Source organism: Medicago truncatula, chromosome 2, assembly GCF_003473485.1.
Source record: "Medicago truncatula cultivar Jemalong A17 chromosome 2, MtrunA17r5.0-ANR, whole genome shotgun sequence".
NCBI lineage: Eukaryota > Viridiplantae > Streptophyta > Magnoliopsida > Fabales > Fabaceae > Medicago > Medicago truncatula.
The window spans coordinates 29,628,962-29,701,050 of record NC_053043.1 but is presented as its reverse complement, the minus strand read 5'-3'; the positions used below and the strand labels follow the sequence as shown (position 1 = coordinate 29,701,050).

The following is a 72,089-nucleotide window of genomic DNA, read 5'->3' as shown; positions in this document are numbered from 1 at the left end:
AATTTTGCAAGAGGCTTTGGGTTCGAAGTTAAGATTAAGTTCAGCTTATCATCCGCAGACAGATGGTCAGTCGGAGAGGACGATTCAGTCGCTAGAGGATTTGTTGAGAGTTTGTGTACTTGAGCAAGGAGGAACTTAGGATAGTCATCTTCCGTAGATCGAGTTCACATACAATAATAGTTATCATTCTAGTATTGGAATGGCACCTTTTGAGGCTTTGTATGGTCGGAGATGTAGAACTCTGTTGTGTTAGTTCGAGTCAGGTGAAAGAGTTGTCTTAGGACCAGAGATTTTTCAGCAGACTACTGAGAAAGTTAAGATGATTCAAGAGAAAATGAAAGCGTCGCAGAGTCGACAAAAGAGTTATCATGATAAGCGCAGGAAAGATCTTGAGTTTCAGGAAGGAGACCACGTGTTTTTGAGAGTCACTCCTGTGACTGGTGTTGGACGTGCTTTGAAGTCAAAGAAGTTGACTCCGAGATTTATTAGTACGTATCAGATATCGGAAAGAGTTGGAACGGTGGCGTATCGAGTGGGATTACCACCGCATCTTTCGAATTTGCACGATGTTTTCCATGTGTCACAACTCCGAAAGTATGTTCCAGATCCATCTCATGTGATCCAAAGTGATGATGTGCAAGTCAGAGACAACCTTACGGTAGAGACTTTACCGGTGAGGATTGATGATCGGAAAGTGAAGACGTTGAGAGGCAAGGAGATACCCCTTGTTAGAGTCGTTTGGGCTGGAGCGACTGGTGAAAGCTTGACGTGCGAGCTTGAGAGTAAGATGCTGGAGTCTTATCCAGAGTTGTTTGCTTGAGGTAAATTTTCGAGGACAAAAATCTTTTAAGTTGGGGAGAGTTGTAACGCCCACTTTCGTTTAATTAATTATTTAATCGAGTTTAGGGGATTATATTATATTTATATAATATATGTGTGAGTTTTGTTGATTTAAGTTGATTTAGATTATTTGAATGATTTTGATGTGTTTTGATGATTTGATAAGATTATGAGACTTATTTTATGGTTAAATAAAATAAGATTTGAAAAGAAAATAAAAATATTTAGTTGATGGCTGTTTTGGGGGAGAAAGTGAGATAAGATAAGATTTTAGGTAGAGGTATATAAGAGAAAGACCTAGTTTTAGAAAAACAATTGCACGTACGACTGTTTTGGAGAAAAAGGGAGAAAAAGCCAAGAGAAGAAAGAATCACCTAGGAGAGCTGCGATTTCTTCATACAAGGTAAGGGTGAGACTAATAATTCAGTAATATTGATTGCTATAATCCTGATGATTAATTGACAAAGTTAGGATTGATTTAGAAAAGTTTTGTAATTAGGTCAAATCCCTAAAATTGATGATCAAACGGTAAAAATTGATTAGAATGATGTAGAAACCGTCCTATAACCTTAGAATATGTATAGGATGAATTATGGAAACGAAATTAGGCTTGAAACCATAAGATTAGATGGATTTTTGAGAAGAACCGTATTCTGCCCGAGCCTAAGTTCATCGCTCGCCATAGCGAGTGATGATCCTCGCCTCGCGAGGGATGAAGTTCATCGCTCGCCACGCGAGCCTTAACCCTTCGCCTCGCGAGTTACTTGTCGTAGCTCGCCACAGCGAGCAACCCTACTCGCCATAGCGAGCATGATTAGAGAGCATGTCGAATTCTGAGTTTTTGACTTTTGAGTTGAACCTTAGATGCCTTTGAGTACCTTTAGGTGTCTACTAAAGATTAGAGGATGATTTAGAACGAGATTGAACCTGGAACGACCTTAGTTGGGAATCTAGCTTGTACTCGCCGTGGCGAGCAGATGCTCTCCCCTCGCGAGCACTTCCAGAACTGAGTGCATTTGAAGATTGTGAGACCTGAGTTGTTTGGATTGGTTAGGAAAGGAACTTTAGGTACTACTGAGACCTATTTAAGATAATAACTGAGAACTGTGAAGCTTTTATGAAAATGCTAAGTGATTATGTTGTGATATATTGATTGATTCCACTACTTGAATTATTATTGAATGATCAAGAAATTGTTGAAAATGAATTGTTATTAAGATATTAATATGATCTGATTATGCTGCAATTGTTAATTAACTATGCTGCATGAGTCTGAATAAGTTGATGATGAACTCCAAATTATTGGATGTACAAGTGATTTGTTGATTAAGGTGTTTTGTTGATATAGTCCATGCATTAGCATACATTGAGCTTTGTGCTCACCACGATCGGAGCTTTGTCCTCCACACAATTAAAGTATATTAATACTATGATGAAGATTGGTACCACATGCATAAAGAGTGTCTAAGTTGCATTGTCGCATTTGTCGAGTCTAAGATGTTATGTTATTGATGATGATTGAATGTTGTGATTACTTGGTAATTGTTTATCAAAGATGCAATGATGTTTAAGACTGATTATAATGTTAATTATGATTTCGAATTATATTGATTAATATTATTGTGTTATGAAATCTCATCCCTTCTGCTTGAAAATGTTGCTCTTCGTATGAGTAACTTGCAGGTGATCGTGCTTAGTGTGCAGTTTGCCGTCGTGAGTGGCCTTGCCTCACTGAGTCGTCTAGGTCGCTCTGATACGTAACGGGATGGGGTTTTGATATGCATGCTTCATTCTTTTACGTGAACATTTATGATTATTTTTATGATGGTGAATAACTGTTGAGATATGTTGATGGGGCCTACATGCCAAAACGATTTATGGATTTCGAAATAATTTTCCACTGCAACGTTTAAGTTATTTTGTTAAATTGTTATTTAACTGATTTGGATTATGTTAAATGTGATATCCCGTTTATTTATGTTGTTTACTCTGATAAATGTTTAGAAATTTTTTATATTGGGAAACGGGGTGTTACATTATCGGCAGTTGAACAAAGTGACGATTAAGAATCGGTATCCACTTCCAAGGATTGATGATTTGATGGATCAGTTGGTTGGTGCAGAGGTGTTTAGTAAGATAGATTTGAGATCAGGATATCATCAGATTAGAGTGAAGGCGGAAGATATATCCAAAACCGCGTTCCGAACGAGGTATGGACAATATGAGTATTCTGTGATACCATTTGGAGTATCTAATGCGCCAGGTGTCTTTATGGAGTACATGAATAGAATATTTCATCCTTATCTGGACCGTTTTGTGGTGGTGTTCATAGATGATATTTTGGTGTATTCGAAGTTTGAGGAAGAGCATGCTGAGCATTTGAGGATTGTGTTGCAAGTCTTGAAGGAGAATCAGTTATGTGCTAAGTTGTCTAAGTGTAAGTTTTGGTTGAAGGAAGTGAGTTCCCTTGGTCGTGTGACTTCTAAGGGTGGTATTTCTGTGGATTCATCTAAGGTTGGTGTAGTGTTGCAGTGGGAATCTTCTAAGTCTGTTTTTGAGATTATAAGCTTTTTGGGTTTGGCCGGTTACTATCGGAGGTTCATTGAGGGATTCTCTAAGTTGGCGTTGCCATTGACGCAGTTGACTCGGAAGGGGCAAGCTTATGTTTGGGATGCCAAGTGTGAGAAGAGTTTCCAAGAGTTTAAGAAGCGGTTGACTTCAACTCCAGTGTTGATTTTACCAAATTCGAAGAAATCGTTTGTTATTTATTGTGATGCTTCGAAGGCGGGTCTTGGTGGTGTGCTTATGCAGAATCGTCAGGTTGTGGCTTATGCTTCGAGGTAGTTGAAAAAAGTGCATGAGAAGAATTATCCGACTCATGATTTGGAATTGGCGGCCGTTGTGTATACATTGAAGATTTGGAGGCATTATCTGTATGGTTCTAAGTTTGAGGTGTTCAGTGACCACAAGAGTTTGAAGTACTTGTTTGATCAGAAAGAGTTGAATATGAGGCAGAGAAGATGGTTGGAATATCTTAAGGATTTTGATTTTCAGTTGAGTTATCATCCCGGGAAGGCTAATGTTGTTGCTGATGCTTTGAGTAGAAAGACTTTGCATATGTCTGCTTTGATGGTTAAAGAGTTAGAATTGATTGAGCAGTTTCGAGACTTGAGTTTGGTTAGTGAGTTGACACCGGATGGTGTGAGGTTGGGTATGTTGAAGTTGACAAGCAATATTGTGGACGAGATCAAGAAGGGTCAGAAGGAAGATTTGGAACTTGTGGATCGAATAGTGTTGGTTAATCAAGGTAAAGGTGGAGACTTTAGATTAGATGAGAATGATGTTTTGATGTTTCGTGATCGAGTTTGTGTGCCGGATGTTCTTGAGCTTAAGAGGCAGATTTTGGACGAAGGTCATAGAAGTAGTTTGAGTATTCATCCAGGAGCAACTAAGATGTATCAAGATTTGAAGAGGTTGTTTTGGTGGCCTGGAATGAAGAAGGAGATTGCTGAGTTTGTTTATGCTTGTTTGGTTTGTCAGAAATCGAAGATTAAACATCAGAGACCGTCGGGTTTGATGCAACCGTTGTTTGTGCCTGTGTGGAAGTGGGATAGTATTTCTATGGACATTGTTGGAGCGTTACCTAAGACTAATAAGAGTTTTGATTCCATTTGGGTGATTGTTGATCGGTTGATGAAGTCAGCACATTTTGTTCCTATTAAGACTAGTTTGTCTGTGGCGAAGTTAGCTGAGATCTACATTGAGCAGATTGTGAGGTTGCATGGTATTCCTTCTAGTATTGTGTCGGATCGGGATCCGAGGTTTACTTCTAAGTTTTGGGAGAGTTTGCAAGCTGCTTTGGGAACTAAGTTGAGATTGAGTTCTGCTTACCATCCTCAGATCGATGGGCAGACGGAGATGACTATTCAGAGTTTGGAGGATTTGTTGAGAGCTTGTGTGTTGGAGCAAGGTGTCAGTTGGGACGAATGTTTATCGTTGATTGAGTTTGCTTACAACAACAGTTTTCATTCTAGTATCGGTATGGCTCCGTTTGAGGCTTTGTATGGTAGGAGGTGTAGGACACCGTTGTGTTGGTTTGAATCCGGAGAAAGTGCTTTGTTAGGACCGGAAGTTGTGCAAGAAACTACGGAAAAGGTTAAGATGATTCAGGAGAAGATGAAAGCGTCTCAGAGTAGATAGAAAAGTTATCATGATAAGAGGAGAAAGGATATTGAGTTTCAAGTTGGTGATCGTGTGTTTTTGAGGGTGAATCCTGTGATCGGTGTTGGTCGTGCTTTGAAGTGTAGGAAGTTGACTCCTCGTTTTGTTGGACCGTTTGATGTTATTGAGAAGGTTGGGGTTGTAGCGTATCGGATTGCGTTACCACCGTCTTTGTCGAATCTTCATAATGTATTTCATGTGTCTCAGTTGAGGAAGTATGTGCAGGATGCGTCTCATGTGATCCAAGTGGATGAATTGGAAGTAAGATATAATTTGACAGTTGAGACTTGGCCGGTTAGGATTGAGGATCATGAGATGAAGCGTTTGCGTTGCAAAGAGATTGTTTTGGTCAAAGTGATTTGGGTTGGACCAACTAGTGAGAGTGCCACTTGGGAACCGGAGAGTAGGATGAAGGTTTCGTATCCGAAGTTGTTTCCTTCAGGTAATTTTCGAGCGCGAAAATTCTTTTTAGGGGGGGAGAGTTGTAACAGCCCGATTTTTAGCTAGATTTATTTTAATTACTTTTATTATGTGTTTTATGTGTTTGTGTGTGATTATTCATCATTGGGTGCATTTTCATGGGTTTCCGTGTTAGAAGGGTATTTTAGTCATTTTGGACTTAGGGGTATTTTGGTCATTTTGTGAGAACGGGTAAAATTATAATTTTTGTGGGAATTACTTTTAGTGATTAGTGAGAATAGTTATTTTACTAAGTTACTAGAGTAAAATTGAGATTTTACCGTTTAGTGACCAATAGTGACATTTTACCGTTATTAGTTAATTACCTTTTGGAGTGAAGAAACATTTTGGTTTGAATAGAAATGGGTTAAGTCCACTAGAAGCTAGGTTAAGCCCATTAAGGGGTATACCAAATGAGTTGTCTTAGGAAAATATCACTTCATTCATTTCATAAGATATTTTCTAGAGAGAGGTAGAGAGAGAAAGTGGTGAAGAGAAGAACAAGGGTTCGAGAGAAGAGGAACTTGAAGAATTCAAGGGTTTGAAGAATCATAGGAGCAAAAGTGAAGCTAGAGCTAATAGTTGGAGATAATTAAGGTATGGGGGTTAGTCTTTATCATAATCATCATCATTTTGGGAATTTTCAAATGTTGTATGAATTTTTGCATAATGGATAATTGTTGCTAAATTCGCGCTCCAACTGTGATAATATGTTTGTATGCATGAATTGATGATAATTGTACGATTGTTGGTGAAATTACATGTTCAAATAGGAACAAATGATAAGTTGTAAAAATTGTGCTCAATTGGTGAATTTTGCTAAGTTGTTTTTAGATTGAGTTATGATTCTTGTTCAATTGATGTTATGGCTGTTAATTGATGTTGTGGTTGATGAATCATTGCTTGGGTATGCATATTCATGAATTGATGATGAGAATTTGAATTGTTGTTGGTGTTTTGGTGAAAATGGTGAATTGGTCCAATTGTCAAGTGTTTTCAAGTTTGATTGAGTCTTTGTGAGTTGCTTTAGTCATATTGACCTATAAACATGTTCTGGAAACACATTTGGGCACAATTGGGGATTTGGGATGAAAAGGGGTCCAAACCTGTAACATTTTCTGCAAACCTGTGAAGGTTCGCTTAGAGGTTCGCTTAAGCGAACTGTGAGCGAGCTAGTAAGCGAAGATTTCTGGTTGCTACTGGAACGCGTTCGCTTAAGCGAACATGTGGTCGCTTAGCGAACTGGTGAGCGACCAGTCAGCGACCAGAAAGCGAACAAAGTAGTTTGCTACTGTAACTTGTTCGCTTAAGCGAACCAGGTGGTCGCTTAAGCGAACATGTTCAGTTTCAGCCACTTTGATCTTTTGTTCAGGATCTTTGGGGGTCAACCCGAGTTTTCTTAAATGATTCTTTAAGCATGTTTAACTACTGTTAATCCCCTAAAACCTACTGGAACTATGATTGCTCGCCTATACTTGAAATTCTTGAATTGAATCTTAACTTGGGAAATTTTGGGAATTAAATTTTGTTGAAAAATAACTTTTGTAAACTAATGAAGCTTGCAAGTTGAACCTACAGTTCATATAGGCCTAGGTAATACTTGCAAGAGTGATCAAACATCTTAATCAAGTAGAAAGTGATATTTCGGGTGGGAAAGTGAAATGTTGAGAAAATGGGATTTTCATATGAACTTAAGTTGTGCTTGGGTTAACGTTAATGATCCGAAGGCGACTTAATTATATTGTCGATTAAGATTGTTTGAAGGTTTTCAACTTTTCTTTTGTCTTGGGATTTGTCAATGTTGGCTGGTCGCCACTGGACATGGTTTTTAGTCGAAAACGTTTCTTGAACCAATTGTCCTAAGAATTATGGTGACTATGTTTAAATAACTAAGTGAAGTTGTATGAATGAATGATTGTGTTGGATAAGATATTTATCATGAGATGTGTATGTTATCTTACCTAGGATGTAAGATATGTTTGAATTGGTGAAATTATATGTGATAGTTGATGTTGAATGACATTGTTGATTATTGATAATCATGTTGATGTGTGATGGTGAATACTATGATTTAATTGTGTATGGGCATGTTTTCTTGATAATGCAAATGTTGTGGAGATAATCAATATAATTGGGTGTTGTTCTATATATTGAGGTGAAAATTGTGGATTGTTGTCGCATTATCGAGTCTTGTTACATGTCAATGCATCATAGTCGTGTTGAGATTGTAGTTGTAAAAGGGTTGAACTCTTTTACTTCGGAGATTATGTAAGACGGATGTGAAATCTTACATACGATGTTTTTGTTGCATCGAAGGTGACGACCTTGAGGTGATTTGGTACCACATGCATGTATGTGTCGATAGGTGCATATCATGACATGAGTCTTGTTTTGCAAATGTGAGTGGTGATTGGTGATTGTGTATGAATAACTATGAATTAATGATTGTTCATGACAAATGTGATTGGTGATTGTGTATGAATAACTATGATTAATGATTGTTCATGATATATGTGGTTGGTGAATGTTCATGAAATGTGATTAATGATTGTTTATGATAAATGTGGTTGGTGATTGTGTATGAATAACTGTGAATTGATATTTGTTCATGACACATGTGATTGGTGATTGTTCATGAAATGTGATTAATGATTGTTCATGAAATATGATTGAGGATTGTTCATGATATATGTGATTGGTGATTGTGTATGAATAACTGTGAATTGATATTTGTTCATGACACATTTGATTGGTGATTATTGATGGGAGATATTGGGGTTTTTGATGTAAGTATATGTATGAGAATATTATTCTTGATCAAGTGCATGATGTTTAAATTGAAATATCCATGTTAACTGTTATGATGATGTAATACTTACCCCCAGTGGATCTGTGATGGACCGCCTACCTGTCTGTATGGATGGGTAGACGTTGTGCAGGATTAGTTGCTTGGTGAGTTCTTGTGCTTGGTGATATCGGGAGCTTTCTCCGGTATCGGTGATATAGAGTTAGATTGGCTCTGATCTAGGCTTCGTTGTGTCGGTCAAGATTAGCTTTTGTTGGACTTTTGTTATGTTTGGAGATTACCTGTATGTTGGGATTTTGAGATGCATCTATGTTGATGTAATGATTGATTCATGACATGTATATTTGGATTACTCCGGTTTATATTCCGCTGCGACTGTTGAAGTTTATATACATGTTTATTGGTTTTTAAATTTTTGTATGATGGAATAACCTCTATTTCTTGAATAAATGTATTATTCGCATGTTTAATTGCTTTAATAGAAATAGGAGTGTTACAGTAGTCACTCTAGGTCTTCATTTGGCAGGTAAGCTTCTTAGAATCTTGTTCACATAATCAGAAGCTACATAACTTTCCTTCAGAATCTGAAGTCAAGAGACCGGAGTCTGAACCCTTGAGTACATAGTTCAATGTCTTCATTCTCCTTCATCCTGAACAACTCATACTGAAGAACAAACATAGTAGCTTTAGCTTATCTGATTTTCTTGTTACCTTCATAGTTTGAACTCAAGGAAGCAAACATTGCTTTAGCAGTTGATTTATCACTCATCTTCAAATACTCCTTGTGAGGCAAAGCAACATTAAGAATGCCTCTGCTGTAACGCCCGTTTCGAATTATTTAATTATTTAATTAAGTCTAGAGTTATTTTAGATGAGTTTATATTATATTTATATAATATATACGTGATTTATGCGATTTTTATGATTGAGGTGGTTTATATGATTTTTATGAGGAGTTGTGACTTATTTTATTGTTTAATAAAATAAGATTTGAAAATAAAATAAATATTGAGTTTAGGGGCTGTTTTGATATTTTAGAGAGTTTTGGGGGAGAAAGAGATATAAGATAAGATAATTGGAGGAGATATAAAAGGGAAACCTAGTTTTAGAAAGAAAAAAAAAACATTGTACGTACGATCAGTTTTTGGAAAAAGGGAGAAAAAGCCATGAGAAGGGAGAAGACCTAGAGCGGCTACGATTTTCATCATACAAGCTAAGGGTGAGACTAACTTTGCAATCTTATTAAGTCTATGAATCAATGGTTGTATTTAGCATGAATTAGGATGAGTTTAAGAGGAATCGAAAATTAGGTCAAATTGAGTGAATTGATGATTAAACGGTGAAAAGTTGTTAGATTGATGTAGAAACTGTTCCTAGACCTTAGATAATGTGTAGGATGAATTCTGGAATCAATGTTAGGCTTAAAACCATGAGAAAGGATGAATTTTCGTAAAAACTGCACTTCTGCCCGAGCCTACATTCATCGCTCGCCCTCGAGAACGATGATCCTCGCCTCGCGAGTGATGAAGTTCATCGCTCACCACACGAACCATTTCCCCTCGCCTCGCGAGTTGCACATCGCAGCTCGCCATAGCGAACAGATGAACTCGCCTAGCGAGCTAGACCAGAGAGCATGCAAGATTTCGTATTTTTGACTTTTGAGTTGAACCTTAGATGCCTTTGAGTGCCTGAACATGTCTAATAATGATTAGGAAAGAATGTAGGATGAGATTGAACCTGGAATTGAACTTATGGGATTCTGACCTGAACTCGCCATAGTGAGCAGAGGCTCTCGCCTCGCGAGTGACCCAGAAACAGAGTGACTTATTGGATTTTGCGACCTTTGTTGCACGAGTTGTCGAGAGTTGAACCCTTGGGTAGGATTAAGATTTAATAATAAGGTTAATTATAATCTGTGAAGCTGAATAAGATATGTTGTTGTTGATTAAGATGTGTTATAATGTTTATACATTACTTGAAGAATGTTTGTATACATAAGATGTTGATGAATTGAATTTGATATAATTATGTCATGTTGTTGTATATTGCCTATGTTGATGTTTGTTATTTAACTAAGCTGCATGAGTCGGTCTAAGATGTTGAAGATGATGATGTTCCAAATTATTGGACTAATATAAGAGGTTGTCGAATTAAGTTGTTTAAGAGGTCGAGTCCATGCATTAGCATTCATAGTTGGGGGCTTGATGCCCTGGAGCTTTGTACTCACCACGTTGGAGCATTAGCTCAGAATTAGCGATGGGGGCTTGATGCTCTGTATTGGTACCACATGCATATAAGAGGTCTAAGTTGCATAGTTGCATTTGTCGAGTCGATGATGATAAAATGATTAAGTTGAGATTATTATGAAGAGATTTGTGATATATTACTATCAATGTTGATTAATAAGATGTTTATGTTGTTAAATATAATTGTTGAATTATATGCTTAATATTATTGTTTTGTGAAATCTCACCCCTTCTGCTTGGAAATGTTGCTCTTCGTATGAGTAACTTGCAGGTAATCCAGAGTAGGTTGTTGGTTGTGCTGTCGTGAGTGGCCTTGCCTCACTGAGTCTTAGGTTGCTCTGATACGTAACGGGAGGGGATCTTTAGTGGCTATTTCTCTTTCCTTTGCGTACATGATATGTTTTGATGTTACTTAACTGAACTTATGATGTGTTTTGATGAGGCCTGCGTGCCAAGACAATTTATGAAGTTGAATTTAATTCCGCTGCTTTATGATGAAGTTTATGCTGCAGGATAAATTATTATTTATCTATTTTTGAGATTTTAAGAAGTGTGATATCCCGTTAAATGTTGTTTACTCTGATTATATGTTTGAAATTTTTAAGTTGGGAAAACGGGGTGTTACATCTGCTCTTGTGATGTTTATTGTACATCTTTTTCTAAGAAGCAATGTGTTTCTTCCTAACAACAACAGCTCTTTCTTCATCTAACACCAAGTCATCAACACAATCTTCAAGGACATCCCATAGTTCTTCATCTAAACTCATAATATGACTATACATTTTGGTTTTCCACCGAGAGAAAGTCTCGGGATCTCCATTAAACATAGGACGCTTGTTTGAACAAGATGACTTATCTTCAGTACCATAATCATATGGTATGGCAACACCACTAGAACCATAACCTTTACCTATTGACATGTTTTTCTGAGATCTTTTTTTGGAGATCTTCAGTAACATGTTTTTTTTGTTACTAAAATGTGGGGTTGAATTGTGTTTTCTTTTTCTATAACAATGTTCAGAGTCTAATGCAGCAGATAATGTAAAGATATATATATATATATATATATAGAGAGAGAGAGAGAGAGAGAGAGACACACACACACAAAGCAATTATACAGGTTCCTTACACAATCCAGAAGTAGTCATGTCCCCCTTGCACTTCCAAGGAGAGTTCACTAAAATCAATATTTGATTACAAATGCTCAAGCACACAAGCAAGAGACTTCCAAATACTCAAGCACATAAGCAAGAGATTTCATATGCTCAAGCACAAAAGCAAGAGACTTATAAACAAACACAATTACACAGAATAATGTTTGAGATTGAACACTTAATATACAATCAGCGGTGTTCACAATACAAAACAAATTAGACTCTTAAGACTCTAGAATTTTGAAGATATGAAAGTTTATAAGAAATTCTAAGTTTGTGACGCACAAAAATATCAACACAGTTTTGGCACTATCTAAGCGTTGTAGAGTCTCTCTTTAATCTTCAAGTCTTCACTCCTTTATATAGATGTGTGAAAGATACGTTGAGGATTGCCAACACATCAAAAGAGTCGCTGTTGAAGCTTGATCATCACCAAGGATCTGTTGCTTGATTTGGTTAATGTCCTAGGAGAGAATAACTTGAAATCCATTCCTTGTTTGCACAAATCACCAGCACATACACAGCTGTAGCAGTACTATGTGCAACCAAGGTAGTGGAATAGTGGAGTAGTGGTTGTACAATTGTACTATGTTCTTTTCCTGTTCCCTTTAGTGGATAAGCATCGAATGCCTTCTAATTCCTCTGAAATAGCCATTGCTCTAGGCTTCTATTCCTTCTTCTATGATGCACAAACAGAATGATAACATTTAACTAACTTCAGCTTCCATTTCTTCAACTTCTGATGATCTTCAGATTCTGATCACGTCAGCTTCTGGAAGTCTTCAGCTTCTGATGACGTCATCTTCTAATGATCTTTAGAACCTTTTCTATTCATAACCTCTTTTCTTCAAATGCTTCCTTGCAAAATGTGTTTAACATTTTCTCTTATGATTCAGCCTTGTGTCTGTTGGAACAAAATGTGTTTAACAGTACCCTATGAGTTTTGATGATAACAAGGTATTAAAAATATCAATTGGATATGCTAATATTTCTTCAAGTGTGCAAGACCATAGACAAAAAATTTGAGTGTCTTTGAATAAAGCATAGGTTCTGAAGAACAAATGAGAGCAAGTGAATCTACAAAATGGAAGCTTGAGTTGCAAGAAAGCATCTGAAGAAAAGAGGTTCTGAAGACAAGAGGTTCTGAACATGATCAGAAGCTGTTCACTAGAAGCTGATATGATCAGAAGCTCAAGATCATCAGAAGATGGAAGACCGGAAGCTTCAAAGTTTTTTAAAAGCTGTTATTGTTTTGCCTATCATTGCAGAAAGAATAAAAGCCTGGAGCAACGACTATTTTAGAGGAATTGGAAGGCATTGGATACTTATACTTGCGAGAGCGGTGGAAAAGGACAATATTACAGTTGTACAACCACTATCTCTACTACTCTATTTTGTGTCTGCAATAGTACAAGAATAACAACTGTGAATACGCTGGTATTCCTCTATACTCTGAATGGATTTGAAATTGTTCCTTCTTAGGACAATAACCAAATAAAGCAACAGATCATTGGTGATTTGATCAAGCTTCAAACGACTCTTTTGATGTGCTGGCAATTAAAAACGTCTTTTTCACACCTCTATATAAAGGAGTGAAGACTTGAAGATTTCCAAAAGACTCACAATAATTTTACAAGTGTCAATACCCAACTGAAATTGTTCCACATCAAAGTTCACTTAGAATTTCATATCAACTTTCATATCTTAGAAATTCTAGAGTCTTAAGAGTCTGTATCTGATTTGTATTTGTGAACGTCGCTAATTGTATATCAAATGTTCAACCTCAAACAATTTTCTTTGTAATTCTGTTTGAATAGAAGTCTCTTGCAGTTGTGCTTGAGCATAGGAAGTCTCTTGATTTTTTTCTTGAGCATAGGAAATCTCTTGCAGTTTTTCTTGAGTTGTTTGAAGTCTCTTGCTATTTTGAGCAGTGAGCATTTGTAATCAGATATTGATTTTAATAAACTCTCCTTGGAAGTGCAAAGGGGACAGGACTACTTCCAGTTTGTGGAAGGAACCTATATAATTGCTTTGTGTCTTTCTTCTCTCTCTTTCTCTTTACTTATCCGCTGCATTTAGACTCTGAACATCACTTCAGAAGTTGAACTCTATCAGGATCTGAACAGTAACTTCAGTTTTAAGAGAAGAAAAAGAAACCACAATTCAACCCCCCTTCTTGTGTTTTTCTCACCTTCAGTGTTTTTAAAAATAACTAACTTTAACTAACTCCAGCTTCTTCACTTTAGACTCAGATGAACTTCAGACTCTGCTGGTCTTCAGACACTTGATGACGTCATACTCTGGCAGTCAGCTTCTGATGAATCATCAGACTCTTATGGTCTTCAGACTCATACTTGCAACATAAGCTTCCTTTGCAAATTTCATTGCTCTTTTTTTGTTCTTTCAGACCAATACTGATTTAAGACTTATAAATTTTTGTTTATGGTTCTGCTCACTTTAACAATTATTAGAATATCCAATTAACTTTTTAATATCTTGTTATCATCAAAACTTAAGGTGGTAATGTTAAACACATTTTGTTCCAACACATTCATGTCGTATTTATTTATCTTAAGTAGACTGTACAAGTGATGAGGTCGTTGGGCCGTTCTAACTTAATAAGTTTCCAAGCTGCACTTGTTGATTGCATGGTGATCCTTATGTGTGGGGTCTATATTATCTCGATCGATTTAGGTCTATCCCTCTAATGTTGAGTTCCACCTACTGGTCATACGATGATCCTTACGTGTGGGGTCTTACGCCCTCAAAGGTAATTGAAACATAGACTTTATATTGGCATTCCTAAATTTCCAAAGGCAATTAAGGCCAATGTTCCTAAAGAGGTTTCCTATCTATGCTCTCTCTCTCTCTCTCTCTCTCTCTCTCTCTCTCTCTCTCAGTAGTTCTACAAACGGGCATCCCTATCAGCGTCCACCTTACCTAGGCTCAAGGTATAGACCCCGCACGTAAGGATCGCCGTGTGATCAGTAGGTTCAGCTTGACAACCGACTAAGTTAGAACGTCTCAATGATCTCATCACTTTTATAGTCTAATTAAGATAATTAAACGCGACATGAATGTTATTTAATTCCAACAAAATAAATAGGGGGATTCAAAGAGTCCTAACCGCTGCTTAGTTTTCTACAACCAAACAGGTATCTTACTCTGTTGCAAACAGGTAAAAATTGAAATCTCTAACCCTTAACTCTTTTATTTTATATCTTCAACTTAAAATAAGTAACGTCGGATTGTTTGGACGAAACGACAATCCTTGTTGATACAATACTCTACTTATCACTTTATTACTTGGTAAACGATTTGGTACACTTGCCTAATCTGACCATAAGTCACCAAAAGAGGATGTGGCTCATGAAAGAGGTGTTTAACTGCGTGTTTATGGGGTTCCGTTACATTCTTGGAACTTGAACTTCTTTTCTATGTTAGCTTCAAGGTAAGGAAGGATTCTTAATTTGGCTTCATGCACAACCGGTAAAACTAGACTGAATTTTGATTGGCTTTAAGATACGCAAGAATTAATTAAAATTGTTGAGGAAGTTGAGGTGGGTTTATCATAAGATGCTTGCTTAGAGGAGGATAAGTCTGAATGCATGTTTTTTCGGAACCTGAGATAGTCCCTCCGTTTTAAAATATAAACAAATTTTATTTTTTAGGTTCATTTAATTAATGATGTATGTTGTAACACCCCATTCCCAAATATAATTTATTTAATAAAATAAACGCACATCAGAGTAATAATTCTAATGGGCATGTCACACTTCGTTTTCAAATTTTCTTAAATAGAAATATAAAACTATTTAAAATAACCTTCATCAATAATATCATTAATCTGCAGCGGAATAATTGAATTTAAGCAACAACATCAACTGTTTTAAACTTCCAAAAACATCTTGGCATAAAAAGCCTCAACCAGAATAATCCAACAAATAAAGGGCTACAACAGCATTATCCAAAATTTGATACATAGGAATGAAAGAAAACAATAAAATCCCATCCCACGTATCAGAGCCCTAGACACTTTGAGCCACCACCTATTACTCGGGATCACCTGCAAGTTACCCATAGGAAGGGCAACATTTCCAAACAGAAGGGGTGAGATTCTCAATCAATAAAAATAACATATAATAACATTAATTGAAAATCTAACACCTTAGAATATCAATGATTATTCAATAAGCATAAGTATTTCATAAATCAACAACAATCATCCATAGTTGAATTCAATCAACAATGTAGTTCATCTTATGACACGACATCCCCCCTAATACTCCTCAATAAATGCAAATATGCATGTGGTATCATAGTCCAGGGCCGTGACCCACACCGCTGTCGAATGGTTAAAGCATTCTCAACAGGACCTAAGTCCTCACCGCTCCACACCGCTTTGAACAACTAGTGTTCCACCGCTTTGAACGACAAGGCGTTCCAGATCCGAAGCTCTCCCACTTGATGTTTATGCAACTACCCAACCTGTCTATATCTACATACAACTCAACTACTACATATATTTCATATGACTTAATACTCCACAACTCGACAATTCAGAACATACACAATTATTTATAATTATGCACATACATCAATCACATTCCTCATGTTATACATATATACGTATTCACTTATTTACATACACAATCAACACCAACATTTACTAATACCAATCAATCCAATCACCGGCTTGTTCTAATAGGCTTCTGCTACCTACACCAAGGTTATACTAGTTAAAGAGGAAGTTATAGAATGCTCAAGAAGTCCCCTCATGCACTAAGTAATAGTTCAGAAAAGGCTGACTAAGACTCACTTCGCTTAAGCAACGGCTAGCTCGCTTAAGCGACCAACTTACAGTAGGTCTGGGTTCAGTTCGCTTACGGGTCGCTCACGGTTCGCTTGAGCGAACTTTGGACAGAATCAAAATGGTTTTTCGCTCACGGGGTCGCTTACCATTCGCTTAAGTGAATTCTTGGCAGAACCAAACTTAATTTTCGCTTACCAGTTCGCTCACGGTTCGCTTAAGCGAACTTTGGACAGTATCAAAATGGTTTTTCGCTCACGGGGTCGCTTACCATTCGCTTAAGCGAATTCTTGGCAGAACCAAACTTAATTTTCGCTTACCAGTTCGCTCACGGTTTGCTTAAGCGAACGGGTAGAATCGCATTCTGGGCAGTTACCTTGAATGCTCGCTTAAGCGACGGATAGCTTCGCTTAAGCGACCAATCATCTGGGCAGTGCAAAACCTACGGTTTCAGACCTCTTCTCACTCCAAAAACCCAATTTTAATCCCCCAATTACCCAAAATGTTTTCCAGCAGATGTTCATAGGTCCTATATACAACTAAGCATCTAAGGAAACACCAAAACAGCCATTAACAGCAACAATCACAGATCATTCCACCATCATACACAAATTCATCAATTCATCCAATCACTCATAAATTCCAAATCAGTTTACGATCACAGCAACAACAAGATTAAGTTTATATTCTGAACATTATATTACAAATAGAATTAACATGATCATTACCCATTTCTCTTCATAATCATCATCAAACCCTAACCCTCAATTTATTTTCCAAAACTATGAAATTAGGTCAATTTCAGGAATTATAGATTATGATTATCGAGAGATAGTCTCACCCTTACCTTAGTTTTGCAGAAATTAGACAGCAAGGATCGGTTCTAGGCTCACTCTCTTGTTCTTGCTCTTCTTCTCCCTTTTCTCCCAAAAGCTAGTTTCTTACGTTAAAACGTTCTGACTGTTTTTCTTTCTCTCTTAACCTCTTTCTTAACTCCCTTCAATTCTATTAATTCCCCTTAATTTTAATAAATTCTAATTAACTCCCTATTTTCTAAAATTATATTAATTTCCACTTATCTTAAATTATTATTATAATAAACTATATAATAAAATGCACACATCAATTAAATCACCAAAAATCATATAAAATCACATACGAGACTCTAAACAAATCAAAATAAAATAAAATAATGACTAGGGCGTTGCAACTCTCCCCAACTTAGAGGATTTCGTCCTTGAAATCTTACCTCAAACAAACAACTCAGGGTACGACTCTTGCATCTTACTCTCTACCTCCCAAGTTAGACTTTCGCGAGTTTCTCCACCCCAAACAACTCTTACAAGAGGTATCTCTTTACCTCTCAAAGACTTCACCTTTCGATCATCAATCCTCAAAGGTAAGGTCTCCACCGTCAGGTTATCTCTAACTTGCACATCATCTCTTGGAATAACATGCGAAGGATCCGGTACATACTTCCGCAACTGCGATACATGGAACACGTCATGCAAATTCAAAAGATGAGGGGGTAAACCCACCCTATAAGCCACTGTTCCAACTCTCTCAGATATCTGATATGGGCCAATAAACTTTGGAGTCAACTTCTTAGATTTTAACGCAAGGCCTACACCTGTCATAGGAGTGACTCTCAAGAACACATGATCTCCCTCTTGAAACTCAAGGTCCTTCCTACGCTTGTCATGATAGCTCTTCTGTCGACTCTGCGACGCTTTCATTTGTTCTTTTATTAACCTAACCTTTTCTGTAGTTTGTTGAACTATGTCTGGTCTCAACATCACACTTTCTCCCGACTCAAACCAACACAAAGGAGTTCTGCATCTTCGACCATACAAGTAGTGCCTCCAAATCTTTAAAACAAAAACCACCGCAGCCAACTCTAAATCGTGAGTAGGATAATTCTTTTCATGTACTCTCAGCTGTCTAGAGGCATACGCTACCACCTTACCATCTTGCATCAAAACACCTCCTAGGCCCAGCTTAGACGCATCACAGTAAACAACAAACGGTTCATCCGGCTTAGGCAAAATTAAAACAGGAGCAGTTGTCAACTTTCTCTTCAACTCATTAAAGCTACTCTCACATTGAGCATCCCATACAAAAGACTTACCCTTACAGGTTAACTGAGTCAACGGCAAAGCTAACTTTGAGAACCCCTCAATAAACCTGCGGTAATAACCAGCCAAACCCAAGAAACTTCTGATCTCTGTCACCGACTTTGGAGTCTCCCATTGTGATACTGCATCAACCTTTGAAGGATCCACTGCAATACCACTACCAGAAATAATATGGCCAAGAAAACTCACTTCACTTAACCAGAACTCGCACTTCGACAATTTGGCATACAACTTCTTCTCTTTCAATACTTGCATTACAATTCTCAGATGTTCTGCATGCTCTTCCTCATTTCTTGAATAGATCAAAATGTCATCAATGAATACAACCACAAATTTATCCAGGTAAGCATGAAAAATTCTATTCATATACTCCATGAACACACCAGGCGCATTAGTAACACCGAAAGGCATCACCTTATATTCGTAATGACCATATCGTGTCCTAAAGGCAGTCTTCTGCATGTCTTCATCTTTCACCTTGATCTGATGGTAACCTGACCTCAAGTCAATTTTACTAAAAATCTTGGCACCAACCAACTGATCCATCACGTTGTCAATTCTCGGAAGAGGATATCTGTTCTTTATCGTAACTTTATTCAACTGACGGTAGTCAATGCACAACCTCATACTACCATCCTTCTTCTTTACCAACAACACAGGCGCTCCCCACGGTGAAACACTTGGTCTTACAAACTTCTTGTCGAGTAAATCCTCCAACTGTTTCTTCAACTCAGCAAGTTCAGATGCCGACATACGATAAGGTGCCATCGACACCGGCTTCGTTCCTGGTACTAGATCAATGGAGAACTCAACCTCCCTCTCTGGTGGTACATCTGGAATCTCATCCGGAAAAACTTCAGGAAACTCATTCACCACTGGTAACCTGTCGATCACAGCTTGACTTTCTAACGACAAACATGCCATTAGAGAATACATCAAAATCTCGTCTCGTTCTAGCTGCTTCATCTCTTTCGTAGTTAAAATCTCAACTCCACTCTCTTCTTCAGTAGAAGAAAAATGCACGGTCTTGTTGAAGCAGTTGATATGAACTCGGTTATACTCTAACCAATTCATCCCAAATATAACATCCATTCCCGTCAGTGGTAAGCAAACTAAGTCTACTTCAAAATCCCTACCAAACATAGATATAGGACATCTCAAACAAACAAGAGAAGTAGTCACTGAACCCTTAGCTGGAGTTTCAACGACCATTTCTCCTTTCATATCAGATACAATCAAACCCAGTTTATATGCACACTCTAAAGCAATGAAACAATGTGTAGCACCAGTGTCTATAATAGCAATTAAAGGGATACTATTAAAGAAACAAGTACCTCTGATAAGTCTATCTTCATTTGTGGTTTGCGTACCCACCAAGGCAAACACTTTCCCGCCGGTCCTAACCTTCTTCGGTTGAGTGCACTGAGAACTGATATGACCCTCCCCATTGCAGTTATAGCATACAATATCACCACGTTTGCAATCAGCTAACACGTGACCCTTTTGTCCACACCTGAAGCACTTCTTCTCATCTTTGGTACAAACATTACTTTTGTGGCCTTTCTCGCCACACTTAAAGCAAACTATCTCAGCAGGAGTGTCTCTTCCCTTGGGTCTTCTCTCATCATTCAGTCGTTGCTTTCCCTTACCAGCAGGAGCACTGTACGGCTTAGGACGACTCTGTTGTCCCTTGCCCCTCCATTCACTCATCACCTTGTAATGAGCCTTTGAATCTTCCTCATAGATTCTGCAGCTACTTATCAACTCAGAAAGAGTTCTAATCTTCTGATAACCAATGGCCCTCTTGATATCAGCCCTCAACCCATTCTCGAACTTAATACATTTGGAGAATTCAGCTGTCTCCGCAGTATAGTGAGGATAAAACTTGGCCAGCTCCGTGAACCTTGCAGCATATTCCGTGACAGACATGTCACCCTGTTTCAACTCTAGGAATTCAATTTCTTTCTTGCCACGGACATCTTCCGGAAAATACCTATTCAGGAATTCCCTTCTGAACACAGCCCAGGTCACCATCGCACCGTCCTGCTCAAGCACAGGTAACAGACTTACCCACCAATCGTCAGCCTCCTCTGCTAGCATGTGCGTCCCAAACCGCACCTTTTGAAATTTCAGAGCACTGCATGACCCTGAAGATCCTCTCCACCTCCTTCAGCCAAGTCTGAGCACCATCTGGATCATACCTCCCCTTAAATGCCGGTGGATGATTCCTCAAGAAGGTCTCCAGCATTCTCACCTCTCCATTACCAGCAGCCGGTTGCTGTCCTACAGCCTGAGCAAAAGCCTCAGGTGCAGCAGCGATAGCAGCATCATTACGACCAGCCATTTCGTAATGCTACATAAGAAATAACAATTCAGAACACAACAAAACAACATTAGAGTTTGATTCTCTATCCTAGGTGGCTCAACACGACTCTACTACATGGTCGGACGGACCAACCTGCTCTGATACCAATTGTAACACCCCATTCCCAAATATAATTTATTTAATAAAATAAACGCACATCAGAGTAATAATTCTAATGGGCATGTCACACTTCATTTTCAAATTTTCTTAAATAGAAATATAAAACTATTTAAAATAACCTTCATCAATAATATCATTAATCTGCAGCGGAATAATTGAATTTAAGCAACAACATCAACTGTTTTAAACTTCCAAAAACATCTTGGCATAAAAAGCCTCAACCAGAATAATCCAACAATTAAAGGGCTACAACAGCATTATCCAAAATTTGATACATAGGAATGAAAGTAAACAATAAAATCCCATCCCACGTATCAGAGCCCTAGACACTTTGAGCCACCACCTATTACTCGGGATCACCTGCAAGTTACCCATAGGAAGGGCAACATTTCCAAGCAGAAGGGGTGAGATTCTCAATCAATAAAAATAACATATAATAACATTAATTGAAAATCTAACACCTTAGAATATCAATGATTATTCAATAAGCATAAGTATTTCATAAATCAACAACAATCATCCATAGTTGAATTCAATCAACAATGCAGTTCATCTTATGACACGACATCCCCCCTAATACTCCTCAATAAATGCAAATATGCATGTGGTACCATAGTCCAGGGCCGTGACCCACACCGCTGTCGAATGGTTAAAGCATTCTCCATAGGACCTAAGTCCTCACCGCTCCACACCGCTTTGAACAACTAGTGTTCCACCGCTTTGAACGACAAGGCGTTCCAGAGCCGAAGCTCTCCCACTTGATGTTTATGCAACTACCCAACCTGTGTATATCTACATACAGCTCAACTACTACATATATTTCATATGACTTAATACTCCACAACTCGACAATTCAGAACATACACAATTATTTATAATTATGCACATACATCAATCTCATTCCTCATGTTATACATATATACGTATTCACTTATTTACATACACAATCAACACCAACATTTACTAATACCAATCAATCCAATCACTAGCTTGTTCTAATAGGCTTCTGCTACCTACACCAAGGTTATACTAGTTAAAGAGGAAGTTATAGAATGCTCAAGAAGTCCCCTCATGCACTAAGTAATAGTTCAGAAAAGGCTGGCTAAGACTCACTTCGCTTAAGCGACGGCTAGCTCGCTTAAGCGACCAACTTACAGTAGGTCTGGGTTCAGTTCGCTTACGGGTCGCTCACGGTTCGCTTGAGCGAACTTTGGACAGAATCAAAATGGTTTTTCGCTCACGGGGTCGCTTACCATTCGCTTAAGCGAATTCTTGGCAGAACCAAACTTAATTTTCGCTTACCAGTTCGCTCACGGTTCGCTTAAGCGAACTTTGGACAGAATCAAAATGGTTTTTCGCTCACGAGGTCGCTTACCATTCGCTTAAGCGAATTCTTGGCAGAACCAAACTTAATTTTCGCTTACCAGTTCGCTCACGGTTCGCTTAAGCGAACGGGTAGAATCGCATTCTGGGCAGTTACCTTGAATGCTCGCTTAAGCGACGGATAGCTTCGCTTAAGCGACCAATCATCTGGGCAGTGCAAAACCTACGGTTTCAGACCTCTTCTCACTCCAAAAACCCAATTTTAATCCCCCAATCACCCAAAATATTTTCCAGCAGATGTTCACAGGTCCTATATACAACTAAGCATCTAAGGAAACACCAAAACAGCCATTAACAGCAACAATCACAGATCATTCCACCATCATACACAAATTCATCAATTCATCCAATCACTCATAAATTCCAAATCAGTTTACGATCACAGCAACAACAAGATTAAGTTTATATTCTGAACATTATATTACAAATAGAATTAACATGATCATTACCCATTTCTCTTCATAATCATCATCAAACCCTAACCCTCAATTTATTTTCCAAAACTATGCAATTAGGTCAATTTCAGGAATTATAGATTATGATTATCGAGAGATAGTCTCACCCTTACCTTAATTTTGCAGAAATTAGATAGCAAGGATCGGTTCTAGGCTCACTCTCTTGTTCTTGCTCTTCTTCTCCCTTTTCTCCCAAAAGTTAGTTTCTTACGTTAAAACGTTCTGACTGTTTTTCTTTCTCTCTTAACCTCTTTCTTAACTCCCTTCAATTCTATGAATTCCTCTTAATTTTAATAAATTCTAATTAACTCCCTATTTTCTAAAATTATATTAATTTCCACTTATCTTAAATTATTATTATAATAAACTATATAATAAAATGCACACATCAATTAAATCACCAAAAATCATATAAAATCACATACGAGACTCTAAACAAATCAAAATAAAATAAAATAATGACTAGGGCGTTACATATGTGGTCCATATTATAAACCACATACATCATTAATTGAATGAACCTAAAAAGTAAAATTTGCTTATATTTTGAAATGGAGAGAGTACATTAGTTAAGGTGATACATGATGATTAGGTTCGTAATGAAAACATTGAAGCGGTTGTAAATGACTTCTAATAAAATTCTATTAGAACAAAATTTGTTTAACATTATCTCTTGAGACTTTTGATGATAAGAATGTATTAAAAATAGTCAGATGGATATGCTATATTTCTTCAAGTATGCAGGACCATATACAAGGTTAAGTATAATTTGTAGGTTCTGGAAGAACAAATTAAGAGCCTTTTTGTTATAGGACTAAAAACACTTTTATTTTTAAAAAAAATAAAAAATTAAGACAAAAATTGAATAATTTATAGGACTAAAGACATATTTTATCCTTAAATTAATAAATCGGTTTAAAAATATTTTATTTTTCTTTATAGTTAACCCCTACGTATATTTATTGTTAGCTACGCCGCTGCATGAGAGTGAGCAATTTTGTATGGAAGATGAGCAATTTTCCACAAGCTTTGATGCCGTCCAAAACAATCCTAATACAAGTTCATTCTTTCTTTGTAAAAAAATTAAAAAAATTTAGAGGGCAAATTTTTCGTTTGAAAATTTTATGGCATTTAATTTTGTCTACCTACACATAATTAAGGCCATAATGATAAACCTCATCAATTACTATTATCATAGTGGGACCACCGTTTAACGCTTGTGCTCATGCGTCACGAGTTCCACGCTGGTGCTCGAGTTCCACGCGTGGTGGTGCTATATACGGAGCAGTATATATTAATGTTGGAAAAAACAAAAAATTCCATTTTAAGTGTATAAACTATAAACCACACAAGACTTCCCCCTTCAAAAAAAAAAAGCACAAGACTTTCCCTTTTGTGAAAAAAAATAAAAGACTTTCCCTGTCCACCCTACCATTGTACCATCTAAACAAGAATTCCTCTAAAAAAAAATGTTATTTTGTACTCCCTCCGTCTCAAATTGTATGTCGCTTTCGAAAAAAAAATTGTCCCAAGTTATATATCGCTTTACAATACCAATGAAATATTAATGTTACTTTTCCTATTATATCCTTAACTATTGATTACTCTCTCTTCTTTCAAATATTTCATTTATCTTTTCCATACCATTTATTAAGGATAATTTTGTAAAACAACTCATAATTTCTCTTCCCCACACAATATTAATTACATTTCTTAATACGTGTGAAATGGCCAAAACGTCATACAATTTGGGACGGAGTGAGTATTTAGAAATCAAAAATATTGTCAAAGAAATTATCGGGTTAAGTCACGACCAGGTCGCTCTCTTTAAGACGTTTCGCGGCACTACCCAAGTTGTGCAAGGTAGACTAACAACCACGCCGTCTCCAGGATAAAACAGCCCAGATCACTGTTACGATTATATACTTCACAGTATACAATCGCTCATAGATATACACCTCGAAATATAGTTTAATCGTTTGATTAAAACTACTCAATACAATACGCAGCCGCTCTAATCGAAACCGAAAGGGACAGAAAGGAGCAGAAGTAGAAGAACGACTTGTTAACACAAGTCGAAGGGAGAAGAGAGGAATCGCACAGGAATCATCGACTGTGGAATTCGGTTTAAAGAATGAGGGGCGCGAGCTCTCCTTTTATAGGATGAGTTCGTAACCGAAAACGAGACACTTGGGGATTAAGTCAGCTTAATCCTCAAGTAAATGCATTTTGTTCCTTAATTGGATATATCCGGACTCGTTTTTGGATCGGATCAGATCGTATCAATTTCATTTGTTACGCGTAGCGCTTTCGGATAATGATTAGATTAATTAAATAATTAATTTAACATTTTCAAGTGACAAAAAAAATATATATTATTTTCCACCCACGACCCAAGCCCAAGCCCAGCCCGGTCCGGTCGGACGGACGACGGCATCGTCGCGCGCGTGATATATATGTTTTTGTAAGCGTTCATCCGTTCACAAAAGTGGGTACCCCAAGGGCACACCCTTGGAGGTCACAATACCCTTATATAAACACTTTCTAGTTGGTGTGGCTCACCAATGTGGGACATTTTTTAAGTCACACACTCACACTAGTTCTTTCATTGTGTTTTTCTTATCCAATTTTCTCACTAGGTTCAACTAGTGTTCCAACAATCTCCCACTTGTCTTTAAAATGGTTTCGAGAAATAATGTAAATGTTTTCATAAGATTTGCTAATAAACAAAGGTGTCGCCAACAACTTGAACTTTTGCACAGTGGAGGGTATTCTGATTTAACAAGAGTTGCTTACAGCATTGAACTCTATCTCAGACATAGAATCCACACACAAACCCTTTCTTAGGTGTATTCTAAAAGCATGTGTGTTTAAGGCCATGCACGTGTATCCCGATTTTAACGAATGCTCTAGAAATTCTGCCTCGAAATTCCATAGGACCGGCCTAAGTTCCACATTTGTATAGGTGAGTCTATCAAAGGTACTCCTGTAGTTATGTACCCCACTCAACATAGTGTATAGATCTCATTAAGAGTTTCTATTAACTCATCCTTCTCTCACTGCAGGATCATGCTTTCTATATCCTTTTCTCATAACATGTTCTATCACTTCATGACTTGTTATTACCCATTGAACCTAAATCTTGGGATCTCCAATCATGTAGGTCGGGTTACCATCATTCAATGAGCTATAGGCATGAGTCCCATCCTACTGGATGTTTCTCGGACTTTCTCTCTATTTAGTCCTTTTGTCAAAGGATCAGCTAAGTTTTCATTAATACGTACAAAATCAACTCTAACCGCTCCATTAGAGATACACGCTCTAATCGTGCTGTGTTTTCGCCTTATCTGTCGTCTCTTACCATTGTAATAACGATTCTTAATCTTTGCAATAGCCGCGGTACTATCGCAATGAAATAACACACTAGGTAACAGTTTCTCCCATAAAGGGATCTTAGCTAGCAAGGATCTTAGCCAACTTGCTTCTTCACTAGCAGTAGCTAGTGCTATCATCTCCGACTCCATTGTGGACTGAGCCAAAATGGTTTGTTTCTTAGACTTCCAAGAAACAGCTCCTCCAGCTATGCTAAATATATAGTCGCTAGTAGCCTTGGAATCATCCGACAAGGTGTTCCAATCTGCATCACTATACCCTTCAAGTACAGCTGGATATTTTTGATAATGCAGTCCTAAAGTCATAGTTCCTTTTAGGTATCTCATGACTCTCTCAATTGCATGCCAATGCTCCTTGCTTGGCCTACTTGTAAATCTGCATAAGAGTCCCACGACATAGGCGATGTCAGGTCTAGTACAATCAGTGGCATATCTGAGACTGCCAATGATGCTCGCATACTCAGTTTGTCTGACACCGTCTCCAGTGTTCTTAAAAAGTTTTACACTTGGATCATAAGGTGTGCTCGCAGGTTTACAATCAAAATATTTATATTTCCTTAAGATCTTCTCAACGTAGTGAGATTGATCTAAGGATATTCCTTTATCTGATTTAGTAATCTTTATGCCAAGAATTACATAAGCTTCTCCTAGGTCTTTCATATCAAAGTTGTCACTCAACAATGATTTCACAAAGTTTATGGCAGGGATGTTTGACCCAAATATGAGCAAGTCATCTACATAGAGACATATGGTTGTGTAAATGTTTTTATCATATTTGTAATAGATACATTTGTCACTTTCATTTATCTTGAACTCATTCAAAATCATTAAGTTGTCAAACTTTTCATGCCATTGCTTAGGTGCTTGTTTTAGACCATACAAAGATTTGTCTAACTTACAGACTTTGCTTTCCTGTCCATGGACTACAAAACCTTCAGGTTGTTCCATATAGATTTCTTCTTCCAGCTCACCATTCAAAAAAGCAGTTTTCACATCCATTTGGTGTACAATTAAATTATATACAGAAGTCAAGGAAATTAGTACCCTTATGGATGTGATTCGAGTAACTGGTGAGTAGGTATCGAAAAAATCTATATTTTATCTTTGTCTGAAACCGTTGGCTACAAGGCGAGCTTTGTATTTATCGATAGTTCCATCAGGTTTCAGTTTCTTTTACAGGATCCATTTACAACCTATTGGTTTGCAGCCTGGAGGCAGCTCAGTCAAATGCCATGTTCCGTTTGACTGTAGAGAAACCATTTCATCTTTTATGGCTTCTTGCCATAAGTCAGCATCCAAGGAAGACAATGCTTCCTTGAGATTTGATGGATCCTCTTCTAATGTATTGACCACATATTCAGGTCCATACTCTTTTGCAGTTCTTGCTCTTTTACTTCTTCGAAGTTCTGTAACATCTGTTATGATGTTTTCATCTCTACCTCTGATTGTTGGAGTTTGATCAGATGTAGAGTTCATGTGTGCACCCCCACTATTACCCCCACTATCTCTTGATAGAAAGGGAAATTTCGTTTCATAGAAATCAGAGTCATTTGATTATATGATCACTTTAGCTTTAAGGTCATAAAAGCTATATGCTTTACTGTTTAAGGCATACCCAATGAATACACATTCATAGGCTCTACTGGCTAGTTTTACTCTTTTAGGGTTAGGAATCCTAACATAGGCTAAATAGCCCCATGTTCGAATATAAGACAAGTTTGGTTGTCTTTTCTTCAAAATTTCATAGGGAGAAACTTTGTTCTTAGTCTTGGGTACTCCGTTTAGCACATAGCTAACAGTCAATAAAATTTCCCCCCACAAATGAGGCGCTGCACCAGAATTAAGCATGATAGCAACTACTAATTCGGTAAAGGTTCGATTTTTTCTTTCCGCTTTACCGTTCATCTCCGGAGAGTAAGGTGCAGTTGTTTCATGAATTATTCCATGCCCTTTATAATACTCATTGGATGTGTGTGATAAATATTCAGTGCCTCTATCACTACGATAACGCTTGATTTTCTTATTGAATTGATTTTCAATTTCTTTGACAAATATTTTAAACATATCAAGCGCATCACTTTTGTTATTCATCAAGTACACGTAAGTGTAGTTAGAGCAATCATCAATGAAAGTAATAAAATATCTTTGTCTGTTTCTAGTTGAGTTACCATCAAGTTCGCATATGTCAGAATGTATTAATTCAAATGGTTCAGTTACTCTTGTTACTGATTTATGAGATTCTTTTGTTATTTTTGCTTGACTACAAAATTGACATTTTTCAAAAACATTAGATGGTAACTTTGGGATTAGACCTAGACCGCTCATATTAGAGATGATTCGTTTGTTAACGTGACGAAGTCGTGCATGCCAAATATTAAAATCACACAACATATAAGCAGAAGAAGAAATTTTATTCATAATATTCAATTTAAACATGCCTTCAGTGGCGTACCTTTTCCCAACAAAAACCCCATCCTTAGTAATAGAGTACATATCAGATGCTATAATCTGTTCAAAACCAGCCTTATTTAAAAGATACCCAGAAACTAGATTCTTCCTAATCTTTGGAGTGTGCATCACATCCTTCAATATCAGTGTCTTCCCGGAGGTGAACTTCAGCTCCACCTCCAATTCCAGCAACTTCAGTGGTGTGAGAATCTCCCAGCAGCACCTTCTGATCATCAGCAATAGTGTATGTCTTGAATATAGCACGGTCAAAACAAAATGGCGAGAGGCGCCAATGTCTATCCACCATCCATCAGATCCACCAACTAAGTTGATTTCAGTTATCATAGCAGTGTACGGCTGCTCCTCAGTTGTTGTTAAGTGAGCCTGAACTTGAGCCGGTCTTGTAGATGGGTTCCTACACTTTCGTGCCATATGACCTGGTTGACCGCAATTGTAGCAAGTGAACGGTTGAGCAGGATCATTCTTTGGTGGTTACTGATTTGGGACCTTTTGTTGGTTCCCATTCTTATTCCGATTGGAATTCTTATTTGCAGGGCGGTTCTGATTCTTAAATTGTTTGCCGTTAGGCTTCAGAACAGCACCTACAAATTTCTTTTTAGTGTTGTTGTTCGAGACAGCAAACACCTCTTCATTCAGTTCATATTTCCTCGCTTCTTCTTCAATTCGAAGTCGAGTAATCAGACTTTCAAGTGAGAACTCCTTAGTTTTATGCATTCTTGAAGTCCTTCCAAGTCGGGGGCAGTTTATCAATTATCACAGCAATTTGAAACTGATCAGGTAACTGAATCCTTTCAATAAAAATCTCATGGGCTATCTTCTGAAGTTCCTGAGATTGTTCTTCAACAGACTTATCATCTGTCATCTTATAGTTCAGGTACCGGCTCACAGCAAATTTTTTCGAGCCAGCCTCTTCAGTGTTATATTTGTTCTGAAGAGCATCCCAAACATTCTTTGTTGTATCGTGGATAATGTACAGATCGTACAGATGATCCGCGAGACAGTTCAAGATGTAATGTTTACATAAGTAATCATTTTCTTTCCAAAGGAGTATTTCTTTATTGGCCTGTTTCTCTTTTTCAGCATGTTCAACAATGAGCCTTTCAAACTCAGCCTTTCTAGTTTCCAACTCAGCCTTTTTAGTAGGATCAGAAACATCTGTATCCATGGAGGTCGTACCGTTACTATTCGATGTCGTAGGAATTGATAGTGTTGGAATCACAGGAAATCGTAGTTAAGAAAAATTGCATCTTTGTTTGCCAACGCTTGAAGTGAGTCCCGTGAAACTTAAACGGTTTGTTGAAATCGATTGTTGTTCCAGGTATGGTAATTTCGTTGGCAGTCATGTTGGTTTTTTTTCCGAAGCGTCTTAAAATTGTTATTTTGTATTTAGAAATAAAAAATACTGCCAAAGGAATTATCGGGTTGAGTTACGACCAGGTCGTTCTCTTTAAGACGTTTCGCGGCACTACCCAAGTTGTGCAAGGTAGACTAACAACCACGCCGTCTCCAGGATAAAACAGCTCAGATCACTGTTACGATTATATACTACACAGTATACAATCGTTCGTAGATATACACCTCGAAATATAGTTTAATCGTTTGATTAAAACTATTCAATACAGTACGCATCCGCTCTAATCGAAACCGAAAGGGACAGAAAAGAGTAGAAGCAGAAGAACGACTTGTTAACACAAGTCGAAGGGAGAAGAGAGGAATCGCACAGGAATCATCGACTGTGGAATTCGGTGTAAAGAATGAGGGGGGCGAGCTCTCCTTTTATAGGATGAGTTCGTAACCGAAAACGAGAGACTTGGGGATTAAGTCGGCTTAATCCTCAAGTAAACGCGTTTTGTTCCTTAATTGGATATATCCGGACTCAAAGTGGGTACCCCAAGGGCACACCCTTGGAGGTCACACTACCCTTATATAAACACTTTCTAGTTGGTGTGGCTCACCAATGTGGGACATTTTTTAAGTCGCACACTCACACTAGTTCTTTCATTGTGTTTTTCTTATCCAATTTTCTCACTAGGTTCAACTAGTGTTCCAACAAAAAAAAAATCCGTTTAATATGATCAAACAGTCGACTCTTTGTCCTTGCGAGCTTAACTCAGTTGGTATGGACAATGCATAAAACATGCAAGGTCCGAGGTTCAAACCCCGACCACCACAAAAAAAAACAGTCGACTCTTTATAGTCTTGGTAAATTTTAATAAAATTCTATTTTCTATGCACATATTTTATTATTATAAAATTTATTTTTTTTGAAATAGTTAAAATTCATCTTTGAATCATTTTTGAGAGAGTTATTTTTAAGAGATGCATATTAAACGAATTCAAACATTTTGCCTCCTAGAAAAAACTGTAGTCCTTCTCCTCAAATTTTAAATCTATATTAATTTTCTTACATATATTAAAAAAAGTTGTCAGTTTAGTTAATGTATTTATTTTGATCACAAATCCTCTCACGCCTATTATTTACTGTCGCCTTCTCTTCAGTGTTATTTAATGATGTTTGATTGATCCAATGATTAAAATAAAATGAGAGTCAAAATAAAGTGAGAAGAAATCCAGCAACTCCGGTGGCCTATCAAAGTGGTTGTCCATTGATGTCATCGTGTTTAGAGGCGGCGATGCTAGATGCAAGAACTACGATGTGGCCCTATTTCTGAGCTTGACGAAATTTAGTTCATTGTAAATTAGAATCACATAATCAGTTGTATTAAGATTTTTAGTTTTTTGCTCAAAAAAAAAAAAAAAAAGATTTTCAGTTTTAAGATTTTCATTGTAAAAGTTTGAAGTTTTAAGCCGTGGTCCTGTTGATCTTTCTATTTGAAATGCACTCTTCAAATACTAATGAAGTAGGTTCCACAGCACATGGAAATGGTGTACAATTAGGCTGCTTAAATTTAACAGAGCGGAATGGAACAGAATAAAGATACCATTCCACTTTTGGATATTTAATGACGGAATGGAACTAATTTCTCATTCCATTGTTTAAGAAGTTGATAGAACAGAATGAGTTATAACTTTTTATTTCAATTTTACCCTTTTATGTAAAAAATAACATCAAATAAAGAATAATAACATTATTGACTAGCTGAACATAATTAAGGACAAGAAACTTGAAGATTATTCAAATCTGTATCATCCCATGAACTCAGTACCTATGGCACAGCTTTTCCTGTTCCATCATTTAATACTGACTTTTAAAATATTAGAATTATTTAAAAAAAATTAAACATTACTTAATTGATAATACACTTTATAATGAAAAAGTTGAGTACTCAAATAAATTATTTATTCAAGTTAATCCCCATATTTTCTTGCATGTTTTTTATTCTATGTCCATATACACAACTCATGATGTTTCTCCCATAAAAAAAAACACACACAATGCTTTTGAATTATTTGTCGGTTACGTTGAAATTTTGCTCTATGTTATGCAGAAGAAAGATAAACAGAGAAAGAAAAAGAGAATGGTTGATGCACATGAAAATAAATAGCTGGAAAAAAAAAAGTGGAAGGAAGATATGGAAAGTGATGAAATAAAAAACAGGGGTGAAATGGTAATTATGTAATAAAGAAAGTCTATTCCATTGCATACCTCCCAAATTGGATGGAATGAAAATAAGAGGAAGTGGTGGCATAGGATGGAATGGATTCCATCATATTCAATTCCACTCCATTAAAATTTTACAAATTCAAACAATGGAATATGATTCCATCCCACTCCATTCCATTCCATTCCATCACATTCCATCAATCCAAACATACCTGGGTGTCAAAAACTTATTTGTTAAAAAATTAAAGATTCCCTAAAAAAAAAAATATATAGAAATATTTTTTTAAAACTTGTGTATTTAATGTTGTGAAAGTTTAATAATTTATATTTTTAGTATAAAATTTATTTATATAACAAAGTTTATTTTTTATACTTCTCCAACCAACTACAAGAAGTAACCAAATAGATAGGAGCCCAAGATTTCAACTGTAAAAGCAACAAAAACTATGTGACCTCACAACATTGCGACGTTCGACAACAATACTTTGCACTAAGGTTGTCAGACTCCTGAGTCGACACTGAATCGAAAAGAATTTGTAGACTCGATTCATAAACTTGTACGAGTTTATGGAAGATTAAAAATGACATAAAAAATATATATGTAACACATAAATGACAAATATATGTAACAAAATACCAATTAGCATAAAAATTGAAATTCCATAACCAACTTGTTAACAAAAAATCTATGTAATAAAGCTAGTAAATTTGCAAGTAAGTAGATAAGATCTTCAAACATAAAACATATATGATAATGTCTTCAAACATAAAACATATATGATAATCTCTTCAAACATCCAAAGCTCCAATGAAATCTTGCTCATCATCAAAATCACCACCACCATCGTCATCATTATGGTCACCATCATCTTCACCAACATCCTGACCATCATCGTCATCATCAAATTCTACCCTAGATGAAACATATTGAACAAGGCAACGATTACATAAAAAGGAAGCAACTGAACGTCATCGATGAAAACAAACAACAAGTAAGTGATTTACGAATTACAAACCTGAGAGAACAACGAAGGTGAAGTGTTCGCCAACTATGGACTTGATATTAGACGTTGTCGTTAAGAGAGAATGACTTTTCGTTTCTTAAGTAAGTGTGAGAGAAAGTAACCTTTCGTTTATAGGGTTATAAGATTCTAGGTATTTTCTATTCACATTTTTTGTTTAATTTTGGAATTTGGGCCGTATTTTGGGAATTTTTTTTTTTTTTTTTTTTAAAAAAAATTGCTTTATAAAAAAAGTTCATGAACTCGGTAAACTCGTCATAGACTCGCGAGTCTACATGAGTCAACTGAGTCTACCATAAAACCGATTCTATGTGTGAATCTACTCATTTTTGCCTTCTAACTCGTAAACTCGTGAGTTTGACAACCATGCCCTGCACCTTATATGAAAACATTATACTCCCTCTGCTTCAAAAACAAAATATTCATCAAAACTTTGGTTGAAAAACCACATAAATGATAGTAATTTTAGCTATATATATTAAAAAATTCAATGTTTTTTTTAATAGAGTTTAATGTTTTCATTACATTTTCTCTTAATATAAAAAAAAAAACTATCATTTTTAAACAAAATTATTTTCACATTTTAAAAATTCAATTATTTTTTTTTTGAAGGAAAAAATTCAATTATTTTATATATTTATTATTTATTGTCTAAATTATAGATCGCCGCAATCTTACCAAAATCTCATTGCCATTTGCTAGTACCATTAGAATATGGTTAAGTATAAAGCGGAAAATATCTTGACAATTTAGAGCCGTCACCAAAACCCTAGTTTCTTCTCTATCATACACCAAAGATGGGTGATTTTGGGTCAATTTTTGACTTAAAATCACCCCTCTAACTCATTTTTCTTTTTCCCTCTTATTGAAATAAGTGATTTTCACAGCTATTCTGTTTTTATTTTGTGATTTCGTTTCGTGCGACGTTGGTTTGTTCGCCGTCTTTATGCGACGTTGTTTGTTTTTCTTGTTTCTCTCAGGTATTTGATCGATTTAGATTGTCAAATCAGCTTGGATCTAGTGCATATCCAATCAATGACTTTGACGTCATCCACGTTGCAGATCCGGAGACATGGTTATTCCAGAGATTTGAGTATAGTCATGCGTAGGCAATTGTACTTTGCCGTTTTATGCTATTAATATGGATGCTGTGAGTCTATTCACAATTCATCCTTTTTATTTTTAGTGAATTTGCATTATATAGATGTACTCTATCAATTTGAGAATTTGAATGAATGAATATCTTTTATTTTATAAAAACAAAAACCTTAGACAACATAAATGATGACCGACATATGTGTACCTTAAATTTCTCGGTCATATGCGTACGTACGTTTTCAATTTTTAATATATAAATAAGCCTTATACAAAAGAAACAGTTCACAAAAGGTTCAATAATGGCAACCTTCACACTTCACAAAGAAACAGTTCAACCATGGTTACCTCTAAGAAGAGCTTACATAATCTTCCACTTCACATGTGTCTTGTTTCTCTTTTACTACCGTATCAGCAATTTGTTTATTTCATATCCATGGTTTCTAATGACAATAGCTGAGATTATTCTATCATTTTTGTGGTTTTTCAACCAAGCATTCCGTTGGAGGCTGGTAAATCGTTCAGTTATGACCGAGAAATTACCGCCCGACGAGAAGTTACCGGGACTCGACATATTTGTGTGTACGATTGATCCTGAAAAAGAACCAACGGTTGATGTTATGAACACTGTTATTTCTGCTATTGCAATGGACTACCCTTCTAATAAACTTTCTATTTATCTTTCTGATGATGGAGGTTCCCCTATTACTCTTTTTGGGATTAAAGAGGCTTTTGAATTTGCTAAAGTTTGGGTTCCTTTTTGTAAAAAATATGATGTTAAGTCAAGGTGTCCTAAGTTTTTCTTCTCTGCTTTGGGTGAGAATGAACGACTACATCGACCTCGTGAATTTGAAGAAGAGAGGGACCAGATTAAGGTATTTTTTAATTAATTAATTAATTTATTATTACTCTCTAAACTCTAAACAAATTAATATTAGAAAAATGTATTTTATATCCGTAATTTGTTTATTTGTGAATAAGTTAGTGATTATGTTAGTTTATGAAACTGAACTCCCACTTTTTCTTTTTCTGTGGTTGGAAAGTTATGAGATTTCAATAGATAAAGGTGAAATAACCGACAAAATAGTTAAAACCATAAGATTATTGTTCTTCTCCCAACATATTTTGCTTTTGTCCAACTGAAATATCGAAAGTACCCCTACGTTAGTTAAGTAATACATGTGTTAAAATCTACGAATCTTAACATGCGTTGTGCAACTTAATTCATGACGGAATTAGCATTTGCGTGAGTTAACTCACGCAAGGATATTTTGGGAAGTTCAGTTGGGCGCGAATAAAATGTGTTCGGGGAAGAGCAGAATTCAAACCATAAGTCAAGTAGAAACGAAACTTAGAGGGATTAGCCCGTGTTATACACCCTCAATACAAATAAACACTAACATGTAACAAAGGCAACATGAATGGTAAAAGATAGGGTCATGTTAAGTAGTGTTTCGTAGACTGATTAAGAAATAAAAAAGAAGAAACTTTTGCATTAAAAAAAGTATTTTTCACATTTTTATGAGATTGATTGCACAAGCTTTATTACTATATGAAGAATGATAAACAATGTCATGAAAGTATTGGTTAAGCAACAAAACAAGTAATTTTTTTTATAATTATTACTAAATCAAAAGTTTAAATTTATATTTTTAAAATAATTTTTCTATTTATAGTTTCTTTAACCATTACCTTAAGAACACTAATTAGCAAAACCCTTCTTATATTTACTTAATTTCAAGCTAAAAATAGCAAACACATGAAGCATTTAAAGAAAGGGTTTGTCTAACATGTGCAATATTGCATATGTTAAGGTAACTAAAAGTAGTAATTTTTCATTGAAAACCAACAATTGTTGATTAAAAGCTACATATTTAATATAAAAAACACAAATTCCAAATTAAAGTTACTATTTTAAACTTCTTAACATGTGCAAATTTGCACATGATAGAAAAACCTTTAAAGAAAAGCAAAACAACAAAAAACATAATTCAAAGGAGTTTGGGCCATAAGATAAAATAAACATAAAAAACATGATGGTAAATTCCAAGAAACATTATTAGCACACCAACCTTCACGTGACACAGAACAAAACTCCAAAAATAGAGAATAGAACATTGAAGCAATCAACACAAGCTAGTGGCAAGCAAAAACAAATCACACTTCTCCAAAAGTCACGAGTTGAGATCGTCTCCATTTATGAAAATAAATGAAAAATAAATGGAGATTGTCATTATGAAAGATATATATATATATAAAAAGAAAATGGTACTTCCTCCGTTTTAAAATATAAATAAATTTTATTTTTTATGTTCATTTAATTAGTGATGTATGTAGTTTATAATATTTACCATAAAATTTGCTTATACTCCCTCCGTTCTAAATTGTATGACGTTTTGGCTATTTCATACGTATTAAGAAATATAATTAATTTTGTGTAGGGAAGAGAAATTATGAGTTGTTTTACAAAATTATCCTTAATAAATAGTATGGAAAAGATAAATGAAATAATTGAAAGAATGGGGAGTAATTAATAGTTAAGGATATAATAGGAAAAGTAACATTATTATTTCATTGGTATTGTAAAACGACATATAATTTAGGACAATTTTTTTCTTCAAAGCGACATATAATTTGAAACGGAGAGAGTATTTTAAAACGGAGGGAGTAGGTCTTATCATTGAATGGAGAGGATCCCAAGGCAAAAGTCACATAGGCCCACCAAAGTAAAAGGAGACCCAAAGTAAAAGGAGCCAGAGGTTTTCATAAAAGATGCCTTCTTGAAAACTTCAAGGAACTACTATCACCACCGACTCAAATACTCTCGTTTTAAAATAATTATCGTTTAATATTAATATATAATTTTTAATAAAATGATTAAATGTGTTGATTTTAATCGTAAAATTAGTATCATTTATAATTTTTTTTATTAATTATAGTTAATGGAGTAGTTAAATTTGATGAAATTCAATAAATAAAGGTATAATAGTGAGAAAAAATTGTTATATTTATATTGTAAAGTGATAATTATTTTAAGATAGAAAAAATGATAAAAAGACAATTATTTTAAGATAGAGGGACTGTATACTAGTACTAGTATTTTATAGTAGTAGTTTGTTGGAAAAAATAAATACAGATCATAAATACACATTGCATTCACCGTAAACTTTATTACAACTTTATTACAACTTAATTTGTAGGTTATTGGATAAACATTTATTTTGATAAGTGTTTATGCATAAGTTTTTTTTATAGAATAAAAGTTTATTTAATTTTGTATAAGTTAAAGAGTTATAAATATGTCACCAATTATTTTTATAAAATATCTTGAAGAGTTTATAAAAATAAGCTGAAAACAACATATAAACTTTGTCATCAATTATTTTCATAAATTATTTGTGTACTATATAGATACTATGTTTAATTCTTTTAGTTTTTTTTTTTCTCTCTCTCCCTCTCCCTCTCTATATATATTAGTAATGTTCATAGTTCAAATAACATTACTCTTAATGTTTTTAGCGTTCACATGATGATTTTACAATTTGACAGGCCAAATACGAGAAAATGCAAAAAAATATTGACAAATTCGGAAGCAACCTAAAGAATCTTTGTATGGTGACTGATAGACCTTCTCGGATCGAGGTACCCCATTTTAGTTAAATGAATAATCACTATATCAAATATGTAGAATAATTTAGTTAAATATGTTTTTATGATTGATTTTTTTTTGACTAATTAATGAATATAATTTTATAAACATTTTTTAGAGGTCTATATTAAATTAAGCCTTATATTTATATTATGCATAAAACTAGTGATGATTTTCCTTCTTTTTTTTTTGACATTTGATGATTTTCCTTATTATCTTTTTTTTGAAGATCATTAATGACCAAAAAGAAATGCCACTAGTTGTTTATGTGTCTCGTGAAAAAAGACCAAATGTTCCTCACAGATTCAAAGGAGGAGCTCTCAATACATTGGTATGTACTTTTTTTTTTTTGCCAGGTAGCTTAACGCCTAAAGAAATTCACCTTAAAGATGAATGACTGCGATGTCTGGGGTTCGAACCCCGACCCCTGCATAAATATGCATTATCCCTTACCTCTAAACGTTCTTCTTAATTTTCTTTAAATTAAATTCATGATACTTAATTAATCATTTAAACATTTCATCAAATGTGATTACAGCTTAGGGTGTCAGGGCTAATCAGCAATGGACCTTATGTTCTTGTGGTAGATTGTGATATGAATTGTAATGATGCATCATCAGCCAAACAATCTATGTGCTTTTTTCTTGATCCTGAAACCTCTAAAGATGTTGCTTTTGTTCAATTCCCTCAAATGTTTCACAACCTTAGCAAGAAAGACATATATGATAGTCAGACTAGGACTGCTTTTACGGTATGTCACCAAAATTTCAACCTCTAAGCTCTTTATCCATTCATTTTTGTGTCTTTGTTTTGTTTATGAACTAACATTATATTGTATTTTCCATTAGACAAAGTGGAAAGGAATGGATGGATTAAGAGGTCCAGGTCTAACTGGCAGTGGAAATTATATAAGTAGAAGTGCATTACTCTTTGGAAGTCCAAACCAAAAAGGTACAAGAATTCTAATAAATATTCTTAGATATTGTTTTAGGAAACAAAGTAAATTTTCAAGCAAAAATGTGTAATTGCAAAAAAAATTATATTTTTAAACATAAAGTTTTCTTTTGTTACCTTTTTAACCAATGATCCTAGGACGTTCATTAACGATGATCTTATGATTAAGACATTTTTAATATTTTTTATTTTTTATGTTTTAACAAAAAATGTTAATAGTTAGTTGTTAGACTGATACTTACTTTTTTGTCCGGATCTGAAGTAGAATCTCTAACTAATTAACTTTTTTTCCAAACCAATTGAGTTACTTACCCCCTATGTTTAATATATTAAATTTACAAGTATGTGAAATCAATCATAGAGAGGATAAAGTATCTTTTATTCATATTTGATGACAAAGAATATATTTTTGTTTACATTTTTTTTTGAATTTATAATGGCAGGGGACTATCTACTTGATGCTCTATACAACTTTGGCAAGTCAAATATGTATGTAGAATCACTTAAAGCATTACGTGGTCAACAAACTAATAAGCAGAATGTTTCAAGAGACGTAATTTTACAAGAAGCATGTGAAGTGGCTTCTTGTTCCTATGAGAGAAACACAAATTGGGGTAATGAGGTAAGAACATAAATACATATAGAAACACTTAACATTATATATACTTGCATATTGATATAAAATTAGTCCAAATGAAATTATATAATTATGAAAAAAAATTGAAACTTTCATGTGTCAATGAAAGTTGGTTCGGATGGTTATGATGTGAATCATAATTTTTTTTAGGGAGTGAATCATACCCATAAGGTGTGAATTTGAATTTAAAGTTTAAATACACCTTTGATCTCTTTAATTTTACTGATTCATTATTTTATTTGATCTGTTTCTCAATTTGAAAATATAGTCCTTCAACTTTAATATTTTGTTATGAAAATATTGTCTTATTTAGAAATATTTTCAAATTATGAGAAAAAAATCTTGCATTGATATTCTAAAATAAAAATTATTTTGAGACAAAAAAAAAGTTTATGTGACAATTAAAATAAAACGAAAAGAGCATAACAAATAACCAAAATCCATCTCACATTAAACTTTCATTTATAATTGACATCATCTTGTACTGTGGATGATCGTTCTCAGACACATACTGTCGGGGGTGGTAAAAAAAAAAAATCTTTCATTTATAATTATGCATTGACATTTTTCATGCCAGTTATAATTTGACTGATGATATTCACAGGTGGGATTCTCGTATGCTATAAAACTTGAGAGTACTGTTACTGGCTATCTCCTCCATTGCAGAGGATGGAGATCAACTTATCTTTACCCAAAAAGGCCATGTTTCTTAGGATGTGCTCCAACTGATATGAAAGAGGGATTAATTCAACCCATAAAATGGTCATCTGAACTTTTGTTACTTGCAATCTCTAAATATAGTCCATTCACTTATGGCCTTTCAAGATTGCCTACTATTCATTGTTTAACTTTTTGTTACTTAGTAAGCACAACCCAATTTGCAACAGCCTATATCCTATATGGATTCGTTCCTCAGATTTGCTTCTTGAAGGGAATACCTGTATATCCAAAGGTAAAATATGGATAAATAGCTTAATTAAATTTTAAGTTCGTATCTATGAAGCACGGAAACTCAGCTGATTAGGCGTGTCCCGGTGTCGGACATATATTGTGTCTAACACCGACACGACCACTACTAGAAAAAACAAAATTAGCGAGGGAAATTAGTGACGGAAAAAATGAAATTCCTCACAAATTCCTTGGTCGCAAACTTTAGTGAGGGATTTTACGTTTTCCTCACTAAATTTAGTTTTTTTAGTAGTGGACACCGACACTTGTAATTACACTAAATTATGTGATTTTTTCAAATTATTAGTTGTGTCAGCGTGTTATTGTCCGATGTCCGTGTCTGTATCTGTGTTTCATTTTTTGTCATTTTCTAATATGTTACTTTTATTAATTTTTTTTACATTACAGGTTACAGATCCTTGGTTTATAGTGTTTACAGTGTTGTATCTATCCAGTCAAATTCATCATTACATTGAGGTAATTTCAACTGGTGGCACCTCGATGATTTGGTGGAATGAACAAAGAAGTGGGATTGTAAAATCAATTGGGTGCGTTTTCGCAATTATAGAAACAACGAAAAAAAAGTTTGGGTTGAACAAGGCAAACTTCACTTTATCAGACAAAGCAATTGACAAAGATAAGCTAAAGAAATATGAGCAGGGTAAGTTTAATTTTGATGGTGCAGCATTGCTTATGGCACCAGTTATTGTGTTACTCACAATAAATATTGTTTGCTTCTTTGGTGGTTTATGGAGACTACTCATTGTGAAGAATTTTGATGAAATGTTTGGTCAACTTTTCCTCATTATCTATATACTTTCTCTAAGTCGTCCTATTGTGGAGGGGATTATATCTATGAAGCGGAAGAGTGGGTAACAAACATTACCTAATTTTGTAGAACCATGAAAACAAGAGGAATATGTGATAGTGTTTTGTATCATGTAGTTTTGTAGTCTTAAGCATATTTGAGTTTTAGTTGTTTCTAAGTGGCACATCTTTTGTCCTAATATATTTACATATTCATATTACAAATTACACTTGATTGGAATTTTGTTGTTGGCTAAGAATGCCTTATCGGCGAAATTATCTCTATCTTTATTGAGAAATGATATTTGTACAACCAATTTGTGATAACTTTTGTACAACTTTCTCTCTCATACTCACATGATGGTCTTATTCTCTCTCTTCCTTTTTCTCTCTCCATTGTTTTTGACTAATAAGAATAGAGAAAAATAAGGTTATCACTAAAGTTGTCTGGAATGGATGTACAAATATCATTGCTCATCTTTATCTTTATTATAAACATTTTGCTTATTTTATTTTGATAGTACGTGTAGCAAGCTAATGTTGAATTGTGCATTTAATGTTTTATTTCATATACACACCAAAATGTAATATGCTAAAATTCTAAGGAGTATTGAATGTTTTTTTGATTTAGACATCAAAATTACATGAATTCTAAGGAGTATTTAACCAAATTTTTTGGCAACCAGATGGTAATGAATTTTTATTTTTATTTTTTAATAAACATTGCGTCCTTATTGTGACTAATAAAGTAAAAATTCTATTGACAATTATAATCAACTTTGCCAATTGTGGTTTTATTATTAGAAAAAATTAGCATTGATAAAAATTTTAAATTAATTTCAACATGTTTAATTGCAATTTTTATTTTTAGTTGGAACTTAAAATTTTGTTTTACTAAGAAACTAAGAAAAAAAATTAGAATGCATCGTCTTTAATACGTGATTCACACGTCATTTGAACAAATCCCTTCATTGATGTATACTTTTATTTGTTGATATTATTTTGTTCAACCAATCCTATTTCTTAAATTTTAAATTTTATATGTTGATATAATATGTAGTTTTTTTTTGTTAAGTAGCCTATTGCTTAGAATTCACCTTTTTCAAAGTGAATAAATGAGGTGTCCGAGGTTCAATCCCCAACCCCTACATATAACAATGCATGTCCGTGCCAACTAAATTATGTTCATGGAGACATTAATTGTTTTCTTTTGATCATATACAATCATTTGCAATAATGTTACTTAATCATCACGAATTATAACCGGCAATCATTTCTAAAGATATTGATTCTCATATCTCCTCTTATTTCAACATATAGTATGAGTAATACACCCTATCATGATCAATATTCAATACAATTATGTGTCTTTCTAAAATATACTACATCTAAAATATACTACATCCGTCCCTAATTATAAGACCCTTTTGAAAAAATAACGGGAATTAAGATAGAGGATATTTGTATTAAATATGTTTGTAATTACTATTGTTTTTACAATTTTATCCTTTAAGAAAGAGGGTTGGCTTATGTTTTCAACATTCAATTTATTGCTGATTGAAGAAAAAAATGTATAATAAATAGGGGCATGTATGTAAAGAAATAATTAATGTAGTTGGAAATAGAAAAAGGGATCTTATAAAAAGGGACAAAAAAAATTCTCAAAGGGTCTCATTATTAGGGACGGAGGTAGTAGTTTTTTGTTAGGCTTTACTTACGAACTAGCCGAACTACGGATTAGTAGATCCTTTTATTATCCTTCGAACCAGATTAAGGTTTAATAAAAAAAAAAAAAGTTTTTCTTAAAAAAAAAATTACACAATCATTTTATAATGAACCGTACATCACAATTTGTTCTAGACTGATCAAAAGGGTCTTAGGCCCATTTACCGAGGAGCAATACAATCCAAACCCAAATACCACGTTTGGAAATATTACTTGTGACACACCCCTTCATCGCGAAGGGGGTGCGCAGAGCAAGCGAGACCAGTTTAAACGAGTCATAATGTCTCTCAACATGCTCCCACAATTATTTCTCTAGCGGTTACACTTCCCACAATTTTGTAACCGCTTGACCCAAGTGTACCATTACAACGGCTCTGCAGCCCTCCACCTCTAAAAATAGGGGACTCTTAACAGTCCCCAAGGTAGAATGTAACGCCCTAGTCATTATTTAATTATTTCTGATTTATTTAGAGTCTTTTTATGATTTTAAATAATTATTGTTGATGTTGTGGTGTGGTGTATTTTATTAATTGATTTATTTTTAGTATTTAATAGAATAATGTGAGAAATAGAATTAGTTTGGGAGTTTGGGGTTAAATTAGAATTAATAGAGTTTATGAGGAGTTAAGTAATATTGGGAGGTTACATTAAGTTAAAAAAAAAAATAGAAGCTGACAGTCAGAAGCATTTACGTACAACAGAGTTTTGGGAGAAAACCAAGAGGAGAGCCAAATGAAGAGAACCGGATTTTCTGTAGAGTTTTGTCCTTCAATCTAAGGTAAGGGTGAGGTTAACTCTCAATGATATAGATTATAATTCTGATTTTGATTTAACATGAGGGTTTTGGTTAATTTGGGAATATGGTTTAGATTTTAATTTTTTGATTTTGGATTGAAAGAGTGTAGAAACCATTGTAATAGTGTTAGAATGTGTTCAGGTCGTAGACATAAATTTATTAAACTTCTATAATCTGTTTTGGGGATTGAAAGTGAGAAAATTGGGATTTTTGGGAAAAAACTGCATTCTGCCCGTACAAGATCTTCATCGCTCGCCTCCGCGAGTAGCTCTTCTCGCCTCGCGAGTGAGCCATCTTCATCGCTCGCCTCGCGAGTAAGACCACTAGCCATAGCGAGTAAGTGAGTGAGAGATCATGATTTTCAAATTGTGGTTATAAGACGTAAGTTGGATATTTTTGAGTGTCTGGATGTTTTTAGAGAGGACTGGGACAATTTTCAGATTAAAAAGATGATTAGGGAGCTTAAAAATGAAGATTTAGTGAGAAAAATGTCAAAACTCCCGAGAGCACCATTTTTCTTGCTCGCCACGTACTCGCCATAGCGAGTAACTCCTTTCTTGAGTTCGCCATAGCGAGCAGATGTACTCGGGAGGCGAGTTGCTCAGTACCTGAAGCCGTTTCTATGTATTTGAATACTGTTGGTTGGATTTTGTGTAGGACAAATAGTTATGATTAATTGTGTTATTTTACCGAAGCTGTTGAATTAAGTATGATGAATTGTTGATTGCTGTTATGTATATTTATATTTAAATAAATTATACAAGTTGTTGAATTTCATTTCAAAGGTTGATGTATCATTAGATGACTATGTTGTGGTGTAAGTCATATTCATATATATATATATGCACTGTTGAATAGTAGTTGTCGTCGTTCATGTTGTCGTTGTATTGTCGTTGAGTTGTATGTTGATATACACAAGTGGAGTCCATTGCATAATCATAAACTATTGAGGGCTCATGCCCTGGAACGCCTTGTCGTTTAATCGTTGAGGGCTTATGCCCTGTTAATGCTAGTTCATTCAAACCGTTGAGGGCTCATGCCCTGTGAATGCTTTAACCATTCAAACTGTTGAGGGCTCATGCCCTGGAATGCTTTGTCATTCAAACGCGTTAAATGGTACCCCATGCATGTGCATTGTCGCATTTTGTTGTTGAGTCATAATAGTGTTGTCATGTCATTGCATAAGTCGTTGTTGTTGTTTGAAATTGCCAAATGTTGATAATGTTTTTGATCATGAAATATATAAATATATCGAAGTATTGTTGTTATTTAGGGTGTTAGATTCAATTGATGAATTATATATCTATTATTGTTGTTTGTGAAATCTCACCCCTTTTGCTTGGAAATGTTGCCCTTCGTACGGGTAACTTGCAGGTGATCGAGAATAAGTTGCTGTTAGTTGCTGTCGTGAGTGGACTATCTCTCACGTGTGTCTTAGGTGCTCTGATATGTAACGGGATGGGAACTTTGTTATTGCTTTTCTATTCCTTACGTATTACTTTATGAATTTTCATGAATAAGTTTTTAGATTGGATTTTTATGAGATGTTTATGATGAGGTCTTCGTGCCAAAGACTGTTTTAGATTTGAATAAATTCCGCTGCGATGTATTAAATATTATGTTGATTGAATTTTGAAGGATAAATAGTTATTTATTCAGTTTATGTTTTTATGAAAATAAGTGTGACATTCCGTTTATGAGGATTACTCTGATTATTTATGTGAAATTTTTATGTTGGGAAAACGGGGTGTTACAATTGGTATCAGAGCAGGTCGGTCCGTCCGGCCAAGTAGATGAGTCGTGTCTTGTTGAGTAACAATTGTAATACTGTCTTATGTTGTTTTGATTGTGTTTGTTGTGTAGAGAACTAAGAATGGCTGGAAGAAACGACGCTGCAATTGCTGCTGCATTGGAAGTTGTGGCTAAAGCTGTAGGGCATCAGCCTAATGCTAATGTTGGTGCTAATGCTGAGGTTAGGATGTTGGAAAATTTCTTGAGGAATCATCCGCCTACTTTCAAAGGAAGGTATGACCCTAATGGAGCTTAGACGTGGCTCAAATAGATTGAGAGAGTGTTTCGGGTTATGCAATGCACTGAGGTTGAAAAGGTGCGTTTTGGTACGCACATGCTAGCTGAGGAAGCTGATGATTAGTGGGTGAGTCTTCTACCTATCCTAGAGCAAGATGGTGCAGTTTTTACTTGGGTTGTGTTTAGGAGAGAGTTCCTAGACAGATACTTTCCGGAAGATGTTCGCGGGAAGAAAGAGATTGAGTTCCTTGAGCTGAAGCAAGGAAATATGTCAGTGACTGAATATGCGGCAAAGTTTGTGGAGTTGGCTAAGTTTTATCCGCACTATACTTTTGAGACTGCTGAATTTTCTAAGTGCATCAGATTTGAGAATGGCTTGCGTGCTGAGATCAAGCGAGCAATTGGTTACCAGAAGATCCGTAATTTTTCTGAGTTAGTGAACAGTTGCAGAATATATGAGGAAGATACTAAGGGTCATTACAAGGTTGTGAATGAGAGGAAAGGCAAAGGTCAGTAAACTCGTCCAAAGCCTTACAGTGCTCCTGCTGATAAGGGAAAACAAAGATTGAATGATGAGAGGAGGCCTAGAAATAAAGATGTTGTTGCTGAGATTGTTTGCTACACTTGTGGTGAGAAAGGCCATAAGAGTAATGCTTGTCCTGGGGATGTGAAACGGTGTTTTCGTTGTGGTAAGAAAGGGCATACACTTGCCGAATGTAAGCATGATGATGTTGTATGTTTTAACTGCAATGAGGAAGGTCATATTGGTTCGCAATGTAAGAAGCCTAAGAAGGCGCAGACTACTGGGAGAGTTTTTGCTTTGACTGGTACTCAGACAGAGAATGAGGATCATTTGATCAGAGGTACATGTTATTTTGATAGTACACCTTTAGTTGCTATTATTGATACTGGTGCTACACATTGTTTTATTGCTATTGATTGTGCTTCTAAGTTGGGTCTTGCTATGTCAAATATGAATGGAGAGATGGTTGTCGAAACTCCAGCTAAGGGTTCGGTGACTACTTCTCTTGTGTGTTTAAGATGTTCTTTGTCTATGTTTGGTCGAGATTTTGAAATTGATTTGGTTTGTTTACCTTTGAGTGGAATGGATGTAATCCTTGGTATGAACTGGTTAGAGTACAACCATGTTCATATTAATTGTTTTAGTAAGTCGGTATATTTTTCTTCTGCTGAAGAGGAAAGTGGCGCAGAGTTCTTGTCTACCAAGCAGCTGAAGCAATTAGAACGTGATGAAATTTTGATGTTTTCTTTGATGGCGTCCTTGTCTGTTGAGAAACAAGCAATGATTGATAAGTTACAAGTTGTGTGTGGTTTCCCAGAAGTTTTTCCTGATGAAATTCCTGATGTGCCTCTAGAAAGAGAAGTTGAATTTTCGATTGACCTTGTTCCGGGTACGAAGCCTGTGTCTATGACACCTTACCGTATGTCAGCTTCTGAGTTGGCTGAGATGAAGAAACAATTAGAAGATTTTCTTGATAAGTAGTTTGTAAGACCAAGTGTTTCACCGTGGGGAGCGCCGATATTGCTAGTAAAGAAGAAAGATGGTAGTATGATATTGTGCATTGATTATTGACAGTTGAATAAAGTAACGATAAAGAATAGGTATCCACTTCCAAGAATTGACGACTTAATGGATCAATTAGTGGGTGCACGTGTGTTTAGCAAGATTGATTTGAGATCGGGTTATCACCAGATTAAAGTGAAAGATGAAGATATGCAGAAGACGGCTTTTAGAACGCGTTATGGACATTATGAATATAAAGTGATGCCTTTCGGTGTTACAAATGCGCCAGGTGTGTTTATGGAGTACATGAATCGTATTTTTCATGCATTTTTGGAACGTTTCGTGGTTGTGTTCATCGATGATATTTTGATATACTCGAAGACTGAAGAAGAACATGCTGAGCATTTGAAGATTGTTTTGCAAGTGTTGAAAGAGAAGAAGTTATATGCTAAATTATCAAAGTGTGAATTCTGGTTGAAAGAGGTAAGTTTTCTTGGCCATGTTATTTCTAGTAGTGGTATTGCAGTAGATCCATCTAAAGTTAATGCAGTATCGCAATGGGAGACTCCTAAGTCGGTTACAGATATTAGAAGCTTTTTGCGTTTGGCTGGTTATTACCGAAGATTTATAGAAGGATTTTCCAAGTTAGCACTTCCGTTAACTTAGTTGACTTGTAAAGGTAAAGCTTTTGTGTGGGATGTTCAATGTGAGAACAGTTTTAATGAGTTGAAGAAGCGGTTGACGACGGCTCAGGTTTTAATTTTACCAAAGTCCGATGAACCTTTTGTGGTGTATTGTGATGCGTCCAAGTTGGGCTTAGGTGGTGTGCTTATCCAGGATGGCAAGGTAGTAGCTTATGCATCGAGACAGTTGAGGATTCATGAACGAAATTATCCTACTCATGATCTAGAATTAGCTGCAGTGGTCTTTGTGCTCAAGATATGGAGACATTATTTGTACGGTTCTAGATTTGAAGTGTTCAGCGATCATAAAAGTTTGAATAATTTATTTGATCAGAAAGAATTGAATATGAGACAACGAAGGTGGCTTGAATTGTTGAAATATTATGATTTTGGGTTGAATTATCATCCAGGTAAAGTTAATGTTGTTGCAGATGCCCTAAGTAGGAAGACGTTGCATATGTCCGCTATGATGGTAAAAGAGTTTGAGTTGCTTGAACAGTTTAGAGATTTGAGTTTAGTCTGCGAAATGTCACCTCAGAGTGTGAAACTTGGAATGCTAAAGATTGATAGTGAATTCCTGAACAGTATTAAAAAAGCGCAGAAAATTGATGTTAAGTTTGTGGACTTGTTGATTGCTAGTAATCAGACTGAAGATAGCGATTTTAAAATCGATGATTAGGGAGTGTTGCGTTTTCGAGGGAGAATTTGTATTCCTGACAATGATGAGATGAAGAAAATGATTCTTGAAGAGAGTCATAGAAGTAGCTTGAGTATTCACCCGGGAGCTACGAAGATGTATCACGATTTGAAGAAGTTGTTTTGGTGGTCTGGGTTGAAACACGATGTGGCACAGTTTGTGTATTCCTGTTTGATTTGTCAAAAGTCAAAAGTTGAGCATCAGAAACTTGCAGGGTTGATGACACCTTTAGATGTACCAGAGTGGAAATGGCATAGCATATCCATGGATTTTGTGACGAGTTTGCCGAATACTCCGAAAGGGAATGACGCGATTTGGGTGATTATTGATAGATTGACGAAGTCGGCTCATTTTATTCCGATTAATATCAGTTTTCCTGTATCCCAGTTGGCGGAAATTTACATCCGCGATATTGTGAAGCTGCATGGTGTTCCTTCGAGCATTGTATCAGATAGAGATCCGAGGTTTACTTCTAGATTTTGGAAGAGTTTGCAAGAGGCTTTAGGTTCTAAGTTGAGGTTGAGTTCGGCGTATCATCCGCAGACAGATGGTCAGTCGGAAAAAACGATTCAGTTATTGGAAGACTTGTTGAGAGTTTGTGTACTTGAGCAAGGAGGAACTTGGGATAGTCATGTTCTGTTGATAGAGTTCACGTACAATAACAGTTATCATTCTAGCATTGGAATGACACCTTTTGAGGCTTTGTATGGAAGAAGGTGCAGAACTCCGTTGTGTTGGTTCGAGTTAGGTGAGAGTGTGGTTTTAGGACAATAAATTGTTCAACAAACTACTGAGAAGGTTAAGATGATTCAAGAAAAGATGAAAGCGTCGCAGAGTCGACAAAAGAGTTACCATGATAAGCGTAGGAAAGACCTTGAGTTCCAGGAAGGAGATCACGTATTTTTGAGAGTTACTCCTGTGACTGGTGTTGGACGCGCATTGAAGTGAAAGAAGTTGACTCCGAGGTTTATTGGCCCGTATCAGATATCAGAAAGGATTGAAACGGTGGCGTATCGAGTGGGTTTACCACCGCATCTTTCGAATTTCCATGATGTGTTTGATGTGTCGCAACTTCGGAAGTATGTTCCGGATCCATCTCATGTGATCCAAAGAGATAATGTGCAAGTTAGAGATAACCTTACGGTTGAGACTTTACCAGTGAGAATTGAGGATCGAAAAGTGAAGACGTTAAGTGGCTGATGAGATAAAACCGCAAGTGCACAGTCTTACCGAAGTAGTATGAAAAGAGTATCGTTCCGACAGGGAGTAGTTTAATTCAATTAACCTTTGATGATGATTAGAGGAGAAACAAGTTGTAAGTTGGGGTTTTCGAACGATTGAAAGATAATAATATAAAAGGAGCCTTGGGATTATTGGTTCATCTAAATAACAAGTCCTTCACAAACCAAACTATAAGCTTATAACTTTATGTTAGACCTAATTTCTCAAGACAGTTTCTCTTTTGTTCCTCTAGCAACCAAGCCTATTTCGCTGACTTGATTACTATTAGATTTTGGTTCCTCTAACAACCAAGCCTATTTCGCTGACTTGATCATTATTAGTTCCCTTGAAGATCGAAACTATGTATCTCAAAGATTGCAAAGACTATTTCGCTGCCTTTCCAATCCCTGTCTAAATTCACTTGTTCGAATATCAAAGCTCCACTTTCATTTTATGAATTGATATTTGAGATAATGGATAAACAATTATCAAACCCTCCACTTTCATTTCCACAGTTTGATAATGGTTGATCCATGTTAAAGCGGTGAATTTAGATAAGAAATTAGGGTTACATAAGATTAAGGCTTAGAGCTTGGCTTGATTAGGATTATGTCATTTAGACTTATCCAACAATCCCAAGACAAAGAGAAGTCTACTCACTCATTTTCATCGTAGACATGGGGATGAAGAGAGAAAGCATAAAAGTAAATGACAACAAAGTAAAAAGAAAAGAAAAGAACTTTTATTAGAAAGACAATTGTCACTTATTGAATTCCAAGAAAAGATCAATCTTTGTGATGGATAGCTACTCTATTTATAGCATACATTCGACTTAAAATCTAAGCAATTACATTACTGGAATGTTCCACAAGAAACTGCGGGCTAAAATAGAGTAGCTTAAAATCTAAGCAAAAGCAGCAAAAGTGACTCTAGAGGGTGGCACGGTCGTGCCAATGCTAGCACGGGCCGTGCCAAGCTTCTGACTTTGGGGAGACATATTTTTGTCTCTGAATCTTCGTATTTTCGTACTAAATCAGCTCCAAGTCGCTTTCTTTTGCTCCAAGACTCAATCCATCCAATATTCGTTCCTGAAATATAATAAAATGCAATTTGTAGTAAACTAACTCAAAAAGGAAATAATACTAATATAAAATAAAATAAAATCTATTTAAAACTAAACTAAATAACATATAAAAATAGATATTAAATGACTCATTAAACTCCCCCACACTTGAATCTTTGCTTGTCCTCAAGAAAAAGGCATAAACATGGTAGCATAAAACAACATTATCATATGACAATTAAATCAAAGCACATGTCTCCTCAAAGGCTTTTATTTCAAAGAGTATACTAATCACAAACTCAAGCATTTCTTGTAATCCTTTTTCAACCCAACAATCAAGTCTTAAGTGAGTGTGTGTGTGTAGTCCAACCCTTTTCTTGCTCCTGTATAAGATAGATATAATGAGGAACATGTTCTAATCCTAGTACTAAATTAACCAATAAAAATTCTTTCTTCATTTCATATAAGAGAGATGGGAGTTTTTGTGACCTTTTGATCTTTTGCCAATTACATATTTTGGGTACTTTATTTAAGGAACAACACCTTTACGTAGGAGGTTGGAGGGCCTACCCCCTTCCCCAATCTAGATTCAATGGTGCCCCTTAAAACATCATCTTCACGTAGGAAGTCGGAGGGCCTACCCCCTTCCCCAATCTAGATTCAATGATGCCTTTTAAAGTTTTTCAAGATAACATTACCTTCACGTAGGAAGTCGGAGGGCCTACCTCCTTCCCCAATCTAGATTCAATAATGCAACCTTGAAATAAATTTTGGCTTGGCTTTTTATAAACTCCTTTATACTAACTTATACTATTTTTTACTTTTGAGAATTTTTAAAGGTTAACGTACCACTAAAATTAGAACGTATTTCCTTAAAATACCTATTCATACATTTACTCAAGGGAAGCAACTTGTGCATTTCTCATTGGAGTTTTTATTCACTTTAAAACAAGATGTGGGTATATCAGGAGAACTTAAAACACAAGAGTTTACTTTCATGTACAAGAAACGACCAATAAGAGGAGACAATAAAAAGGAGAAGAAGAAGAAGGAGGAGGAGGAGTAAGGGAAGAGAGGAAGAGGAAAGCTCACATTTTTTTTTCATTGAGGTCCATAGGGAGGACCTTGGAGGTGAAAATGGTGCATCATGTTCCGAAGCGTTTGGTTATTGTCTTCAGATATGCGGTTGCCCCTTAGGACATCATTCCTTAGTCCCGACAATTCAACACCTTGCCTTTGTTGCTCGGTACTTATCCTCTCGACCTCGGTATGCATCCATGCCCATCTTGCATTTTCATTTGTTTCTCTGGCATCACGGTCATGGTGCTCCTCATCATGGTGCAATTGTGCACCTTCCTCTTCTTGGTGCAAGTGTGCACCTTCCTCGCCTTCATCATCGTGTTCTTCATGCACCTGTGGGTCATCATCAACATACAACAAATTTTCTTCCACCTCGGTGTTAGTCCGAGATGGGTTAGGAAGTAAAATCAAAATGGGCACGTTGAGTTTGAGTGTATAAACAAAGGGGAGTCGAGGTTTTATGAAGTTCATAGAGATAAGGGTGTCTATGTTTAGCCTATTGTTTCCCTCAATCTTGTTTATCCCTTGGTCCTCACTCACTCCTAGTTGCCCAACTATGTATGTGATGATATCACCAACTACTATTTCTCCCTTACCATCAGACCTATTTCCTATATGGGAAAGGTAGTCAAGCAAGTAAAAGCAAAGTGTTAACGGGGTGGTTGTGCAGCATAGCCCATAACATGAAGAGTTCATCGCTCCTAGTGTTCCCTAATTCAGTCCTTCCCCAAATAGTGCAAGCCATAACCCTTTGAAGGTACCTAAGTACAGGGTTGTGAATGTTGCTAGCTTTGTTGGCACGTGTGTTAAACTGGTCAAGACCGATAATTCGTTCCCAAAAGGCGGCGGGTTGATAGTCAACCGGCTTTAGATTTTGATTCCAAGAGTCGTGGATGAACCCCACATTTGCGAAGCCCATCTCATCACAGAAGTGTTGAAGAGACATCTCATAATCAATATTCATAAGCCGGAAAGAAACTCTATGGTTAGGGTTATCGAAATTCAACCTATCTTTCGTAAAAACAATAGAACTTAAAAATTCGTAGGTGAAATTCTCATACCCTCTCATAGGTCTCAACATATCAACCCATCCTAACCTTCGTAGCAGATTAAACACATTGTCTTTAAGGCCAAGCTTATTCAAGTCATAATTATCAGGGTACCTGCAAGGATGTAAAGGTTTAGATATTAGAATTTTGTACCTATCTCTTTGCTTATTGTCCCTGAAGATTATGCCATGATTCTTGGTTTGTGCTTTCTTCTTTGGAGGAGGGCCCCCTGATGAGCTTGCAACTTCTTTTCCACTTCTCTTTGAAGCCATTGCCTTGACCTTGCTTTTGATTTGGTGTGGTGTTGGTGATGGTTTGGTTTTGGGGTTGTTTTGGTGGAAAAGGTTGGTTTAGTGATGTGGGGAAGGTTTAAGTGAGTTTTGAGAGTTGGGTTGTGGAGTTTGGTGATGAATTTCTGGGTCTTTGGGTTAGGGTAATGGGGGTTACGAATTTGGGTGATTTTGGTTTGGATGGATGAAAGTTGATTTTGAATGGGGGTTTATGATTGGGATGGTGTTTGTGATTGATTGGGTGGAGAAGTTGTGTGAATTGGTGAAGTTTTGAGGGAGATATGGAGGTTTGAGGTTTTGTGGTTATGGAGGTTTTGGAGAGAAGTTTGAAGGTAGAGAGATGTTTTGTGGTTGAGAGTGAAGGAAGAAGAAGGCCAAAATTGTGGTTATGCTTACCTGATGATCGGGTACGGCCGTGCCAACCTTAGCACGGGCCGTGCCAACTTCCTGGAATGCTGCATGAATTTGGCTTGGCAAGGTCTGGCACGGCCGTGCCAGTGTGAGCACGGGCCGTGCCAAGGTTCTGGACTACGGGGCTTCAAAATTTTCCATTTTCTTGAATCATACTCGGACAATTACCTACAAAACAACTTAAAATAACAAAAAAGAAACAAACAAAAGCGGTTAAATGCGTGGGTTGCCTCCCATGAAGCGCTTCTTTATAGTCATTAGCTTGACGTTAGAAAGTGTCCATTAGAAAGGATCAAAGAGATCGTATTGTGTAGATGACGCTAAAAAGCATTCTTTCACATCATGTTCTTTAATCAAATTGCAATAATAAAGGGCGGGACCTTTCATAACATTCTCGAACTCAAATCCTACCATATCATCAATCATTTGAAAAACTATCCTACCATTCTTAACATCAACTATAGCACCCGCAGTGGCGAGGAAGGGTCTTCCTAGAATCATAGGGCAATCATGGTCTTCCTCTATGTCAACAACCACAAATCAGTCGGGATGTATATCCCTTCTACCTTAATGGGGATGTCCTCAACGTATCCAACTATGGGGATAACAGAACGATCGGCTAACTTCAATGTCATCTCGGTAGGTTTCAACTCTCCTATTCCCATCTTTTTAAAGAGGGATAAAGGCAACAAACTAACACTAGCTCCTAAGTCACACAAGGCTTTGTCTACGGTTTCTTTCCCTATCACACAAGGGATGGCAAAACTACCTGGATCTCTAAGCTTTTGGGGTTGCTTCTTGATGATTGCACCACTTTCCCTAGTCAAAGCTATTGTCTCTTTGTGGTCTATAGCCTTTTTCTTTGAAAAAATTTCTTTCATAAACTTGGCATATAGGGGCATTCGAGACAAAGCTTTCGCAAGGGGAATCTTAATGCAGATCTTCTTAAGGGTATTGACAAACTTATCGAATTGAGCCTCCAAGTTAAGCTTAGTAAGCCTTAATGGGGAAAGGGCTTTGTTCTTATCAAGCGGTTTCTCACTTTCTATCACATCTTTCTTACCTAGAAGCCTAACACTCTCTCCCTTAATACTTTTGGCTTTAGCAACGGTCTCTTCTAACTTACTACCCCCACAAGAAATAGCATTGACATGAGCTTTGGGGTTTGTTTTGGTTTGACCGGGAAAGACTCCTGGTGTTTGAGAGATGTGGCCACTTGTTGGGCCACTTGGGAGATTTGGGTCTCAAGCATTTTGGTGTGTGTGGCGATAGAATCAACCTTGGTAGTGAGTTTGGAGAGAGAGTCGTTCAGAAATCCTGTTTGGTTTTTCAGTTCTTGAAGTTGTTTATTTTGATTCATCATGCAATTTTCCAACAAAATTTCCAAACTTGATTTCTGAGCCACCCTCTGGTTGTTTGTATAGCCAGATGGTGCTACTTGTCCATAGGAACCTTGAGGGTTTTTGTAAAAGTTTTGATTTGGCCTCGTTCCTTGGTTGTATTGAGCATAGTTTAATTGCTCAATACTATTAGTAGCACTACCTAACTGACAATCAACACCAATATGACCAAATATACCACATGTAACGCCCACTTTCGTTTAATCGTTATTTGATCGAGTTTAGGCAATTATATTATAATTATATAATATATGCATGATTTTGATATGTTTTGGTGATTTGTGGTGATTTTAATGATTTGATTGATGACGTGATAAGTTATGAGTTTTGGAGGATTTGATAAGATTAGAGAATTTATTTTATTGTTAAATAAAATAAAGATTTGAAAATAATATAAAATATTTAGTTGAGGGCTGTTTTGATATTTTAGATAGTTTTGGGGGTGAAAGTGAGATAAGATAAGTAATTTGGAAGAGATATAAATAGGAGAGGACCTAATATTTTAGAAACTCATTGTACGTGAAAACTTTTGGAAAAAGGGAGAAAAAGCTTAGAAGGGAGAAGAGCATAGAGAGGGCTGGGATTTCTTCATAACCAGGTAAGGGTGAGACTAATAATTCAATAATGTTAATTACTGTAATTCTGATGATTAGTTGACAAAGTTAGGATTGAATTAGAGAAGTTTTGGAATTAGGTCAAAACCCTAAAAATTGATGATCAAACGGTAAAACTTGTTAGATTAATGGAAGAACCGTCCTTTAACCTTAGAATATGTTTAGGATGAATTCTGGAATCAAAATTAGGCTTTGAACCATGTTGTGTGATGGATTTTTGAGAAAAACCCTAGTCTGCCCGTGCTTCTGTTCATCGCTCGCCACGGCGAGGGATGATCCTCGCCTCGCGAGTGATGAACTTCATCGCTCGCCACGCGAGCCCCTTCCCTTCGCCTCGCGAGTTGTTTGGTGCAACTCGCCATGGCGAGCAACCCTTCCTCGCCTCGCGAGCTTAGGCAGAGTGCATGTCATATTTCGTGTTTCGACCTTTTTAGTTGAATCTTGTATGCCTTTGAGTGCCTGAACATACCTAGTATTGATTAGGAATGAATGTAGGATCAGAGGGAACCCAGAACAACCTTAGTTTGGGAGTTGAGTGTGCTCGCCATGGCGAGTAAGTACTCTCGCCTCGCGAGTACAACCAGGATGAACTTGTTTATGTGTTTATGCGATCTGTGTCGCACTTGTTGATCAAGAGTGAACCCCTAACTGGTAATGAGACCTAGTGATGTCGTTTAATGCAGACTGTAGAGTTGTTTAAGTTATATTAATATTAATCGAATATGAACTATTGTATTGTATATTCATGCAAGATAAGAAGATGTGATAATGATACAAATTATGTGCTTTGATATAATGATATCATCTTGTTATGTGACCTGTTTATGCTGCTTCCGTTATTTAACTAAGTGCATAATTATATGATGAAGTTTAGCTCCAAATTATTGGATGCATGTTGATAAGTGATTACGATGTTTTGTTCATATGTGTCCATGCATAGCATATCATTGAGCTTAGTCCTCACCACGAATATTAGGAGCTTTGTCCTCCGCACGTTTTATAGGAGCTTTGTCCTCCGCACGATTAAAGTATATTAATACTTATGATGACGATTGGTACCACATGCATATAAGGAGTCTAGGAGCATTGTCACATTGTCATGATTAAGATGCCTTGTTGATGATGAATGAATATGTGATTACGTGATAAGTGTTCATTGATTATGTTATGTTGTTTATAATGATTGGATATATGATTACGTGATAACTGTTTAGCATTTATGCAAAGTTAATAATGGAATGATTATGATGTTAATTTATGATTCGCAATTACATTGATTAATGTTATTTTATTATGAAATCTCACCCCTTCTGCTTGAAAATGTTGCCCTTCGTATGGGTAACTTGCAGGTGATCGTGCTTAGTGTGCAGTTGCTTCTGTGAGTGGCCTTGCCTCACTGTGTCGTCTAGGTCGCTCTGATACGTAACGGGATGGGGTTAATGCTATAACATGCTTCATTCTTTTACGTGAACTGCCATGATAATTTATGCTTTGATAAACTCTTTTGAGATATTTGTTGGGCCTGCGTGCCAAAACGTTTATGATTTATGTTTATGATTTTCCGCTGCAAATGTTTAAGATATTGGTTAAATTATTATTTAACTGTTGGATTACGTTATATGTGATATCCCGTTGCTTGATGCTTACTCTGATAAATGTTATGCTTTTAAAGAAATTTTAAATATTGGGAAAACGGGGTGTTACACCACAGGTTTCACAAGGAGGAGATGTAGGAGAAGGTGTGACAACATTAACATTAAGTTTTTCAAATTTTTGAGTTAAGGCATCAACACCTTAGCAGCAAGGTGATCATAATCAGAGACCTCGTACATACCTGCCTCCTTTTTGGAGGGTGTAGAGGCGGTGATGGCTCTTTCGTTGGTCCATTGGTAATGATTCTGAGCCATGTCTTCAATCAATGCGTAAGCCTCCGTATAGTTCTTGTTCATCAAGGCTCCACCTGCAGCTGCATCAACAGACATCTTAGTGGTATATGTTAGGCCATTATAAAAAGTGTGGACTATGAGCCACTTTTCTAAGCCATGGTGGGGAAAAAGTCTAAGCATTTCCTTGAAATGCTCCCACGCATCATAGAGAGACTCCCCATCTTTTTGGTTGAACCGCGTGATTTGGTCTCTTAGTTTGGCGGTTTTAGAGGGGGGAAAGAATCGGGCAAGGAATGCTCGCCTCATTTGATCCCATGAAGTGATGGAACCGACTTCTAGGGAATGGAACCAAGTGCTAGCTCTATCCCTTAAGGAAAAGGGAAAGAGATGAAGTCTTACGGCTTCTTGGTTCTCTTTTATAGTGCCACTGAGTCTAAGGAAGGAAGAAATATGGAGATTTGGATCCTCAGTGGGTGATCCAGAAAACTGATTTTGCTGCACCAAATTGAGTAGTGCAGGCTTGATCTCGAAATTGTTACCCTCAACCGTCGGGTACACGATAATAGCTTATGGTTCTTCCGTTGAAGGAGTAACATACTCTTTGAGAGTGCGTTCAGCCATAGCAATATTATTTTCTGCCTCTCTCTTTTTCTTATGCAAATATCTTTCAATCTCAGGAATAAATTCTCCTAGACTTTCACTTCTTCGCATAAGAAATCGAGAACCCAAGAAGTTAATGGTAACACAAAGAAACAAAGAAGTAGAAGAAAAGAGGAAGAAGAAAGAGTTCTAATCACAAAGAAAGAGTTAATTAAATTAGTTTACTCCCCGGAAGCGGCGCCAAAAACTTGATGAGATAAAACCGCAAGTGCACGGTCTTACCGAAGTAGTATGAAAAGAGTATCGTTTCGATAGGGAGTAGTTTAATTCAATTAACCTTTGATGATTATTAGAGGATAAACAAGTTGTAAGTTGGGGTTTTCGAACGATTGAAAGATAATAATATAAAAGGAGCCTTGGGATTATTGGTTCATCTAAATAACAAGTCCTTCACAAACCAAACTATATGCTTATAACTTTATGTTAGACCAAATTTCTCAAGACAGTTTCTCTTTTGTTCCTCTAGCAACCAAGCCTATTTCGCTGACTTGATTACTATTAGATTTTGGTTCCTCTAACAACCAAGCCTATTTCGTTGACTTGATCATTATTAGTTCCCTTGAAGATCGAAACTATATGTCTCAAAGATTGCAAAGACTATTTCGCTGCCTTTGCAATCCTTGTCTAAATTCACTTGTTCGAATATCAATGCTCCACTTTCGTTTTATGAATTGATATTTGAGATAATGGATAAACAATTATCAAACCCTCCACTTTCGTTTCCACAGTTTGATAATGGTTGATCCATGTTAAAGCGGTGAATTTAGATAAGAAATTAGGGTTACATAAGATTAAGGCTTAGAGCTTGGCTTGATTAGGATTATGTCATTTAGACTTATCCAACAATCCCAAGACAAAGAGAAGTCTACTCACTCATTTTCATCGTAGACATGGGGATGAAGAGAGAAAGCATAAAAGTAAATGACAACAAAGTAAAAAGAAAAGAAAAGAACTTTTATTAGAAAGACAATTGTCACTTATTGAATTCCAAGAAAAGATCAATCTTTGTGATGGATAGCTACTCTATTTATAGCATACATTCGACTTAAAATCTAAGCAATTACATTACTAGAATGTTCCACAAGAAACTGCGGGCTAAAATAGAGTAGCTTAAAATCTAAGCAAAAGCAGCAAAAGTGACTCTAGAGGGTGGCACGGTCGTGCCAATGCTAGCACGGGCCGTGCCAAGTTTCTAACTTTGGGGAGACATATTTTTGTCTCTGAATCTTCGTATTTTCGTACTAAATCAGCTCCAAGTCCCTTTCTTTTGCTCCAAGACTCAATTCATCCAATATTCGTTCCTGAAATATAATAAAATGCAATTTGTAGTAAACTAACTCAAAAAGGAAATAATACTAATATAAAATAAAATAAAATCTATTTAAAACTAAACTAAATAACATATAAAAATAGATATTAAATGACTCATCAGAGGCAAAGAGATACCTCTTGTGAAAGTCGTTTGGGAAGGAGCGGCTGGTGAAAGCTTAACGTGGGAGTTGGAGAGTAAGATGCTGGAGTCTTATCCAGAGTTGTTTGCTTGAGGTAAATTTTCGAGGACGAAAATCCTATAAGTTGGGGAGAGTTGTAACGCCCTATTTGATTATTTGATTATATTTATAGAGTTTAGAGTCTATTATATAATTTATATGATTTATTTGATTTATATATGATTATGTGATGTGTGTTATTTTATTTAAGAGGCCTTACTTTATTATTTAATGGAATAAAATTTGAAAATAAAATAAATAGGAGAGAAGATAGGAAGAGATAAAATAGAATAAAATTTAAGAATTTAGAGAGTTTTGTGGGAAAAAGAGGAAATAAGATAAAATAGATGGGAAGAGATAAATGGAGAAAATAGGTTAGAATTATTTTCACGTACAACCAATTTTGGAGAAAAGGGAAAACAAGAGGAGAGAAAAACCAAGAGAGGCTGCTGATCGATTTTGATTAAGGTAAGGGTGAGACTAACATTCAATCTTCTTAAGCCTATGATTCTGATGATTAGATTTAACATGTGTAGGTTTAGTTTTTGAAAGTTGGAAATTAGGTTAAAAGTGATTAATTGAGGATTAGATGATGGAAACTTGTAGAATTGATGTAGAAAGTGTATACAGACATTAGATAATCCATAGAGTGATGTTTAGAATCAGTTTTAAGCTTAGAACCATGTGATTAGATGCATTTTCGTGAAAATCTGCATTCTGCTCGAGCCTGAATTAATCGCTCGCCCTCGCGAGCAGCATGGCTCGCCTCGCGAGTGATGAAGTTCATCGCTCAGCTCGCGAGCAATTCCCTTCGCCTCGCGAGCTGCACTTTATAGCTCGCCATAGCGAGCAGACCACTCGCCATAGCGAGTTAATCAGTGAGTCAACCTGATTTTGTGATTTAACTCCTTAAGTCGAGCTTTAGATGATTTTGAGTGCCAGAATATGTATAAGAATGATTAGGAAAGTTTTTAGATTGAAATTGAACATGGGAAAGTTAAAAGTGGGATTTTTGGGTGAAAAATGTCAAATTCCCGAGTGCACCCAGTTTCTTGTTCGCCAAGATGAGCAGCTTACTCGCCAAGGCGAACAACCATTTCCTGAACTCGCCATAGTGAGCAATGTCCCTCGCCTCGCGAGCTCCTTAAAGACAGACTACCTTGTTAAGGGTTCATATGATTTTTGTCGAACGAGTTGTTATGAGATAGACCTTGGGGCAGGAGTGAAGTTATTTATAATATTATTGCTGTTCTGAGAGTCTGAATTGAGATTATTGAATGTTGATGATCATTGTGAAATATTTATATAACTTATATGAAAAATGAATGATGTTGAAGTTGTTAATTCTTATCATTGATATGCTTATGCTGTGAATTACCTATGTGCTGCCTATGTTGCTGTTGTATATTAATTAAGCTGCATGTGTCGGTCTAAGATGAAAGATGTTGTTCCAAAGTATTGGAGTCTTAAGTTGTTGATGTTGTCTAAGTTGTACAAGTTGATTGAGTCCATGCATACTCATTAAAGTTGGGGGCTTGATGCCCTGGAGCCTGTGCTCAATTAAGTTGGGGGCTTGATGCCCTGGGAGTATATTTATGCTCAATTAAGTTGAGGGCTTGATGCCCTGGATTGGTACCACATGCATGATTAAGAGGATTAAGTTGCATAGTCAAGTCGAAGTCGCATTGTCGAGTCAAGTTGTTAAGTTGATAAGCTGTTGTCCATGAGTTGTTAAGTTGTTATGTTTTATGAAGAATTATGATTATGATGAATTGATGATGTTTATGTTGTTAAATATAATTGATGAATTATATGCTTAATATTATTGTTTGTGAAATCTCACCCCTTCTGCTTGAAAATGTTGCCCTTCGTATGGGTAACTTGCAGGTGATCGAGAATAAGTTGTTGTTAGTTGCTGTCGTGAGTGGGCTATCTCTCACGTGTGTCTTAGGTGCTCTGATACGTAACAGGATGAGAACTTTGTTATTGCTTTTCTATTCCTTACGTATTACTTTATGAATTTTCATGAATAAGTTTTTAGATTGGATTTTTATGAGATGTTTATGATAAGGCCTTCGTGCCAAAGACTACTTTAGATGTTGAATAAATTCCGCTGCGATGTATTAAATATTATGTTGATTGAATTTTGAAGGATAAATAATTATTTATTTAGTTTATGTTTTTATGAAAAGAAGTGTAAAATTCCGTTTATGAGGATTACTATGATTATTTATGTGAAATTTTTATGTTGGGAAAACGGAGTGTTACATGTTACGTATCAGAGCGACCCTAAGACGACACGTGAGAGAGTCAACTCACTTCAACAGCTAATCCTGATTATCTGCACGTTACCCACGTAGAGGCAACATTCAAACAGAAGGGGTGAGATTTCACATTCAATAACAATAAGCGTATAATTCTTTAAACGAATTTAACGACACATAACAACACCTAATCATCTTTAATAAAAGTAATAAACAATAATTTAAGTAAGAGAATTTATCAACACAGAACAACAACAAATCATCATCAACAATGCTTCACATAAACAACATAAACAACAACGATAAATAATATTGATCCTTCATATAGTTCCAACTATAAATCATCAATCAACTTCAAATCTTCATTAACAATGCTTCACATAAACAACATAAACAACAACAATAAATAATATTGATACTTCACATAGTTCCAACTATAAATCATCAATCAACTTCAAATCATCATTAACCATGTTTCACATAAACAACATAAACAACAACAATAAATAATATTGATACTTCACATAGTTTCTCATTAACAATTCATTAGTAATTGACAACTTGACAACAACGACAACGCGATAACATCGACATCAATTTGACAATGCAACGACAACGACTTAAACATGCATGTGGTACCAATCAGGGCATCAAGCCCCCAACGTATAGAGCATAAATATACTCACAGGGCATCAAGCCCCCAACTTAGTAGAGAAAATAGGCTCACAGGGCATCAAGCCGTCAACTTAATAGAGCAAATAGGCTCATAGGGCATCAAGCCCTCAACTTTAGATGAATATGCATGGACTCAGCAACCAACAACTTTAACAACTTAGACAACTTTCAACGACTTAGACAACTTCAACAACTTATACGACTTCAACAACTTAGAACAAAAACTTACAACTTAGCGACTTTGGCAATAACTTGCAACTTTAACGACATTGACGACAACAACGACACCGATAACAACAACGACTTTGCATCATAATATCATTTTTATCAACATATATATATATATATATATATATATATATTCATATAGTAGTACATTAATCATTAATAACATCATATAACATCATAGTTATCAATAGGTACATTCATATAAGAATTCAACTTCATATAACATCATATTCATCAACATATACATTCATATAATAATTCATCAATAATGAACAACATCATATAACATCATATTCATCAATCATGAACAACATCATATAACATCATATTCATCAACATATACATTCATATAATAATTCATCAATCATGAACAACATCATAGGACATCATATTCATTAACGTATACATTCATATAATAATTCATCAATCATGAACAACATCATATAACATCATAACATAGGTTAAATACTCTTAAACACCTTAATTGAACTCATAGTACACAAGCTTTGAAGTTTGGAGACAATCCATAAGTTTTGGGTTGACCTAGAAATAGTTATGCGGAATTTTCATAAAATTTCACTAAGACCTCCTTGGAGTATTTTCATCATAACTCAAAAACCAAAATTCATTTTCAAGTCAAACCAAATCCACAAGAAATCTAACACAATTATCTACAACTTTCATGTTTCCACCAAAGGCCAATTCAAAATAGAAACGTGTGAAAAAGACACAAGAACATGTAACAGGAAATGCTGTCACTGTGCAGCTCTCGGGAAAAAACCATTTTTTACCCCAAAATCCCAATTTTGACTTCCCAATGCCCAAATTTGATTCCAAAACTTTTATAACCATTTCTATACATGATAAGGCACTCAAAACCGTATAAAACTTGACCAAAAACATTATTTTAGAAAATCACCAATTATCAACCTAATTCATCGGATTATCTACTATTTCAACAATCAATTTTAGTTTCAAACCCTAATTCTACAACATCAAAACCTATTAACAACTACACGTTTAAACCCTTTTTCAGGATTAAATACTTATGATTAAAGAAGGTTAGTCCCACCCTTACCTTAGATTGATTGATCGCAAGGTTCTACCGCTTTCTCTTCTCTGACTCTTCTATTCTCTTGGTTTCTCCCTTTTCTCCCAAAATCTGTTTTCACGTATTTTGTTTCTCTATTCCTAACCTCTCTTTTTATAAACCTAACATATTCTCCCTTATTTCAAATCTGCCCCTCACATCTCAATATTCTATTCTAATATATATGTATAATATAAAATATTTCTATAACAAATAACAAATATATCTCTATACAAATATATTTCTATAACATATATATTTCTACACCAAATAACATATATATTTCTACACCAGATAACATATATATTTCTACACCAGATAACATATATATTTCTACACCAAATAACATATATATATTATACTAATAAATATCAACATATAACATAACAAAATATCACTCATTAAAATAAATCAACTAAATTATAAAAAGACATCTAAACTCAATAAAATAAATAATTAATAAAATAGGGCGTTACATAGGGCTGTTGGTCACTATCGGGGAAAAGGAGGCCAAGAAAACAATAAAAATCCCATTTCTGGTGATCGACTGTCCTTCTCTCTATAACTGCATTTATGGAAGGTAAAGATGGAAGCGGTGTTAATACAGCAAAAGTGTGAGAAAGCTTTGAAGGGTGAAGGTTTGTTACCGGTCACCATGTCACGAGCGGAGAAGACCGAGATGGTGGACAAGGCAAGGAGTGCCACTGTCTTGTGCCTCGGGGATAAAGTTTTGAGAGAAGTAGCAAAGGAACCAACCACGGCATCGATGTGGGCAAAGTTGGAATCTTTGTATATGACAAAGTCTTTGGCTCATCGGCAATTCCTAAAGCAACAACTCCACTCATTCAGGATGGTGGAGTCAAAGGCCATCATGGAGCAACTCACGGAGTTAAACAAAATCCTTGATGACTTGGAGAATATTGAGGTGCAACTTGAGGATGAGGATAAAGTTATACTCTTGTTGTGTGCTCTACCAAAATCTTTTGAATTGTTCAAAGATACCATGCTCTATGGCAAAGAAGGCACTGTTACCTTGCATTGGAAGAAGTTCAAGTGGCTTTGAGAACCAAGGGGTTGACCAAGTCCAAGGACTTGAGAGTTCATGAACACGGTGAAGGCCTAAGTGTCTCAAGAGGGAATGGTGGAGGTAGAAGTAACCGGAGAAAGAGTGGTAACAAGTCAAAGTCATAATGCTTTAACTGTCACAAGATGGGTCACTTCAAGAAGGATTGTCCAGAGATTAATGGTAACTCTGCACAAATTGTCTCTGAGGGTTATGAGGATGCAGGTGCTCTGATGGTGTGGCGTTGTTTGGAGGATGAAGAAGGTGATGTGTCTCACGTTGGGAGTGATGCCTAGTGGAGCGGTGGTCGTCTGGAAAGACGTTAAACACTCAACATCAGCCTGGAGAGGCGGTGGTAAGAATACTCATGATCAGTCTGGAGAGGCGGAGGCAACAATACTCATGATCTACCTATTGAGGTGGAGTTTCAAGGTTGAAGACATAGTGGGATGTACGCATTTGCTAGTTGAGGTAGAGTACGCTCAGCGTGAGGTGGAGTTGAACACATCGGTAATGGTACGACTATGGAGGACCTTGAGTGCTATGCTCTAGTGGTGAGCAAGGGATTTCTTCATGAAGACGGAAGGCATTCCGGAGGTTGAAGAATGTACAGCACGGCTTGCGGGATTACCCTAAAAAAGGGCCAAGGGTGATTGGATGCAAGGAGACCTTCAAGGAAACGGGAGATGTCCTGTGTTGAAGAGGTTATGGTGAATGCTTGTGGAACTACCTAAAATACCTAGCGTAGTTAGACTACAAGGACCTTCGAGAAGGCGGAAGACATTCCGAGGGCTGAAGGGGTTAAGGTGTGCACTTGTGGAACTACCTAAAATTCCTTTAGTATTTTGGACACAAGGATCTTCAAAAGGGCGGAAGGCATTTCGATGGTTGAAGAGGTTAGGTGTAAACTTGTGGAGCTACTTGGTGTAGTAGGAACAAGGGAAAGAGCAGCAAGGTGGTTGATGGTTTGACATCATCACTAATTTGGAGTCAAGGTGGAGATTTATTGAGGATTCTTTTACTATAAATATAGACATTGTATCAGTACAAACCGGGTGATAGAGGCGCTGAAACAAGGGTTTAGAAAGGCAACAACAAAACTAGGGTTTGTATAGAGTTTGTCTCTTTGGAACAAACACTAGGGTTTGAGGGTTGATTCACCTTGGGAAACACTATTAGGATTCAGTCTCTTGGTTACGGGAAGAGGCTGGGACTTTGGGTAGAATTAGGCGGGAGACTTATAGTGGAACGGAGGGCTGCTCTCTTCCTTAGACTAGGTCAATTTGGACCGAATTGGGTCAACAAATTATTTTGTGTTCTCTCTTCTTTTCTCTCGCTGTTGTTTTCGAGTTTTGGCTTGTGTTTATAATTGTTTCATACACTTTGTTTTTGGTTGCTTGACTATCCCTTGCTCCACACATCAAGTTTGTTATTGGTGTAATTTTTCATCGAATTCGCAATACTTTGTTTGTTTTGCTTTCTTCCAACCCAAAAAAAAAGACTCATACTTTTCACACCACTTTCGAAATACAACACAAATATTCACTAAACCAATATTTTCTTTCTTGGTTTGTTAAATTGTTTTTTTTTGTTTTCTTATTCTTTTATTGTTTTTCTTGCCCCGATTTCATAAAATTCTTGCTCGCATTTCATAAAAATGTTTAATTTTTAAAATTAATCATGTGAGGAAATCAAGGTGATTGATCTTCCTATTGTTAGGTTTTGATTTATTTATGATGTTCAAAGTGACAATCTCTCATTCTTATTATTATTTATTGTTGGTACTACACAATCTGTCATTCTTACTTCATATTAATCATTTTTAAAAATTATTAATTTCGTTTTAATTCTAATGAATGAATTTGTAGACTTCTTATTAATCATTTTTTAATTGTTGTATTAGGGGTGTATAATTCTTGCTATTGTTTGCTTAACTTTGATTAACAATTTTGCCAAACTTTGATTTACAAGGTGGAATCCAGCATTTGCAGCGCTTCCATGTTTGAGAACTGTCAAACAAATATGAGTTGATTTTGATATTTAAGGCAACACAAACTGAATTTGATCTAAACATATTGTGTATTAAGAGTATAATATGATGCAAATCTTATTTAGGGAAAAATGTATTCTGTGAGGAATGTTGGTGGTGATGCAGTGCACTGAGGTCCAGAAGGTACGATTTGGTACTCATCAGCTAGCTGAGGAAGCTGATGATTGGTGGGTTAGTCTTCAACCTACCCTTGAGCAAGAAAGAGCTGTGGTGACTTGGGCTGTGTTCAGGAGAGAGTTCCTGAGAAAATACTTTTCGGAAGATGTTCGCGGGAAGAAGGAGATCGAATTCCTTGAGCTGAAGCAAGGAAACATGTCTGTGACAGAGTATGCTGCCAAGTTCATGGAGTTGGCAAAGTTCTACCCACACTATACTGCTGAGAATGCTGAGTTCTCGAGATGCATCAAGTTCGAGAATGGTTTGAGGCCCGACATCAAGAGGGCGATCGGATATCAACAGCTCCGAGTTTTCCCTAATTTAGTGAATAGCTGCAGGATCTACGAGGAAGATACAAAGGCTCATTACAAGGTTGTGAATGAGCGGAAGACCAAGGGCCAGTAGAGTCGCCCTAAGCCTTATAGTGCCCCTGCTGATAAGGGCAACCAGAGAATGGTCGACGATAGGCGGCCTAAGAAGAGGGATGCTCCAGCTGAGATTACTTGCTTCAATTGTGGTGAGAAAGGCCACAAGAGTAATGTTTGTCCTGTAGAGATCAAGAAATGTGTCCGGTGTGGCAAGAAGAGTCATATTGTAGCTGACTGTAAGCGAAATGATATTGTGTGCTTCAATTGCAACGAAGAGGGTCATATAGATTCCCAGTGCAAGCAGCCGAAGAGGACGTCTACTACGGGTCGAGTTTTTGCTCTGGCTGGTACTCAGACAGAGACTGAGGATCGTTTGATCAGAGGTACTTGCTATATTATTAATACTCCGTTAGTTGCTATTATTGATACTGGTGCTACGCATTGCTTTATTGCTTTCGATTGTGTTTCTGCTTTGGGTCTTGATTTGTCTGATATGAATGGAGAGATGGTTATCGAAACTCCAGCTAAGGGTTCGGTGACTACTTCTCTCGTATGTTTGCGATGTCCTTTGTCTATGTTTGGTCGTGATTTTAAAATGGACTTAGTTTGTCTACCTTTGAGCGGTATGGATGTGATTCTCGGTATGAATTGGTTAGAGTACAACCATGTTTATATCAATTGTTTTGGCAAGTTAGTGTATTTCTCTTCCGTTGAAGAGGAAGGTGGTGCAGAGTTCTTATCTACTAAACAGCTGAAGCAAATGGAACGCGATGGTATTTTGATGTTTTCGTTGATGGCTTCTTTATCTATTGAGAATCAAGCAGCGATTGATAATCTTCAAGTGGTGTGCGACTTTCCTGAAGTTTTTCCAAATGAAATTCCTGATGTGCCTCCAGAAAGGGAAGTCGAGTTTTCTATTGATCTTGTTCCTGGAACGAAGCCGGTGTCGATGGCACCTTATCGTATGTCTGCTTCCGAGTTAGCTGAGTTGAAGAAACAGTTAGAAGATTTGCTTGAAAAGAAATTTGTTAGACCAAGTGTTTCGCCTTGGGGAGTGCCAGTTTTGCTAGTAAAGAAGAAAGATGGTAGCATGAGATTGTGTATTGACTATCGTCAGTTAAACAAGGTAACTATCAAGAATAGGTATCCACTACCGAGAATTGATGATTTGATGGATCAGTTAGTGGGTGCAAAAGTTTTCAGCAAGATTGATTTAAGATCAGGGTATCACCAGATTAAAGTGAAAGATGAAGATATGCAGAAGACAGCTTTCAGAATGCGTTATGGTCACTATGAATACAAAGTTATGCCTTTCGGTGTGACCAATGCACCTGGAGTATTTATGGAGTATATGAATCGCATCTTCCATGCATTTTTGGATCGGTTCGTAGTTGTGTTTATCGACGACATTTTGATTTACTCCAAAATTGAAGAAGAACATGCCGAGCATCTGAAGATTGTTTTGCAAGTGTTGAAAGAGAAGAAACTTTATGCTAAATTGTCTAAGTGTGAATTCTGGTTGAAAGAAGTAAGCTTTCTTGGCCATGTTATTTCTGGTGATGGTATTGCAGTGGATACATCTAAAGTTGAAGCGGTATCGCAATGGGAGACTCCTAAGTCAGTTACAGAGATTAGAAGCTTGTTGGGTTTGGCTGGTTACTACAGAAGATTTATCGAAGGATTTTCCAAGTTAGCACTTACGTTAACACAGTTGACTTGTAAAGGTAAAGCTTTTATGTGGGATGTTCATTGTGAGAACAGTTTTAGTGAATTGAAGAAACGTTTGACGACTGCTCCAGTTTTGATTTTGCCGAAGTCCGATGAGCTTTTCGTGGTGTATTGTGATGCGTCCAAGTTGGGTTTAGGCGGTGTACTCATGCAAGATGGTAAAGTGGTAGCTTATGCCTCAAGACAGTTGGGAATTCATGAGAAGAATTACCCGACGCATGATTTAGAGTTGGCGGCTGTGGTCTTTGTATTGAAGATATGGAGACATTACTTGTATGGTTCAAGGTTTGAGGTGTTTAGCGATCACAAGAGTTTGAAGTATTTATTTGATCAGAAGGAATTGAATATGAGGCAGCGTAGATGGCTAGAATTGTTGAAAGATTATGACTTTGGTTTGAATTATCATCCAGGTAAAGCTAACGTTGTTGCAGATGCCTTGAGCAGGAAGACATTGCATATGTCCGCTTTGATGGTTAGAGAGTTCGAGTTACTTGAACAATTCAGAGATTTGAGTTTGGTTTGTGAATGGTCACCTCAGAAAGTGAAACTGGGAATGCTGAAGATTGATAGTGAATTTCTGAAGAGTATTACAGAGGCACAGAAAGTAGATGTCAAGTTTGTAGACTTGTTGGTTGCTAGTAATCAGACTGAAGACAGTGACTTTAAAGTCGACGATCGCGGTGTGTTGAGATTCCGAGGTCGGATTTGCATTCCTGATGATGCAGAAATAAAGAAAATGATTCTTGAAGAGAGTCACAGAAGTAGCTTGAGTATCCATCCGGGAGCTACGAAGATGTATCACGATTTAAAGAAGATTTTCTGGTGGTCCGGTTTGAAACGTGATGTGGCACAGTTTGTGTACTCCTGTTTAGTTTGTCAGAAGTCGAAGATTGAGCATCAGAAACCTGCTGGTATGATGATATCTTTAGATGTGCCGGAATGGAAACGGGATAGTATATCCATGGATTTTGTGACGAGTTTGCCGAATACTCCTAGAGGGAACGATGCAATTGGGTAATCGTTGATAGATTGACGAAGTCGACTCATTTTCTACCGATTAATATTAGTTTTTTCTGTTGCCCAGCTGGCAGAGATTTATATCAAAGAGATCGTGAGGTTACATGGTGTTCCTTCGAGTATTGTATCAGATAGAGATCCAAGATTTATTTCTAGATTTTGGAAAAGTTTGCAAGAGGCTTTGGGTTCGAAGTTGAGATTGAGTTCGGCTTATCATCCACAGACAGATGGTTAGTCGGAGAGGACAATTCAGTCGCTAGAGGATTTGTTGAGAGTTTGTGTTCTTGAGCAAGGAGGAAATTGGGATCGTCATCTTCCGTTGATCGAGTTCACATACAATAATAGTTATCATTCTAGTATTGGAATGACACCTTTTGAGGCTTTGTATGGTCGGAGATGCAGAACTCCGTTGTGTTGGTTTGAGTCAGGTGAAAGAGTGGTCTTAGGACCAGAGATTGTTCAGCAGACTACAAAGAAGGTTAAGATGATTCAAGAGAAAATGAAAGCGTCGCAGAGTCGACAAAAGAGTTATCATGATAAGCGTAGGAAAGATCTTGAGTTTCAAGAAGGAGACCACGTGTTTTTGAGAGTCACCCCTGTGACTGGTGTTGGACATGCTTTGAAGTCAAAGAAGTTGACTCCGAGATTTATTGGTCCGTATCAGATATCGGAAAGAGTTGGAACGGTGGCGTATCGAGTGGGATTACCACCGCAACTTTCGAATTTGCACGATGTGTTCCATGTGTCGCAACTTCGGAAGTATGTTCCGGATCCATCTCATGTGATCCAAAGTGATGATGTGCAAGTCAGAGACAACCTTACGGTAGAAACTTTACCGGTGAGGATTGATGATCGTAAAGTGAAGACGTTGAGGGGCAAGGAGATACCCCTTGTTAGAGTCGTTTGGGCTGGAACGACTGGTGAAAGCTTGACGTGGGAGCTTGAAAGTAAGATGCTGGAGTCTTATCCAGAGTTGTTTACTTGAGGTAAATTTTCGAGGACGAAAATCTTTTAAGTGGGGGAGAGTTGTAACGCCCACTTTCGTTTAATTATTTATTTAATCGAGTTTAGGCGATTATATTATATTTATATAATATATGTGTGAGTTTTGTTGATTTAATATGATTTAAGTTAATTTGAAAGATTTGATGTGTTTTGGTGATGAGATAAGATTATGAGACTTGTTTTATTGTTAAATAAAATAAGATTTGATAAGAAAATAAAAATATGAAAAATATTTAGTGGAGGGCTGTTCGGAGATTTTAGAGAGTTTTGGGGGAGAAAGTGAGATAAGATAAGA

General features: G+C 36.3%; 1 protein-coding gene and 1 non-coding gene across 2 annotated transcripts; both read left to right on the top strand.

The window, feature by feature from the left end:
- The first annotated feature begins 34,794 nt into the window (after nt 1-34,794).
- Nucleotides 34,795-41,773, top strand: LOC25479564 (cellulose synthase-like protein G3). Its single transcript, XM_013588011.3, has 8 exons — nt 34,795-35,412; nt 38,087-38,179; nt 38,416-38,517; nt 38,725-38,937; nt 39,035-39,137; nt 39,584-39,762; nt 40,382-40,729; nt 41,134-41,773. Exons 1-8 carry the CDS (start codon nt 34,840-34,842, stop codon nt 41,599-41,601), a joined length of 2,079 nt encoding a protein of 692 aa, XP_013443465.1. The 5' UTR covers nt 34,795-34,839; the 3' UTR covers nt 41,602-41,773.
- A 16,378-nt stretch (nt 41,774-58,151) lies between these two features.
- LOC120578782 (small nucleolar RNA R71) lies at nt 58,152-58,258 on the top strand. Its single transcript, XR_005644593.1, has one exon. It is a non-coding gene; the product is annotated as a small nucleolar RNA R71 (small nucleolar RNA).
- The last annotated feature ends 13,831 nt before the right edge of the window (nt 58,259-72,089 follow it).

Coding starts and splice junctions, on each gene's coding strand:
- LOC25479564 (XM_013588011.3), top strand. CDS start 34,840: ATGGCAACCTTCACACTTCACAAAGAAACAGTTCAACCATGGTTACCT. Junction 35,413..38,086: donor AAGAGAGGGACCAGATTAAG/GTATTTTTTAAT, acceptor ACAATTTGACAG/GCCAAATACGAGAAAATGCA. Junction 38,180..38,415: donor ATAGACCTTCTCGGATCGAG/GTACCCCATTTT, acceptor TTTTTTTTGAAG/ATCATTAATGACCAAAAAGA.